Here is a 72,089-nt window from a genome sequence, read left to right as displayed (position 1 = left end):
TCACTCACCACCGAATTCTCTTTGTTTCACTGGTTAATGGGTGCTAATGGGTTGGAACTTGATACCATTGATGAATATTTCAGAAATGGAAGGGAGGTTATGGAGTAAGAAAAATGGGACCCCTCTACTGTGAGGGATCCAAAGTCCGAGATTACATCAACAAGCATTGAGGAGCCAAGGTACATACAATGATAATTTTCTCCCCAAAATATTTGTATAGAGAAACTTGTAAAGTGATTTATAAAAGTTCATGGTTTTTCATATGGGGATAACAAAGTAAAATTTTGACTGGATTCATTAGGTTGGACCAAACATAAATCTTTTTTCATTAGATTTATAGTATATCATAGCCACACATATCTTTTTTCTTATCTTTAATTTTAAAAAAATAAATGTTTATTGACAATAGTGTATAATATAATTTAAAGTGTAATTTTATTAAATAAAATAAAAAATAACTAAAATGTATTTATATTTGATATCTACAAAGGAATATTCTTTTCTATAGGAATTATCTAAAAAAATACTATAAAAACTGGTTGTATTTTCAAGAATCATCTTATTAGAATTTTATGACATCTCATCGTCGTCCGCGAATATGTCTATATTGCGACTCCAAGAGAAACATGTTACTAAAGGCGTATGGGAATGTAATGAAAGACTATTGAGACCCATAAGACATTCAATCTGGGTACTAAAGCACGAGGACATACTTGACCAACGAGTCAAACAGTTAATTAATCATTTTGATTTTGGACATTTGTTAAAATTTAAGAACATTGACTTCAACCACGTACTACTTACAACATTAGTGGAAAGATGGAGAATAGAGACCCATACCTTTCACTTTTGTCTCGGTGAAACAACTGTTACTTTGGAAGATGTGGAATTGGTATTAGGTTTACCTATTGATGGAGAGGTTGTCACCAGGATTACTAGTGGTGATTTAATATCTTTGTGTGAGCAGTTGCTCGGATTTATATCACCCGCTACAACGGTGAAAGGGAAATGCAATTAATTTGTCTTGGCTTAACAACACTTTTCTTTTCAGGAACTGCCATGTCATGCAACCAATGATGTTATTGTTCATCTTGCTCGAGTCCTCGTATTAACACTTATTGGAAGCCTATTGATGCCTGATTCTTGAGGTAGTAAGGTACATTTAATGTATCTATTATTGTTGGCTGACTTAAACAATGTCAAAAATTATAGTTGGAGTCAGCTGTATTGACTTCTTTGTACCGTGTGCTCGATCATGAAATAGACTGATCATGGAATATACTTTAAATACAATATCTGTCATATTACTTTTAAAATATATTTAGCAACAGATAACTATTTTAAGAAAAATCATTTTATAACTCAATCAAGTTAAACGACTAAACGATTTAGGCAATGAAAGAGGAAAAAAAGTCTTTAGTTTAAATCTCATAGAAAAAACAAATTTTATAAAATGTTACAATTATAAAGAGATTATAAACAGCATAATAACACAAATATTTCGCCAAGTACAGAAAATCACACAAAAGGAAAAAAACAAAGAATGTTATTTTTCAATGGGACTGTGATTATAAAGAGATTGTAAAAAGAATGATAATTTGGAATTATGTTGAGAAAATTAAAAATAAATTATGTGGAACTAACACAATCATTCATAGGGAGGACTTTTAATTTTTAGAAATTTTCTTTGGCATTTGTAATTTGTATTTTTTTGTTAAGAATACACAGAAAGTCCGATTATATTTTGAATATAATATTAGTGCAAAATTAAGAATAAAAAATGTCAAATATCATAATAAAAAGTGTTTGGTGTTGATTTTTAAAATTAAACTTCCACTGAATAAAGTATACTATATTCTTTTAACAATGTATATTTACTATTAAAATATGTAAAACAAGAGTGAAATATGCAATTTTATATTGCAGAAATCAAATCACAATTAGTTTCCTTAGTTTCCTAATCTTACAATTTTCTTCCTGCACCTCTACTTTCTTCAAAATATCAAAGTTTTAATAGTTTTGGCTAATTCCGAAATAAGGATGTTCCATAGGTAAAAAGTATTTTCGAAAAAAAAAAATCATTCTAAAATATCTTTTTCAAAACACATTTTTTTAATTTTCAAAATAAAGTCATTTTAAAAGGGGTGAAATAGTCTTTTTCTCAGATAGGGTGCATTGTTGGGGTGTAGGAAGAAATACCCTCACAACTAAGATAATAATTGGGCTGAAGGCCCTGTAGCCCCATATGCAAACACAAACCCTAGCGAGAACGCCTTTATAAACAGCACCAAATTGTTTCATCTCTATCTCTGCATCGTGCACCATTGCTCTCTGTTTTTAGGTTTAGTTTGTTTTTCTGAAATTTGAAGAATTGTAAAGTGCAAGTTCAGCTTCTTGAATGGATCCTGATAACCCTACGGTCCAATCAATCGTTTTTCATAAACTTGCGAAATCAAATTCTGCAGTGTCACTCGTCTGAATTTGATTTTTCTGTGATCTTTCAGGCCCTTTATCACTGCAATATCTCACTTTTTTTTAATTGCTTTCACGTCTGAATCTGATCTTTCAATTTCTTTGGGTTCAAGAAGATTTAACTTCTGAATCTGCTCTTTGAATTTATTTGATTCAAGCTAACGCACCCTGTCCCAACCAAAACTGTTTTGACACCGTTTTGAGTAAATGTCTTTGATGTGGTGAGGAAGAATATATATATTAAAACAAATGTGAAGAAAAATTTGAATAAAAGTGTGAAATATATATTAAACAACTGACACCAAATTTAAGATTTTTTATTTAATTTAAATCTAACGGCTAACAATACTCGTGTTCAAAAATATGTATTTTGGAAAATATGTATTTTGGAAAATATGTATTTTGGAAAATATGTATTTTGGAAAATATGTATTTTGGAAAATATGTATTTTGGAAAATATGTATTTTGGAAAATATGTATTTTGGAAAATATGTATTTTGGAAAATATGTATTTTGGAAAATATGTATTTTGGAAAATATGTATTTTGGAAAATATGTATTTTGGAAAATATGTATTTTGGAAAATATGTATTTTGGAAAATATGTATTTTGGAAAATATGTATTTTGGAAAATATGTATTTTGGAAAATATGTATTTTGGAAAATATGTATTTTGGAAAATATGTATTTTGGAAAATATGTATTTTGGAAAATATGTATTTTGGAAAATATGTATTTTGGAAAATACATATTTTGGAAAATATGTATTTTGGAAAATATGTATTTTGGAAGGAGTTTATGAGGCTTGTACAAGGTAAAGTTAAAACACAATCATACAAAATATTTAAAATTAAAAAATAATAATATAAATCTTTATTATTAATTTATATAATTTATAACTATTAATTCAATATTTATCTACCTATAAATAACCCAAAATCTGATCCAACTTGCAATGAATTGTCAAAGTTTTATCTGTATCAACCTTCCTCATTTTACAGCATAAATATTTTAAAAGGAATTCCAGCCAAAAAAAAAAAATGAAGCAGTCAGATAATAACAGAGTTTATTGATGGTATGTTATTGAATATGTTTATATGATGGTATGTTATTGAATAACAGAGTAAGATATTTTTGCTCTTCCTTTAAAAACAAACAATTGGCTCATTCTTCATCATTGCACCATAAACTCCCAGGAAACATCAGGGCCATCACTCCATATACATTACTTTTGATGCTTGTAGCTACAATATGTTGACCCCCATCACTCTACTGCAGACCAAGTCACAGCAACATGATGACACCAATTTAATTAGTTTGCATGTTATAGCTATTATGTAAATCTATCAGTTATATCTTTTATGTTAGATACTTAGATCTCTTTAAAAAAAATTGTGAACATATTTAAAATGTTTAAATTAAAGGTTAGAAGATTTAAATATAACTATATAACTATGTGACTATGTAAGTAACCATATAAGATTTAAACCAATTTAATTAGTTTGCATGTTATAGCTATTATGTAAATCTATCTGTTATAGCTTTTATGTTAGATACTTAGATCTCTTTATAAAAAAAATTGTGACCATAATTAAAATGTTTAAATTAAAGGAAAGATTTAAATATAACTATAACTATGTGACTATGTAAGTAACCATTAACAAATTATTTTTTTATTATGAAATAGATTTTTGATAAGCAGTAAATACAACATTAAAGTGCTATAATTTAATTATTTTAGCTGTTATTATCAAGTAAAAAATTCATAATTAAAAAGAAAAATTTATGAAATAAAACAATTTAAAAATTATATGGACTATATTGTTGGAGATCCCACATCGACTAGAGATTAGAGTCTTTCATGATATATAAGTGGGTGCAAACCTTAACCCCATCGAGCCGGTTTTATGGGGTTGAGTTAGGCTTAAAGTCCACTTCTTAATATGGTATCAGAGTCATTTCGAGCTTATCCTAGCGAGTGTTCGAGTGTTTGTGTTGGGCCTATCGTGTCACCCGCTATCGGACCACCCAAAATATATAGTTCCACGCACGAGTTGGCAGTCTCGGCGTGAGGGGTGTGTTGGAGATCCACATTGACTAAAGATTGTTATACTAATATTTATATGCTTTTAATATTATTAGGTATTGATATACTAATAGTAAAAGGTTTACATTTAACAAGTTAAAAGTTTACAATTTATTTAGAGTATTAATTTGAGGTTTTCATAGATCTAAGATACAAACTGAATTAATTAAATTGATTTGATTTTGGGAATGAGTGTTTTTTGTGTTTGTTTCATGAGAGTGGGAGAGAGGGTGGATGATTTTTTCATTGTTCACACAAATGAAGAGATTTGTGATATTCATATAGAATTATTGTATTTTATCCAAATATCCTTGTGCATGCATTTTACTAAAATATACAAAATTAAATATTATATAAATTTATTTATAATTTCAAAAGTATTTAATTGTACTATTAATGAAAACATAAAATTATAAATAATAAAAATAAAAAATAAAATTATAATATCAACAAAAACATATATAGTTATATAAAATAACAAATAATTATAATAATAAATATTATCTTCTATTATATTTTTTAATTTTTTATTAAAAATATAAGTAATTATGGAAAGTGTATATTAGAAAATTTTAATTGATTCAAACCTAGACCAAAAAAATCACAATTCATTATTTAAATATTTTTTAATAACAATGATAAATTTGTAAACTTACAATAAATTATCCTCACAAATTCATTCTATCATCCTCAATCCAAACAACCTCACATATCCTCACACATCCTCTCTAATTCTCACAAATTCACTTCCTCCCCTTCCCACAAATCCTCTCATCAATCCAAATACATAGTGAATTTCAATTAAATTTTTATTTTTTATTTTTGAAAAAAACATATTGATATTTTTCAATTAAATTTTAAGTGATCTGAACCAATTCATATATTATTAATTTGGTTAGGATTAGTTGAAAAAGTTTTGAATTCAAACTAAATTAAACCAATTAATATTAATTAGTTTAGATTTATGTTTCCTCTAACATCAAAATGATTAACACATTATTAACTCAGATGCAAGATGCATGCCAACAAAGCTTATAAAGCACAAACATCGAGTGAGCTTTTTCTTGAAGGTAAAAGCAATTTTGTTTTCTAGACCATTGTATTCTCTAACCATGGTTCATTAAGAGTTGTGATACTAATTTCACATCTTTGACAATATTATTATTTCTCTTTTCATTTTTTATCACTTATAGAAGAATGAATTCTTACACGTACATTTGTATTCATACCAAATCACAATCCTAGGGGATATTTTGTTATTGCGAGTAGACTACTCGATTGATTAAGGTTTTCATTTTATCGTACTTTCTTATTATTCCTTAAAACTGTGACAATTAAAGTATTCTATTTTCAAATAATTTTTTTGACAAATAATTAACCTTTGCAACATGTAAGACATGATTGTGTAGTAATTCACGATTTTGAAATTTTGTATTATGAAATTCAAAGACATTTTAAGTACATATTAGTAATAAAGATTTATTTATTTTTTACTGCTATAACATTAATATTATTAGCAAATATTTTAAAACCAGCCTTCAAAAGTGATATTTAATCAATTAACTTGGTTCACATCTAATTCTTATTCAAAACTAGGTATCGTTCATTAAAAAGACTATACAAGTTTTAAATTGTTTTTTTCAAATTATTCAATTATATTTTTTTAATGAAGTTGAATTTGATTAAAGAAATAATAATTATCAAATTATACACAATAATTGTATGTAATTATTATATACGATATTGTATGCAATTATATGCAATTAATTTGGTTGTACTCATGATTTAGATATTAGTTTTTTTTTTCTCATTCTTTAGCTATTTTGTTTTGGTAGTTGTTACCTTGATTTATTTTTTTCATATATTTACGTTTTCATTATTATTTTATTATAATACCAGAGCTCGAAAAAATTATGTGATGTCTTAATATAATAGATGTTTATTCTATGTAATACTATGAACCATTTTTTTACTTTTGTAAACCAGGGAGAAAACAGATTTTTGTCTGCAAAAGGAATCTAAATATTTAGACCTAATTTGAATTAGAAAGACTTTTGGTGCTAATTTATAAAGAGGGCTATATTCTTTTTTATCATACACTATGATAGACTCTCGTCGTTGTCATCTAGCTTATTAAGCTTGCATCGTGGTATTTCTGGAGTAGACTTTGATAAGCAGGTAAATACAACAATTGATATTGAATTGCGAGAGTTTAATTATTTTAGCTGTTAAATTGTATTACACAATTATTCTACGCAGATGATTTTTCAGAAGATGAAAATAAACAAACATTTATGTAATACTATGAACCATTTTTTTACCTTTGTAAACCAAGGAGAAAACAGATATTTGTTTGCAGAAGAAATGTAGATATTTAGATCTAATTTGAATTACAAAGACTTTTGGTACTAATTTATAACGAGTGATGCGTTCGGTTTTATCATACACACAATGATAAATACAACAATTGATATTGAAGTGCGATAGTTTAATTATTTTAGTTGTTATATTGTATTACACAATTATTTTAAAGTTAATAAGGTATACACAATTATTGTACGTTATTGTACGCAGATGATGAAAATAAACAGTTGCCCCAGTTCTTCGAGGAGGGGAGACTTGAGGCTATAAAATGTAATCATTTGGACCAAAAATCAGGTTTCAAATAAATTTTGTTACGTTTTCACCTAATAATAATTGTTGTATATTAGGTTTTTTTTTCTCGTTCTTTAGCTATTTTGTTTTGAAAGTTGTTACTTTGATTTATTCTTTTCATATATTTACGTTTTCATTATTATTTTATTATAATACCAGAGCTCGAATAAATTATGTTGTTTGCAGAAGTAATGTAAATATTTAAACCTAATTTGAATTACAAAGACTTTTGGTACCAATTTATAACGAGGGCTATGTTGTTTTTTATCATACACGATGTTAGACTCTATTTCCGTCTTCACTCGTTGCGCGCCACCAACTAACTCACCAACGCTGTGTGCCGCGTCGCGTGTTGCCCTAGCCGTCGTCGCAACACCATGAACCAGCTGTCACTGCATTACGAACTAGCCCACCAGCCAGACTCCTCTGCGTGCCGCACCAGCTCTGGAAAACTTCCCCTTTCCTCAACTCCACCGTGAGCGCTAGAAAACAGGTACTAACTCTTGCAGCTTAATCACTAAATATTCTAGCATATTATTAGTTTTAGTTTCTAATTCAGAATTAATTATTTTAATTGTAAAAATGTGGATCATTGAAAGGAAGAAAGATGACACTTATTAAAGGTACAATCTTTTCACGTTCTCACAAATTCTATTACTTAGAAACCATACTCCTCTTTTCTCTTTCCAGAACTCTTACGTCTATTTATTGTACGATATTGTATGCAATAATTTAATAATGATAGAATCCCATAATTAGTAGATCCCAATGATGATGAGTTGAGTTTGTGACAAAAACGTGAGTCAATGAAATGAAGAAATGTGAGGCTTATTAAAGTTACAATTTTTTCACTTTCTCACAAACTTTATTACATAGAAACCTTACTCCCCTCTTTTCTCTCCTTAGAACTCTCACATCTCTTCTTTATTTTTCACAAATTTGGCAACTGCATTCTGCACATTTGACTTCACACCTCTTCTTTAGCGCATTCAATGAATGATTGACAGAAAACCCGATTTACTTCAATTAAATTAAAGTTTTTAGCTAAAAAAAGAGAATTTTTAATTTTCCCCTTTTTTTAAACTTTTGAAATCCCCGTTAAATTAAAAATGGGGGTTCCGACCTTGGATAGGGAACTGTGCGAGTGACCTACCTAATCTTATTGTAGAAATTTTCAGGATCAATGAGTAGACCATGCAAACTAGAAATGCTTTTTCTTGTATAAAAGAAGGGATTACCCGATCCATTTCTATATCGGTCATGATATATATAATAATTCGAGCACCCTTTTCAAATGCATATCCAATTTTTGCACAGCAGGGTTATGAAAATCCCCGAGAAGCAACCGGTCGTATTGTCTGTGCCAATTGCCATTTAGCTAATAAGCCCGTGGATATTGAGTCTGCATCGTGGTATTTCTGGAGTAGACTTTGATAAGCAGGTAAATACAACAATTGATTCTGAATTGCTAGAGTTTAATTATTTTAGCTGTTATATTGTATTTACACAATTATTTTATAATTAATAAGATATACACAATTATTGTATAATATTGTACGCAAATGATTTCTCTGAAAATGAAAATAAACAGTTGTTTCACTTCTTCGAGGTTTAATTAGAATCCTTCAAACCAAAATCAAGTTTCAAATAAACTTTGTTACCTTTTTATCTAGTAATAAAGGTTAAATTAGATATTAGTTTTTTTTCGTTCTTTACCTTGATTTATTATTGCAATAATTAAGAGAGATTAACCAACATTTGATTGGAGATAGAAGATCAATTGTTTAAGTCAGTCAGTCTATTACATAGTTTCGTTTTGTGATTATCTAGGACAAATATTGTGTTTGATCAATATCATTTTATGATTTAGTTTATTTTCACATTTGCGGTGGAAGTGACTTTGGCAACAATAGGAATTTAATATGTTAGGTTAACTTATGACTTGTACGAAAATGTTATTTTTAAAATTTACAATATTTTGCTTTATATTAATAATTTTTTTTAATATATTATATTATTTTATGAATGTCCAACATTTTGGATGTTAATAATAATTTTGAGCTGACAAACATTCACACGAATCATCTTAAGTTAGTTCATGGATTATATTTTCACATGTTTTTGTTTCATTTCATAGAAGAATTTAGAATATATGTATTGGATTTACAATTAAGTTTAAGTGGATACGACTTTAAATAGTTTCTTTTTTACATAATTTTTTTAAAATTAAATTTAACTTATAACAATTATATATAAAAAACATACATAAATCAAGTGTCAATGATTAACATAATCACACACTTAGATCTCATGTTGGTATGTTCAAATTTGTGAAAGGTTGTAAAAAATAGGATAAAATGTTTCTTTCATTACTCTATATATTTTTGTTTGTTTTAACATTTTTTTTCTTCAATTTAAAATACAAAATTTTTAGTCTTTCATACAATATTTAAATTGTTTTTCATTCACCCATAAAACATTTGACTAGTTGGAGGTTATATTAGATAGTTTTTACATCAATAAGGAACAATTTTTAAATATCTTGACAAATAAAAAGAAATATACGGCTAACATATTTTTCTGAAAAAGATAAAAATATAACTTTGATTTTCTAAAAATATATCTAAAGATACATGTAGTGATTACAAAAATCTTTATAAAAAATAATAGATGTAAGTTAAAATAAGGAGCAAAGAGGGTAAATCCAATTGAACCCATGATAGTGTCTTTAGATTTGTTTTGTTTAAATTTGTAAATAAAAAATTTAAAACTTTGATATTAAAAATATAAAAAAAATTTAAAATTTGGTAAAAATAGATTAATATAGTAAAATTGAGAAATATCTCAGATAGCACCATATTCCTAATTACCAAAAATTTATTTTAATTTCAACAATTTATTTTAATAACTTCTCCCATTGTTATCAATGTTATTTTAAATATAACTATTATATTTTATTTTACTAAAGCCTAAAAACCTAATCAACACTAGAAAAACTAGTTATGCTCTCTTTGAACTTGATCCTACCTAAACTAGTTTAGATTCGACATTTGACTACACACCTCTTCTTTATTGCGCATGTTTGATATTTAATGAAAATAATAATTATCAAATTATATAAAATTATTGTATGCATTTATTGTACGATATTGTACGCAATAATTTAATAATGATAAAATCTATAATTAGTAGATCCTAATGATGATGAGTTTGTGGCAAAAACGTGGGTGAATGAAATGAAGAAACGTGATGCTTATTAAAGTTACAATTTTTCCACTTTCTCACAAATCCTATTACTTAAAAACCCTTTATTGTACGCAATAATTTAATACAACAATTTATTCAATTGCTATAGTTAATTATTTTAGCTGTTATATTGTATTTACACAATTATTTTAAAGTTAATAAGATATAGATAATTATTGTACGTTATAAGGATTTATTTATTTATTTATTACATAACAATAATATTATTAGCAAATATTTTAAAACCAAACTTCAAAAGTGATATTTAATGGAAATAATAATTATCAAATTATACATAATTATTGTACGATATTATACGCAATAATTTAATAATGATATAATCCCATAATTAGTTGATATTGAGTTTGATAATGAAGATTACGCAAAGAAAAATATTCATATAAGTTACATACAAGATTTAAACCAACTTAATTGTCATGAAATGACTAGTTTGCTAGAGTTTAATTATTTTAGCTGTTGTATTGTATTAACACAATTATTTTATAATAAATAAGGTATACTCTATTATTGTACGATATTGTACGTAGATCATTTCTCAGAAAACGAAAATAAACAGTTGTCTCACTTCTTCTCCTAGGAGGGGAGACTGAAGGTTATAAAATGGAATCCTTCGGACCAAAATCAGGTTTCAAATAAACTTTGTTACCTTTTTATCTGGTAATAAAGGTTAAATTAGATATTGCAAAACAAGAAGGAAAAGTGAAAAAAAAAATAGTTCCTTTTTTTAATGCAATATTTAAGTTGATTTGTGTTCATATTTGGGGTCGGGTTTTTGTAATATCGTCAAACAATCATTCTTATTTTCTTACTATATTGGATTATTAATAAAGACACTTGAATTTACTTACTACCTTTAGGTATTCATGTATGATGTACAACATGCACAATGTCAACCATATGTGAGTTTTGTTTCTATTCCTAATAATAATTTTCCTATGATAATTTGAATCATTTGTGAGATTTGTTTATATTCTTAGTAATAATTTTGTCATGAACAATTATAATTTTGAACAATTATAATTTTGCTTTCTAGTGACAACATGTTACCATTATTTTAATGGTTACAAATGACCTAGAAAATATGTATCAACGGGAATTAATACATTAAGTATAATATTTGTTAGTTGATATCATTACATTTTGTTCGTATATCTAAGGATACACTTGTTACAGGTTCAAACTAAGTCAGTTGAACTAGTATTTTTTTTTTATTGAATTACAGAATTATAGAACAAGAAAACTAATAGTAGATCCTGATGCTTTAGATTTCTCTAACATGGTTCTTGCATCAAATCACCAAATGTGAGTTAACCTTAATCTTTATGAAGTGTTTTGTTAACTGGTAGGAGAGATAAATTTCATATATATATATAAAGTTAATTCTTATACTTATAATTTCATAGTATAGTAAATACAACTTAAATTTCATAATTGAAAGAAGTATTTCATTTTATAAACTTTGAACTTAGAAAACTACTTAATTTGTAAGCAATAGAGTCAGAAAATTTTACATTAATTTGTTTATTGTGGAAATAGAATCATATTTTATTTTATACGATTACCATTTATTTTGTACGATGACAATAATGGTTCAAACATTAATTTTAATTATATGTTTATTCTATATTTTTCGATATGATCTTAATTTGCAATTCTCCATTCATGTTTAGTGTGGTAATAGACTCATATTTTATTTTGTACGATAACCATATTTGTTCAACCATTAATTTTAATTATATGTTTACTATATATTTTCTGACAGGATCTTAATTTACAAATTGTGTTGGAATATTTTGTACAATGACCATTGATTTTAATTATATGTTTATTCTATATTTTTCGACAGAATCTTAATTTGCAATTGGATTAGATTGCATCCAATGTTATTGAAATGGAAGAATATTGATGTTTTTGAAGTTCTTATGTTTAATGTAGTGGTGTAGTTGTTTGATGTTTAGGTATGTTTTGAAATTTAATAATATTGATGTTTGACTACGTTTGAAAATGGAAGAAAAGAATATTGATGTTTTTTATTTTGCATTAGTGCAAACATAGGTTAAATTTTTTATACAATTATAATTATAGTAAATTTACAACCTACTTTCAATACGCGAAACAACGGACCAACCTGCCCCGTATTTTGCGGGCCAAACGTGGGTTTGGCCTATGCGGGATGGGTCAGTTCTCATTGGCATCCCTAAATGCAATAATCAAGAGAGATTAATCAACATTGTATTGGAGGTAGAAGATCAATTGTTTACGCCAATCAGTCTATTACATAGTTTCGTTTTGTGATTATCTAGGACAAATAATGTGTTTGATCAATATCATTTTATGATTTAGTTTATTTTCATTGCCGAGTATCATAGAAATGTGTATTGGTCGGACATTCGCGGTGGAAGAGACTCTGGCAACAATAGGAATTTAATGTGTTAAGTTAACTTATGACTTGTACGAAAATGTTATTTTTAAAATTTACAATATTTTGCATTATATTAATAAATTTTTTTAATATATTATATTATTTTATATACGTCCGACATTTTGGATGTTAATAATAATTTTGAACTGACAAACATTCACACGAATCATCTCGAGTAAGTTAGTTCATGGATTATATTTTCACATGTTTTTGGTTTCATTTCATAGAAGTATTTAGAATATATGTATTGGATTTACAATTAAGTTTAAGTGGATGTGACTTTAAATAGTTTCTTTTTTACATATTTTTTTAAAATTAAATTTAACTTCTAACAATTATATATGAAAAACATATATGTTGGAGATTCCACATCGACTAAAGATTAGAGCCTTTCATTGTATATAAGTGGGTGCAAACCTCAACCCTATGAGCCGGTTTTATGGGGTTGAGTTAGGCTTAAAGTCCACTTCGTAATATGGTATCAGAGCTCTTTGAATGAAGACTTCTACTGCGCTTCTCTCATTTTTGTGGTAAATATGGTCATACTGAGGCTGTTTGTTTTCGCAAAGTAGGTTTTCCTTCTGGTAATGTTAAAACCTCAAAGTTTTCTTTTACTAGAAACGTCTGCACTTTTTGTAATCGTCTTGGCCACACTGTTGACACATGTTATAAAAAGCATGGGTTCCCTCCTGGCTACAAATTCACCAATTGGACATCCCAAGCCAATAATATGATTACTACTGACACTTTTTCTGAGCTTTTTCCTAAAGAATATGATGTAAAGGGGATTCAACTTACATCACAACAATGTCAATTCCTTACCAACATTTTGCGTCAGCAAAACCTTGAGGATCCTGCCCCTCACACTCAAAGTAATCAAGTCGGCACCATCTCTACGGATGAAATCCCCAATACTGAGCATTCTTCAACAGGTAAGTTTCTCTCTTCACTATCTTCTATAAAAGAATCTTGGATTATTGATTCTGGTGCCACTGATCATGTTTGTCACAATTTGAACGGTTTTACTACTTATACTAAAATTAAACCTGTCTTAATTAGTCTTCCAAATGGTCAAACTGTTTATGCCACATATTCTGGTTTAGTATGTTTTTCTGATAAGTTTTATTTGTCTGATGTGTTATACGTGCCTCATTTTCAATTAAACTTAATATTTGTTTCTAAACTCACACACCAACTTAAATGCACTTTAACTTTCACTTCAACCCACTGCATTATACAAGACAATTTCACTCAATAGAGGATTGGTACAGTTAAAGCCACCGCTGGCTTGTACCTTGTCACTACCTTGCCTGCTTCTAGTCATTCTAAACCGCATTGTTTTGCTCCTTTTATTAATTGTAATATCACAGACAAAACACTATGGCATTATAGACTAGGACACCCTTCACATGAAAGATTACATATCTTAAGCAAACAATACTTTTTTATTACTGTTGATACTCATCATGTATGTGACACTTGTAGTCGTGCAAAACAGAGAAAACTTCCTTTCACTTTAAGTAATATTGTTACCTCTGCTATTTTTGATCTTGTACACTTTGATATTTGGGGACCATGTTCCATAATTTCTATGCAAGGTTTTCGTTATTTCTTGACTATTGTTGATGATTACTCGCGTTATACTTGGGTTATTCTGCTGCATAACAAATCTGAAGTGCGTCAACACATCATTAACTTCACTGTTTTCGTTCAAAATCATTTCAAAACTAATATCAAAACGATTCGTACTGACAATGGTGTTGAGTTTGCTATGTCAAATTTTTATGCTTCAAAGGGAATTATACATCAAAAATCTTGTGTTGAAACACCACAACAAAATGGCATTGTAGAACGTAAACATCAACACATACTAAATGTAACCCGGGCTTTACTTTTTCAAGCAAATCTTTCTCCTATTTTTTGGGAATTTGCTGTAAATCATGTTGTTTTCTTAATAAATGCTATTCCTACTCCATTACATGATAACATCACTCCTCATGAAAAGTTGTTTGGAAAACCATATGACATTTCCTTTCTAAAAGTGTTTGGTTGTCTCTGTTATGCTAGTACCATTACTGCACATAGGAAAAAATTAGATGATAGATCTATCAAAGGTATTTTTCTTGGCTTCCCGCAAAAATACAAAAGGTTATATTATCTTAAATTTAAAGTTTCATAGCATAGAGATATCAAGACATGTAATCTTTCATGAAAACCATTTTCCATATAAATTGGACAGTGGCTTGCCTAAGGACCCTAACACTTTATCTCTCCCTATTTCTAATGCATATAATTCTGCTTTTGATTTATTTTCTGATACTGCACCTCCTGTCGAGCCATGTGCCTCTACTCCTGCACCCAATACTGTTCCTCCACCAGCCTCATTATCCTATGATCTTCCAACAAATAGTGTTTCTGCTCCTGCATCCAACATTGCACCTCCATCAGAATTATCACCGCCTGCATCTCCAGGAAGCATCTCACCCCAATTTCCAAGAAGATCAGCTCGTCCTCACCGACAACCGGTTTTATGGGGTTGAGTTAGGCTTAAAGTCCACTTCTTAATATGGTATTTGTTGGACCTATCGTGCCACCCGCTATCAGGCCGCTATCGAACCACCCATAATATATAGTTTCACGCACGAGTTGGCAGTCTCGGCGTGAGGGGGGTGTGTTGGAGATCCCACATCGACTAGAGATTAGAGCCTTTCATTGTATATAAGTGGGTGCAAACCTCAACCCTATGAGTCGGTTTTATGGGGTTGAGTTAGGCTTAAAGTCCACTTCATAATAATACATAAATCAAGTGTCAATGATCAACAGAATCTTCATTACTCTATATGTTTTTGTCTTAACACTTTTTTCTCTAATTTGAAATACAAAAATTTTAGTCTTTCATACAATATTTAAATTGATTTTCATTCATCCATAAATCATTTGACTATTTGGAGGATTAAAATAATATAATTTTTTTATTGCGAGACTAAATTATAGTTTAAAAAACTAAAATACATTTTATTCTAAAAGAATACGTCTAAATAATGTGATCTTCTTTTATGCCGGTCATGAAAGACATGAAGGGAAATGATCATTGCTATCAACAACTTTTGGTAAGAAACTTTAGTATACAATATATTCTTTTACTTTAAATTTATGTTGGTAATTGTCAATGTATTCAGCCTCCGTGTATTGATATTTATGAAAGTGTTACTGCGTTACTTACATGTATTTTTGTTTAAATAAATTAGTGATATTTCTTAATGTTTCTTTTAAAGAATTATAAATTGTTGTTACTTGTTATTATCCCATTTTATTAATGGTTAAAAAAGGTAAATTCTTCCACTTTAAAAACTTAGTCTGATTAATATTAGTAATAAAGAGCTTAAGAATAACAAAAGCTACACTTAAACTAATCAAAATGTTCAAAACATGAAAATATCAGCTCTCTATAACACAAGAATCTAAAGTAAATCATAAACTTCTCATAATACTATCATCTCATAATTTGTAAACTAAACATTCAAATTATTATTATGTGATATCTATTACTAAATACATCTAGTTAGTATAATTAATATATATATATATATATAAACTTCTTTAGATCATTTTTATTGATACGTACAAAAAAAATTATGTACTATGTCAAACACTATGTTTAATACATTCAAAATATATAAAGACCATTAATTTTAATTATATATTTATTTTATATTTTTCGACAGGATCTTAATTTGCAAAATTTGTAAATTGGATTAGATTGCATCCAATGTTATTGAAATGGAAGAATATTGATGTTTTTTAATTTTCTATGTTTAATGTAGTGTGTAGTTGTTTGATGTTTAGGTCTATTTTGAACTTGAATAATATTAATGTCTGATGTTTTATCTTAATTGAATTATTGATGTTTGACTATGTTTGAAATTAAAGAAAAGAATATTGATGTTTGATGCTTTACATCACACAGTAAAAAAACATAGGTTTAAGTTTTTATACAATTATAATCAATTTTTATTCATTTTTCTTGTAATTATTGAATTTTATTATTCAGTGTTTCTCAGTAACAAATATTTTGATTGAATTCTTTTATATTCAATTTTTCAGTAGCAAACAATTTTATTGAATTTCTTAAAAAAAAATGTACGCAGGTTGGATCGTAGACCCACGGGCTAACCCTTATGCGTGATGGGGCAGAGAAATCAATATGCGTTCACTACGCAGGGCGGATCAACCCGACCCGTATTTTGCAGGCCAAACGTGGGTTGGGCCTATGCGGGACGGGCCAACCCACATTGTCATCACTAAATGCAACAATCAATAGAGAATGACTAGCATTGAATTGGATGTAGAAGATCAGGTTATCAATTGTTTACACCAGTCAATCTATTTCATCATTTCGTTTCGTGATTATCTAGGGGTTATTTTTGCTGCCGGGTATAATGAAAATGTGTATTGGTGGAACATTCGCGGTGGAAGAGACTATGCCTACAACAGGAATTTAGTATGTTTAGTTAACTTATGACTGGTAGAAAAATGTTATTTTTAAATTTTAAAATATTTTTCTTTATATTAATAAATGTTTGTGATATATTATATTACTTTATGTACGTACGACATTTTGAATGTTAATAATAATTTTTAGCTAACACATATTCACCACGAATACTCTCGACGTAAGTTAGTTCATATATTAATCTTCACATGTAATCTGAGGGAGTCGAAACAGAGGTGAATTTAATAGTGTCTCATGCATCAGGAAAATCGGGGAGTCGTGATTTCGAAGAACCAATGGTGGAAATGAGTTATGCACAGCCTCCGTCGACACAGAATCGTTTGAGATCAGAACCAATAGCACTGTTACAAAGCTATGAGCCTTTTCTAGCAAACCCCGTAGGAGCTTTCTCGGCACCCAATCGTTGCACACTCACGGGAAAGGAAAACCTAGGATCTAAATTCCCAACGGCTCTAAGAAGGGCTGATGTGGCGATATAGATAACTTGGATGAGAACAAGATTAGGGAAATAAGAGAACTCTTGAGCCAATTACAGGATATAAATGTGAGGAATGAATCCTTATTACAACAGAAGTCAAGAGCACTAAGGATCAAGCAGGGGGATTCCAAATCAAATGCGTCAATTAAATGGAGGAGGTTAAGGAATGAGATAAAAGGAATACATTGCCATAACTCAGGTAATTGGGTGGAAGAGCCAAATACAGTAAAGGAGATGGTTGAAGAATTCTACCAGAAAAAGATGTCGGCCATTAAGGACATTGGAGTAAGGTTGGATAACGTTGAATTTAAGGAGATAACAAAATCTGACAATAGATTTTTGACTGAGTCCTTTGACGAAAAAGAAATTAAGGAAACCATTTGGAATTGTGATAGTCATAAAAGCCCTGGTCAGATAGAGTAACTTTCAGTTTCATTAAAAAGTATTGGGGTCTATTAAATAAGGATGTGTTGGGAGCACTAAAACACTTTCTCAGAGAAGGAAAAATCTTGAAAGGTTGTAATGCTTCTTTCTTAACGCTGATCCCAAAGTCTGAGAATCCTCAATCTCTTGAAGAGTAGGCCCATATCACTCGTAGGTTGTATGCACAAAATCCTAACCAAAGTGTTATCTAATAAGATTAAAAAAGTTATTGAGAAGGTGATAGATGGATCACAATCGGCGTTTTTGTCTAATAGAGGATTATTAGACATTGTCCTAGTAATGAATGAGGTGTTGGATGATTTGAAAAGAAGGAGAAAAAGCGGGGTGATTGTGAAACTTGATTTCGAAAAGGCGTATGATTCGGTGAGTTGGGAGTTCTGATGGGAAAACTAGGGTTCTGTGGAAGATGGATACAATGAATTAGAGCATGCCTTGAATCAGCTACAATCTTAGTTTTGGTAAATGGTAGCCCGACAAAAGAATCCAAACCTTCTAAAGGCCTTAGACAAGGGGGTCCAATGGCACCGTTCTTGCTTCTGATTGTAGCACAAGGTCTGGCAGGGCTAGTAAAACAAGCAACAAGAAAAAATATGTTTTCTGGAATAAAAGTTGGGGAAAAAAAGGTAGAAATGAATTTACTCCAATTCACAAATGACACTCTTTTTGTATATGAGTCGAAAGTACAAAATATTATGTGCATTAAGGCTATTTTAAGATGTTTTGAATTAAGATTTGGCCTCAAAGTTAACTTCTATAAGAGCAAAATTGGCGCAATTGGAGTACACAGAAATGAGGTGAAAATGTATTCGGAAATACTCCACTGTAGTCTAATTGATATACCCTTTACATACCTAGGGCTAACTATCAGAGGTAATCCATCTAGGTGTTCCTTTTGGGAGCCTATACTATCAAAGATTAGAAAGAAACTTTCGGTATGGAAGGGGAGGAACATGTCCTTCGCGGGAAGAGTTTGTCTTATAAAATCTGTCATCAACGCCATACCACTATTCTTTCTATCCTTTTTAAAGCCCCGATTGGAGTGTGTAGGGAGATCACAAAATTACAGAGAAAGTTTTTGTGGGGGTGGGAAGCAGAAGGGAGAAAAATCTCTTGGACTAGCTGGGAGAACATTTGTAAAGCGGAAAATGAGGGTGGACTAGGAATCAGGAGAATTGATTTGTTCAATAAGGCACTATTGGCTAAATGGTTATGGAGAATGGATTCACCACAGACATGACTTTGGAAGGAAGTTCTCGAATCGAAGTATGGTTCGTGGAGGCTAACAAACTCACCGATACCGAAAAGAAATAGGTATACTTCTAGATGGTGGAAGGATTTAACAAAAGTTAGAATTTCAGACCAAGACGACAATTGGTTCAATTCGAACATGGTCTGGAAAGTTGGAACAGGGGAGAAGGTCAAATTTTGGGAAAATGAATGGCTAGACAATGGTCAACTCAAAGAAAGATACGAAAGATTATATAATAACTATGAGTTGAAGGATAAGTCTATAGGTAGTTTTGGAAGATGGTCTACAAAAGGATGGGAGTGGTTTGAGTGGGAAAAAACTATGGTAGAGGAATTTATGACAATTATAGCACAGGTGTCACTACACCAAGATATAGAGGACAAACAGTTATGGAACGACCCTCCATCATACAGTTTCTCGGTAAAACCAACTTATAATAAGTTGGTAAATCACAGATCTAGGGGGTTTGGAGGTGTTTGAACATCTTTGGGATTTAAAGGTTATGCCTTCGGCTCTATTTTATGTGTGGAGGGCCTTTTCGAATAGAATAGCGACTAAACAGAATTTGCAGAGAAGAGGCGTAACAACAGGAGATACCTTATGCATTTTATGTGGGAGGAAGGAGGAGACAACTTCACGCATTATTGTTTCATGTAAGGAATCAATTAAAGTATGGAATATGTGCTTTAGTTGGATGGGGATTAGTTCGGTGAACCACAATGAGCTTATTTATCATTTTGAACAATTCTCTTGCATATGCTTAAATCAAGAAGGTAATATGTTATGGAAAAGCCTTTGGGTCTCAGTTGTATGGTGTATAGGGCTGGGCAAAAAATCTGGTTTTGTCAAACTGCTCCACTTTTACACTGCTCTAATCCATTAAAAATCCGTTTATCTAAATCCAGTTTTTAATTTGATCCACATTTTTATTATATTTTCAAATCAGATATCCATTTTGTTTATATGGATTTTAGAAATTGGAAAATCCAAATTTTTGAAAGGAGACTCTCACTTCAGTACCTCTACCCAAACCACTTTTTTATATTTTTCTCATTTTTGGTTCCCTCCCTCCCCACACCTCTCTCTCCAGCCTCTTATTAATTTTTTGTAATTTTATTTGCTCTCTTTCACACACAATGAAACAACCAAGTCTTATACATTTTTTTTTATAATTTTATTTGCTCCAATATTTTATACATAATAAATTAATATAATATTTTCAAATTTCAAGTATTATAGGTAGGTGTATTTTAATGTTAAGAATATATATATATATATATATATATATATTATGTTATGTTTAAGTTTTTTAGTATTACTAAATTATAATTTTATTATATTTTCTTAATATTTATAATATTCAACTCTTTTACATGTTATTATATTAATATATTAATATTAAGTTAATTTTAAAAAGTACATGGATTTTGATTTAAAATACAATTTACCTTATTTTTTATAAAAATATGGATTTGATATAAAATCTAATTTGGATTTGAATTTTCAAATTATTTTTATAAAAAATATGGATTTGAATTATAAATCTGATTTTTTTTTTCACAAACAATTTTTTTTCTTCACTTAAATATTGTATAGATTTTCAGTTGTCTTCATGTATATACACTTGAGAGGGACCATATGCAAACAGTAATATAAAAAAAAAATTTATCTAAAAATATATTTACATTTAAAAAATATTCTAAGTAAAATATAAATTCAATGGTTGATTTTTTACACTCATTACTTTAACAATAACATAAAAAAAAATCACCAATTTTATGTATAGTTTGTAATTGTATATAATTACTTTTTCTGTATCACTGAATATTGATTATTTGTAATTTTAATTTTTAGTATTATTAAATTATTATTTTATTATATATTTTTAATATTTATATGATATTAATTTTTTTACATATTTTTATATTAATATTGTTAGTTTTTTTAGAAAATATAAATTTAGTTTGAAAAATAATTTTTTTCATCAAGAGGGTATTCATTTTAGAATTTTGAAAAATAAATTTTTTCTACTGAATTGACATCAGTGAAAAATAATCCCTTTTATACAATTTATTTTAATATTTTAAAAATTAAATAATTTTTATAACAAAAAAATAAAAAATAGAGAATGTTTTATCTTAATAAAAATAACGGAGTAATTTTATATTAAGTTTTTTTATCAAAATTAAAATATGCATTATACGAAAATTTTAAATTAAACATATTAAAATTATTTAATTTATATTTTATCTATAACTGAAAATAAAATCAGGATACAAAATTTCTCCTAAAATCAAACTTACATATTTAAATATATATTAAATAAATAATAAATGCGTAAATGTAAAAATGTTAAGTTATTATAAAATATTAAAATTAATAACTAATTGAAAACATAAGCTTAACGTTAAAAAAATTAATAATTAATCTTTATCATAAAAAAATTAAATTACATTACATTAATAATTTTTTGATATTATATAAATTTATAAAAAATATGAATTTGGATTTTATATCCAATCCAAATATTTGGATTTGGATTTATAGAAATCCAAATTATTTTTACAAAAAAATATGAATTTAGATTTTAAATCTGATCCAAATATTTGGATTTGGATTGGATATGGATTGGATTTTTGAAAATCCACACCATGACCACTCTTAATGGTGTATATGGAAGTATAGAAACACAGTTATTTTTAACCAAGCAAATGTAGATGCAGAGAAAATCTTTACTTTGGCACAAGTACAATCTTAGGTATGGATGAAACATAAAGAAAGAAAAGTTAATTTCTCTTTTTCTGATTGGATTTTATCACTTTTAACCTACATTAAGATGGTAACAAAGTAAGTTTAGCCTGTTGCAACCTGTGTAACTATTTTATGTTCTATATGCAAAGCATGAAAGGCTGGGTTGTACCAAAAAGTTAGTTTGATTTTTTAATATTCACTGTTATGGTACGTTCTGTACCTTTGAATTACTTGAGAGGTGTAGAAGGTAGTGCTTTGTGATGCAAGTAAACAAGGAGAGGATAACAAGTATCAGAGGAGAAAGTAGAGGGAAAGAATTTGGAAGGGGTAAAAGAGAAGTTGTAGCAGCTGTTAGTGAGAGGAACAAAAGACAGTTTTGGTGCTGAGATGAAGATAATGTTTGAAGGGAGGAGTTGGGAGAGTGGTTTCTTGGGCAGCAAATGCTAGTATTCGTAAGAAGCTTTTGCAGCCAGCACGGATAGAGGAAACTTAGATCTCATGTTTCTATGTTCATATTTGTGAAAGGTTGTAAGAAAATAGGGTAAAATGTTTCTTTCATTACACTATATAACATTTTTAAAGCAATTTTTTATTTTCTAAAATAGGCTCAAATATGTTTTTGTTTTAACATTTTTTTCTTTAATTAGAAATACAAAATTTTTAGTCAATGCAATAATTAAATTGTTTTTCATTCATCCATAAAACATTAGACTAAAAAACTAAAATACATTTTATCCTAAAAGAATATATTTAAATAATGTGATTTTCTTTTATGTCGAAAGACATTAAAGCAAAAGGGTAAGAAACTTTAGTAAATAAGATATTTTTTTACTTTAAATTTATATTTGGGACTGCCAATTTATTCAACCTAGGTAGTGTTTATGATAATGTTACTTATACGTATTTTTGTTTAAATAAATGAGTGATATTTCTTACTGTTTCTTTTCAAAAGTTATAAATTATTGTCACCTGGTAGTATCCCATTTTATTAACGGTATATTTAGGTAAACTCCTTCACTTCAAGAACATAGTAGGATTAATATTAGTAACCAAAAGCTTAAGAATAAACCAAAACCATGTTCAGACACATGAAAATGTGAGCTATTCATAACAAAAATTTAAAGAAAATCATAAACTTCTCATAACACTCCCATCTTATAATTGTTTTAAGTCAAGCACACTAAACTTCCGAATTATTATTTGATATCCATTAATAAATACATATAGTTAGTATAATTAATATATTTATATTATTTTTATGGTCAAATTATATATTTAAATACATTCAAAATATATAAAGAAAAAGTCAATAATGTTTCTTCAAATTGGAGTGAACTAGTTGAATCATCATGTTTATTGTAGGAGTAGAATCATATTTTATTTTTATTATTATCATTTATTTTGTATGATGACCATATTGGTTGAACCATTAATTTTAATTATATGTTTTATTCTATATTTTCCGACACAATCTTAACTTGCAAATTGAATTAGAATGGATGACATTTCTTTCACCCGATTTATTGTGGGAATGGAATTATATTTTATTTTGTACTATTAATATTTATTTATTACGATGACCACATTGATTGAACCATTAATTTTAATTATATGTTTATTTTATATTTTTTCGACAGATTCTTAATTTGCAAAAATTGCAAATTGGATTGGAATTGATAAGGAATGTACTGCATCCAATCAATATTCAAATGGAAGAATATTGATGTTTGGGTATGTTTTTAAATGGAAGAATATTGATGTTTTTATCTTAATTGAATTATTTATGTTTGAGTATGTTTGAAATGGAAGAAAAGAATATTGATGTTATATGTTCAATTTTTTATTCAATTATAATCAATTTATATCCATTTTTTTATAATTATTGAATTTTATTAATAATTTCTCAATAGCAATGCAAAATGTAACAAATATTTTGATTGAATTCTTTGATTGCAGACTCGCGAGCTAACCCTTATGTGGGACGGGCAGAGAAATTAGTCTGCATTCACTATGCGAGGCAGACCTGCTGACCCGTATTTTGCGGGCCAAACGCGGTTGGACCTATGCAGGACGAGCCCACATTGTCATCTCTAAATGCAACAATCAGGAGAGATTGACCAGTATTGAATTGGATGTAAGATCAAATTATCAATGGTTTAGGTCAATCTATTACATCATTTCGTGATTATCTAGGACAAGTATGGTGTTTCGTCAATATAATTTTATAATTTGAAATAAAAAACTTTTTAGTCTTCCATACAATGTTTAAATTGTTTTTTATTCATCCATGAAACATTTGACTATTCGGAGGATTAAAATAATATAAATTTTTCATTACGAAACTAAATTATACTTAAAAAAAATACTAAAATATATTCTTTTTATTTGTATAATGAAAGATATAAGAGTCATGGCTATCAAATCTTCCTTAAGAAACTTTACTAAACAAGATATTCTTTTACGGTCAATTTATTCAACCTCATGTTTATGATAGTGTTAGTTATATAAATTTTTGTTTAAATAAGTTAGTGACATTTCTCACTTTTTTTTCAAAAATTATAAATTATTGCCACTTGGTATCAATAAAATGGTTAATAAAGGTAAACTCCTCCATGATAAATTATTATGTGATATTCATTAATAAATACATCTTGTTAGTATAAATAATATATATATATATATATTTGTTATGGTCTATTGTCTTTTAAATATTTAGTTTCTTTTTTGTCAACTTATCACTTGTTAACTAAATATGAACGCGTTTTTTAATCTATAAAAGTAACATGCAATTTTATTTTACCAATCCAAATTTGATTTTGGATGTATCCTTATCATATCTTAACACTTCAATATGGTATAATAAAATATAATATTCCTTCGAGGGATTGAGGGATAAAAAAGTAAAACTGAAAAGTCATAAAGAACCATAAAAACAAAGGTAAAAGATTTATTGAAACCTTAATTTTTAAATGATAGGTTTTAAGTAAGATATGATTTCTCATCATCATCAGTTCTATTGATTTACAAAATAACCATGTCAGAATAAATGCAGATCTTTATGACACCACATAGAAAGGGCATGTAACTCTTGGATTTCTATCCCAGTTGCAATTCACTATTGCACATGTATTCCAAGTAAGTCACTTTATAATTTCAAAGTGGGAGTAAATGAAAAAATATTGATGGAATAACTGAAAGTTGAAGGTTCCAATCCTTATACAGCTGAGTCACTGTTATGTTTTTTCCAAAATTAATAAATTTGGATCATTTTACCCTTTTCTTATTTTATTTAAGGATTAATGATTTTTTTCCATATTTTGAACAATTGTTGAATAATGGTTGTTGTTTTAATCTACCTCTATCTGAAATAACAATTTATTAGCCCACATATTAACACTTATTGGAAGCCTATTGATGTCTGATTCTTGAGACAATAAGGTACATTTAATGTATTTATTATTGTTGACTGACTTGAACAATGTCAGAAATTATAGTTGGGATCAACTGTATTGACTTCTTTATACCGTGCGCTTGATCATGAAATAGATCCATCATGAAATACACTTTAAATGCAATAATTACATATTATTTTTAAAATATACTTAACAACGGATAACTATTTTAAGAAAAATCATTTTATAACTCAATAACTTAAACAACTAAACGATTAAACTTGATTAAACGATTTAGGCAATGAAAGAGAAAAAAAAAAGTCTTTAGTTTAAATCTCATAGACAAAACAAATTTTATAAAATGTTAGAATTATAAAGAGAATAATAACACAAATATTTCGCCAACTAAAGAAAATCACACAAAAAGAAAAAAACAAACAAAGAATGCTATTTTTCAATGGCACTGTGATTATAAAGAGATTGTAAAAAGAATGATAATTTGGAATTATATTGAGAAAATTAAAAATAAATTATGTGGAACTAACACAATCTTCCATTACTATGAATTGGAGGACTTTTAATTTTTAGAAATTTTCTTTGGCAGTTGTAATATGTATTTTTTTTTTGTTAAGAATACACAGAAAGTCCGATTATATTTTGAATATAATATTAGTGCAAAATTAAGAATAAAAAATGTCAAATTTCATAATAAAAAGTGGGTGGTGTTGATTTTTAAAATTAAACTTCCACTGAATAAAGTATACTATACTCTTTCATTTTCTTCCTTCGCCTCCACTTTCTTCAAAATATCAAAGTTAGCTTTAATAGTTTTGGATAATTCCGAAATAAGGGTGTTCCATAGGTAAAAAGTATTTTCGAAAAAAAAAATTATTCTAAAATATCTTTTTCAAGACATATTTTTTTAATTTTTAAAATAAAGTCATTTTAAAAGGGTGAAATAGTCTTTTTCAGAAATAATAGGGTGCATTGTTGGGGTGTAAGAAGAAATACCCTCACAACTAAGATAATAATTGGGCTGAACGGCCCTGTAGGCCCATAAGTAAACACAAACCCTAGCGAGAACGCCTTTATAAAAGGCACCAAATTGTTTCTTCCTTTCCACCGCATCGTTCACGATTGCTCTCTGGTTTTAGGTTTAGTTTGTTTTTTTTGAAATTTGAAGATTTGGTGAAGTGCAAGTTCAGCTTCTTGAATGGATCCTGATAACCCTACGGTCCAATCAATCGTTTTTCATAAACTTGCGAAATCAAATTCTGCAGTGTCACTCGTCTGAATTTGATTTTTTGTGATCTTTCAGGCCCTTTATCACTGCAATATCTCACTTCTTTCTTAATTGCTTTCACTTCTGAATCTGCTATTTCAATTTCTTTGGTTCAAGCATGCTTAACTTCTGAATCTGCTATTTGAATTTCTTTGATTCAAGCAAACGCACTCTGTCCCAAAACTGTCTTTGACACCAATGTTTTGAGGCAATTTCTTCGTTTGCGACATTAACAGCTTCCGTTGTAGCAATCTCGTCCATGAAATTTTTATTTCCTGGCTTATCTTTTTTCGGACACAGTTATCTAGAACCAAATTTGCGAATGGAGTCTTTATTCATTTATTTATTTGATTAACAAAAATAAAAAATAAAAAGCTCAAAAGAAAAATGTTTATCCATCTCTTTTTTTTTCTCAATATTAGTAAATAAATTAAGTTAAAACTTATTTTAAAGATAATTTTTGAATGTTTTTCCGCTGGTTTTTATATCCTAAATCGTTATTGAATATTTTATAATGAAATTTATTGCAAATTTTGTTGGTTGAAAATAAGATGGAAAAGGTTAGATGTTTGTATCTTTTTGAAACTATTTTTAAACATGTTACTAATAATAATTATTATAATATTTTGGAACCTTATATTACTGAATCATTTTTATAAAATTATTAAAAAAAAGTAATTTATATATATAAATAAGATTCGAACTAAGTCTATAGTATGTCTTTTTAAAATTACTGTCTTTTTACACCCATTTTTTAAGGTAAACGTGTTTCTACGCTAACAATTTTTGAGTGATTTTTTAAGGTAGACGTGTTTTTACGGTATAAATGACCAAAATATATGAAATTTAAAAGACTAAATTGAAAGGAGTGCTTATTTATATATGATCAGTATATATGAAATTTAAAAGAATAAATTAAATGAAGTATTGGCCAAGTCTTAGCAGAATATCATTGGTTATGACATTATGGAATAATTAGAATGTTGAATGGAACTAAAAATAGTTTATTATGTAGGGGATTTTTATCATGAGATGTTGTTATCAGAACTAAAAAGAATTGTTGAAGAGGATTTAAAGGTTGCTAAGGTTCCTTTGACAAAAATTATAGAAAACATAAATATGTTGAAGGGTGATAGGAAATAATGAATGCATTTAAAGGTAACCCTAAAGTGGTAAAGGGAACAAAAAATGAGTGATTTTATTATCCATTTTATTTAATCTAAGAGTTGATGGGTCATTTCCCTCATTCAGCTTTAAATTTGCATTTTACATAAATATGAAAAAATGAATGTTGGTTGGTACAAAATGTTAAAAAGTGGATGTGAGATAGTTAGACAAATTATTGTTTATTTGAAAAGAAAATTTGGTAAATTTTTGAGTGATGATTCATAACCAAATTGGTAGTAGATATGTACCAAATTTGTATTGGATAAGATGGGAGGACCACAACATTGAGATGTGGAAATTCATTATCTATCATCTCTTGCTGGAAATTCCTTTAACCTCTATGCTAACATTTTTTGCCCCGTCAAAATCCTAAACCAAAGATAATCACTATTTAGTCTAATAAAGAATATATGGAGATAGTCCTTATTTAACAAGTTATTTAAAAAGCTTAACCTAGTGTTAAGCTAAACATCATTGATCAAGGAGGTCTAGTTATCAAGCACCCAATCTTTAATGAATTCAATTCAATGTTTATCACACACATCTAACGGTTGACCTAAGGTCTCTATCCAAGCTATTAGAATTTGACCTTAAGGCAATGAAAAGTCACAAAGAAGGAAACCTCAAGTTGTTGCTCATGAGCACAAAACACTACAAGTCCTTCCACCTTGTGAGACTTTTTGAAAAAGTGAGCAAACTCATTTATGAACAAGAACAACATATAAGGAAATAACGTCAATAAAACCCTCTAGTTATTTGTGAGGGTGATGATGAATTGTACTTCCACTCACAAAGTTCAAAAAAACATTCATCTATGTGATGACACATCAAACACCCACACTTCCAAGTGACTAGTAGAAGTAGTTGATCTTGGATCAACTCCTAATCGACCAAGAACTATGATTGTTAGATAAGACCACCACAGAGAAATGTTGTGAGCCTAAGACATCAACAACAACCACAAGAAAGGCCCAAACGTCTACCCTTAGCCTTTTGGTCAAAATTGATTTGACCACCACCAATTAAGTAGTATGGTGACAATGAAGACAACTAATCTCACATTAGAGATCAATAAGGATTTCCCACTAAAGACTACTTTTTAAGTTATCGAACACATCATACACGATCCAAAGAACTCACCACTATCAACATTAGTGATAAAGTCACTCAAACTATTTGTCATTGAACACCAACATTAGAAGACACCACCTCTCTACCATAAATAGATTGTCATCCTCTACCTTCACCTTAACTAGAAGAAACACTCACCATAAACTATATCCAAATTCTTTCTCTGCTTGTACATCATCTTCCCAAACTTCAAACATTCATTTCCTTAACATCCTAGAAAACCAAAACATGCCATCAAAGTGGACCCATTTGGTGTCACAAAAACTTTCCCACCTTTGACCTACCTCACATTCTCAAACTCACTTGCAATTTATGCCCATGGATCAATGGCGTTGGTTATAACCCTAAACCCCCTTTCGGAACAATCTTTTCACCAAACCTAACAGTTTACTCTCTCTTTTGTTATTAGCATGAGGTGTAGGTGGTAATCTTTTTGAGGTGTAGGAAGAAAAAGACTTAAAATGAAGGCCTTACGCATTCGATCCTAGGCTCACAAAAGGTGTGGGCAAATTCTTCCTCCACCTCCATACCTTTTTCATAAATCTCCATATTAATTGTGAAAATTCGATTTTAATCTTTTAAAAATTTTAAATAGCTCTAAATGAAGCACAATCTCATATTTTTAAATTACCTTAGTTGAACCGCGCACCCCATATCTCACTTCCAACCGCATGCCTCCCTTCCAACTACATCACTTTTCTTCTTCGGCCGCAACTTTTTTAAGAGAACAATTTTATTATTTGAGCATGTGTGAGAGAGTTGTTGAAAAGATTCGTTGTACTCTATATTCCCCAATGCGAAGTCTTTTTTTCTTTTAGTTTCGTACTTCATTTTTTCACCTCCTCACTGGTTCTTTTTTCTTGGTTTTGTAGCTTTCAGAAAAATGACTAAAAATTTAGAAAAATAAAATGCTTGATTCAATTTTTTTCATTTGAAGAGAAATAATTTAATTATTGTTAACTTATATTTTTTAAACTCAAATAACTTAATACTCTTATGGAGCTTTTCTTAACATTTAAAAATAAACAACATATTTTTTAAAATAGAAAAGGAATCAATTTAAATTTGATATTTTACTAACTTTTATATTTTTCATAGAAAATTTTATTTAAATTATCTTGAATATTTAGTCTCTTTTTATTTCTATATTTTTATTAAAAAATTTAATGTAAAATAGATATTTTGTTCATTTTACTGTATACTTCAATCAAAAGGATACTCTTGAAATAAATAAATAAAAAGTATGAAAATAGAGTGAAAATTTTGGGCCTGTGATTTAAAATTTACCCAACCCGATTATAACTTTTTGAACCAATTCGTTTGGCACGCCTTTGTAGAGTGTGTAGGAGAGAAAGGGGCAAACGCTGCCACAAAAGTCATGGGTTCGTTTGTGAAATTGTGACATGTTTAGTTGTTGATGTTATTTGAAATTGACGGTGTAAAGAAAATACAAAGCTTCAAGCATGGCCGTAGCAAGAGGTATGATTAAGAGGATGAGTAATAGGGTTGGTGCAGTTCTACTACGCCCTCCAACAACACCATCTCACTCACACTTCTTCCTTCTTTATAACCATTCTCCCCCTCCATCCAAATCCCACCTTTCTTCCTTCTCCTCTACTTTCCTTCGATCCTTCTCGCACCATTTTCCAGGTTCTTTCTCTCTGTCTTCCTTCATCTATTTACCGTTAAAAAAAAGCATCTTTATTGGCGTATTAATGATGGCTTGGTTTCAGTAGCTGATGTTGAAGCTTGGAAGGAATATTTTGATCATTTTTAGCTCATAGTTGTTTTGAATTTAGAACGGTTATGTTAGCTATGGTCTTTTGCGCTTTGTATTGTCTGAATGCTAATAATTTCAATAGATTATTTCTTACGTGCTGCTAGATCATATGTTGAATAGGAGTTCGTTTTATATGGCCTCTATTACGAGTTCTAGGTAGAATGAGATACTTAATGTGACATTGAGGCATGAGGGTCTCCGACATAATGTATTAGTTTTCTAAGTTAACCTTTGCTCTTGTGCTTAACTCATAAGCATTTGTAGTCCCATTGACTGTTGTTGGGTCATGGAAAGGGCTATCATTGGGCAACAGGCTGTGGATCAAGGTGCAATGTAGTGAAGATGTCAATGTAAGGGAAAATGGCTACCATCGGGCCAACATGGATGTTGGATTTTAAAAATATGTGACAATGTTAAGAGTCCTCCGTTGAGTATATTGAGAATCTTAATGTGATACATTTTGAAAATGCCCTGGTTTAGAGTCCCCTAATGACTTTGATTTGGAACATTTTGAACCCCACAGTAGGATAGGTTAAATTGGTCCTATTTCACAGATTCAAACTATGAGAATCAAAGAAAAGCCACCCAATTGGTGGATGATGGCGAGACTCCCACCTTGTAGCAAGTCATGTCTGCAATGAATAAGCTGCGACAATAGAATGACAAAGCAAAACAAGCATAAGATGTACTCCTCAAGGAAGAAAATGAGTCCTGCCTCCCTGTAGAAGAAGCTTTGATGGCCCATGAGCAACTTCAAAGCAAAAACTAGGAACTGCGACAAGCTCTCAAACAAAATATGTCCACAACATTGCTTTTGGCTTTACTTGATTCTTCTCATGAGTTTGTTCTCACTTTCTTCACACTGGTATATCCAAAAGTCTCCCTTAATATCCCCGTTTTTGCCCAAGTATACAAAGCATCATGCTCCATTCTCAACAAGACGATAAACTCAACTCAAGAACCAACAAAACGGCAGCGAAAAACACACAAGAAACATAAAGACACCTCCCTATAAGTGTAATGACAAAACTAACAAGAGAAACAAATTGAAAGAAAGATTCTGGTTGTATCTAGGATCTTGGAGACGAAATAGGGAAATGTTTGGCGAAGTAAAGATTCTGTCTTTTCAAAATGTTTGGTCCTCATCCTTGTATTGCTTCATGCACCTTAAGCCTTTTGTTCTAGAACTATTCTCCCACCTTTCCACTCCCTCAGTGAACATCCAACCAAGTTTGTCGAGCCTATCCAGTCTCTTCATGTATGCATACCTTTACAAACCAAACAAACTTCTGACAAACCGAAACCACGCTAACTACAGAACCTAAAAAATGGTTAGAGTAATAATAGTCCTGAGATAGACTTTGAACTAGAAGTCAAATACACATTTCCTACTCCTAATTATATATCATATTTTGGAACTATCTGTACTTGATGTGGGACTTGGGTATTTTGTCAATACCCCCTTAAGCTTTGATACCACAAAATGTTTTAGGTTTAATTCAACCCTATATATTATATTTTGACACTATCTCTAATTGATGTGGGCTTAGTTTTTTTCCCAATAGTGCTGGAGAATTTTCTATTCCACTGTTTCCTTTCAAGTAAAATGTCTTCTCTTTGATATTTACTAGATATATTATATATCTAGTCATTAATTAAGGGATTAGTTTTTTGGATTGTTGGTTGCTCTGTTTTGTTTCCCATTATCTTTATTCAATGTATTATTTTTTTCTCTAGTGCATTGATAGATTCTCCTACCAAAAGAGGCTATGTGAAGTTATAGTTCTCATTTTTAGGAGTATTTTATGTAGTTATTATCTTGATAGATTCAAGTATGTGGAATTTGCAGAAGAGACAAGTGATGAAGGTGCTACCACTGACGGATGGGAAGAGGAAGATGAGACTGAACCTAAGGTTCTGTGTATTCAACTCTTAGGATTTCAATCTATTTTTTTCAAAACTAAACTGGTCAAGAAACTGATTGAAGTTCAATGGTTCAACTGTAGTCAAATCTGTATCAATGAAATTATTATAATAATGGATTAGTACATAAAATAATGTTAAAAAAATATTCTCATAATTCTAAAATTAAAAAGGACTTAAAATTTTAGGTTCTTAACATTTAAAATACATATAAAATTTAAAATAAAATATGTTATCTTGTTGAAATTAAACTTTGAACAACATTCATCAATATTTATTTATAATAAGTATATATATAGAATTTAAAAAAAAAGAAAAAATATTTACTTTTTAAGAAAAAGTTAAAAATAACTTATTAATTTTTTTAATTGAACTGGTTTATACCAGTTTTGACTGGTTCTTCTTCTCATCAGTTGTGATTTCTTTGATTTTCCGACTGTCTAGTTTTCAGTCCAGAGGTTTCAATTAAAGATCTTCAGTACTGTTATAAAATTAAACCTTTTCCTAAATTTGGTGTTGCCTATTTTGTAGATTGGTGATGGTGGTGATGGTGGTGGAGTTGCCTTGCAAAATGTCCCTTGGGGCCAGCGAACTCTCTCTATTGCTGAAGAGGTGCTTATGCAGTTCAGTGAGGACATCAAACTATTTGCTTTCAAGACAACTCCTCGTGGATATGTTTACGTTAGATTGGACAAATTAACTGAAGAGTAAGGCTTCAACTTGTATCATGTACAAAATCTAGAAAACGTGTCTGCACTCTTTTAATTAGGTTATCTTTAGAATTTGGGTTATAGGTATTTCAACCCCGTGAAACTGTTCAAGCCTAATAAGTTCTATTTGGTATCTGTAATTATGATTAAGGTGGGCTAGGAGCGATCACAATTAAGGCAGATTTCCAGTGATTTCCTCATACTAAGGCTGTGGACCTGCATCGTGACAATGCAGGTGGTCCAACAATGAATCTAGGATAAAATGTGATTTAGGATTTAATGAATGAGTGAATTCTTGCACCTTAATAATTTTCAGCCCTGTCTAACGAATGAGGTCTGCCCCCACAAATGCTGGCAGCTTCCCCATGGCCCAAATTTGTGCTTCCTCCGTTTCCAGCACTAGCTCTCCCTTGAAGATCCGGTAGCTCGGACAACTTTGTTATGAACCAAGAATTGAAAAGATAAAAAAGAGAATTTTTTTTATTGAATAGAATGAAAAGAACGAGAAATAGGAGAGTACTCTCTCCTCTAAGGGTTTCCCCTTCACAAAGAGCTAATGCTCAAACTACAAAATTATCTTCCTTCTCTCTCCTCTTCTGCTATTTATATCTTACTAACACTTCAAGTAACTAACTCATTAATATTCTAACTATCTTAACTAATTTCTCTTCTTATATCCTAACAGTGTGTCATTTGGTTTACGTGCAAGCATGTCAATCTACCTGTCTTGATTATATTAGGATTATAGGATATCAATTGTGTTCTTCCATTGAGAAACACTATCTCTCTTTTTTATCTACCAAAATTATCAAATTTGTCCAGTGTCTTTCACTTCAAATTTAGCTGCCAGGAACCTTTTCAATCTCTCTATCTTGACTGTATTATTTTCAGTGAGGACCACCTCAGTGACATATAATCGATGATTGTTGAAGAACTTGGTATCTAGTTGACCTTGTTAGTAATACCCTAGACTTTTGAAAACATTTGCAAATCTATCATACCATGCTCCTGGTGACTGTTTGAAACCATATGGAGTTTTTTTTTTTTTTTTTTTGTATTAGGTTAGTTTGTTTTCTTCATTATTTTGGTATTGTCATAGACACTTCAATTTCTCCATCCAAGGATTCTTTCTTAATATCAAGTTAATTTGACTAATTCAGATTGGCTGCTAAAGATAGAAGTACCTTAACTGTATTCACTTTTCCAACTTTCTTTTCAGATATGGGTGTCCAAGCATGGAAGAACTTGAATGCTACAATAGAAAATACAAGCAAAGATTAGATGAAGTTGGAGCGCTTGGAGAGATACCCGATGATTTGGCTCTAGAGGTAATCATGGCAACCATGTCCTATACTCTTGTTCCTGTGGGATTTTATTCTTTAGTAAACGAATGTTCCTTTGAAGTGTATTCCGTACTTAAAACATAATTTTGCTTTGAAGGTTTCATCCCCAGGTGCTGAGAGGCTACTGAAAGTGCCAGATGATATTATTCGATTCAAAGACATGCCTATGAGAGTCGGTTACACAGAAAATATAGAGTCCAATTGCCTAGAAAGGGATGGAGTTTTCTTGTTAGATTTTATAGAAAAAGACTCAGAGATGTGTGTGTGGAAGTTGGCAGACGTTAGAGAAAACAGAGACCCCCTTAGAAAAGGCAGACCTTTAAGTCGTAAACAGAGGGATTGGAGATTGAAACTACCATTCAACTTGCATAGAATGGTTAGTCTGTACCTTGTATAATTATAAAATATAATTTTGTTCTGATTCAGAAACTTGGAATTGTTTTATCTCCTTCCATTCCCCTTTTCTCTATCTATATTTTCCTTAAATATGATATGCAGAAGGAGTTCGACAAAAGATAGTTCTTTTTAGTTTTAGTACTGGACTCGAAAAAGGCATAATGCAACCCACTTACTTTATCTGGGCTTTATTTTGATGTTTACGCCTTGATTATGTTTATACTCTTTCATTATGTTGTCCAAAATGGATTTTCATTTTCGTTTTTAATTATATCATTTTGTTCTTAAAATCATTCTTTTTGCTTTGTTTGAAGTCTGGGACTGGGATCACGTGTAGTCTAAAACAACAGTGCATCCTTTTTCGCTTCAGTAGTTGTCAAGCATTTCTAATAAATTCATAATTGTTACTTTCTATGCTTAGGCTTGACTAGAATTCCTCTCTCCTTATCTCTTTATGTGGAAAGGCCCACAGCAACTTATATGAGTTAGGACTATTACTTGGGTCAGTTATGATAGTTAGTAGAAGGGGTTAGCTGGGACATGATAGTTAGTAAAAGTTTGTTAGGTATACTGGCCTAGAAGTAGTTCTAACCCCTTCTACCAACTATTATAACTGTCTCAACTAATTGCCTTAACTCCTGACTTGGGAAGACACATTCCATGAGAAGAAACAAAAATTTCTACTTGATACTAAGTTGTATTATTCTTTATGTTGTCATTGCATGACTACTATGATTACTCACAACTTCTCATTTTCCTCAGTTTTGTTACCATTTTATGGCTATCTCTGTTGTCACTTAAAAGTAAGTTAGTGAGTGAATTACGTCTTGATCATTGTGAAGTAATCAAACAATGCTTTTATCTCTTCTGCATGATGGAGTGCATATTTTAATTGTGTCATGATACCATCACGCACCATGGAGGAGTTTGTTGGTTGTGTTATTTCCATTGGCATAGTGGTCCTTCGTTTTGGGTAGTGAAGTGATGAATAGATTATAAGTAATGGGGTGCAAGCTTCAGGACCACATTCCCAGTGCTTGCTGTCTTTTTTTCTCTTTTCACTCGTAATTATTTTGAATTCTTGAGTGTGGAACTATGATTGTGACCCGTGTAATGAGTATTTGCAAATTTGAAGTGGACATTTGTAAAGAGTGAAGCATATTTGAGATTTGGTTTATATTTTCATTACATGTGTAATTTCAACTCTTAGAACATCGAGAAAGTCGGTCAGATGGATCACACGCCATCATTCAGGATAGTTAAATTAAAAATAAAAGCTTTGGCAATATTTTCAGAAGATCGATATTAGTTATTCTACATGATGTGCTTGTCTAATTTCAATGTTTTAAATGAAACTCTTCATTCAAATTTAACTATTCAGACAAGTCAGTATCCAGATGATTATGAACTTCATGATAAAACTGAATATTGTTTATGGGCAGGCAAAACATTGGTATTGATGAATTTTAATGATTTACGTATCATATCATGACAATCAGTCACTAGATGTATAACTGCATGTTAGAGAGGTTATTTGCCCTTGTTGATTTCAAAGCCCTTTATCATTCAGTGATAACCGTTCTATCAATTTCTTTAAGTTATTTCTTGAGGATGAAAAGTGTTTATTCCTCAATGTTTGACCACGGTAGCATCCTCAATTTATTTTGTTGTTGATTTGTATGACTTTTCCTGCCTTTCTATCATTTCTCTGCTAAAGCTATAACCATTCATTAGCCCATCAGTGCATGTCTGAGTTCAAGTTTTCAATGTGTTTTCTCCGAACTTTTCATGTCAAATTTTTTAAAAAGAACAGAGAAACTGTACTCAAGCACGCACTTAGTCTTGAGAGAAGTTGATATTTTCCAATATAAGCATATTTGGAGTGTACCAACATGCATTGTTTTAGTTTTTGGATTGTATCCATTCTTCTTATGTGAGAACACAGATGCCCTTGCACCTATCTTTCTCATTATTCACTTCTCTATATGTTGTTTCACACCAAGAGGGGAGTGTAAATGCATGTAAAGTTTAATTTTTTTAGAAAGTAATCGTTCATTTTATAGAACTTTCTGAGTATCTTTTGAAAAATAAACAATTAAAAGAAAAACATTATCAAACAAACTCAAAATTCCATGATACCACAAATGCACCAACATGATCTCTCATGGTCAAAAAGTTGTCAACAACAGGACGAAAAAACAGGATATTTATAATTGGCCTAAGATGGAAGTTCATGCACCCCCACAACGTTGAAATGTGAGGACAACATTAAACTTGAGAGTAATTTTTCATGATTGTGAAGGCAAAGTTGTAGACAATGAATGTGCAGCATATGATATTGAGAAGTTTGTTCTTTTCCCTAGAACTTGACTACTACTTGTTTTCTTTTTATTAGATTTATAGCATGTCACATCGATGGTTGATTTGTGTTCTGTTTGGTTTTCAAGCTTTGAACTAACCTCTTTAAACCAATCATAGGACAAGAAAAAGAGGTGCATGTGAGGGAAGTGGTGAGAGAGAACCATTTATTAACAACAACAGGGTTTACATCAATGGTTACATCAAAGGAATATGGCAGTGAAAAATATTATATTACTCCATGGGAATCAATCATGGATGCTGTTGTGGAAAGTTGATAATGAGAATATAGATTGAGGGTTTCACTCCACAAGAATTTTATTAGGTACAAGACTTTTTGGCTAGTCTTGTACACTTGGTAAAGGTCTCTAGAAGTTAACAAATGAGAGGGTCATAACTCATTCTGTATTTAGCAATGATAAGTGTGACCCCATTTGGGTGGATTGGAATGAAAAGAAGAGAAAGATAAAAGAGGAAAAAGTAAAAAAAGAAGAAGAAAAAGAGTGACAAATGCTATAATAAATCCTTATTATGATTTGCATAAATTATTAAAATAGTTACTTAGACCTCTTATTTCATTTTAGTATGTGTTTCTTAATACATGTTTTTCTCTTTTAATAGAACGATTTTTACATATGCTTCACATAAGATATTTATCTTTATTATAATTTGTACAACAAATTACATTTTAGAAAATTTATTTCACTTATTGCACCTTATCTTGTAGCAATGATTGTATTCTTATTATTAGAGGTTATTTTGACAAGTAGAAGACTTTGGGTATGTCATAGTAAAAATATCAACAAGATAACATCATAAGAATATAACATTCCAACTAGATTGATATCTTATACTTCAACATCATATGTTTTCTTATTATAGTATTATTAAGAAAGCAAAAGAAAAAGTAAGAATGCAAACAAACTTGTGGAAGAAATCAAAACTCATGCAATAAAGAAAACTATATTAAGATAAACCAAACTCTTTTTTTAAAAAATATAGCTTTAGACAAGTAAGCATATTTTCAAACCAAACAAACTCTTTTTTCAAAAGCTAATCTATTAGCATATTTATTACTTTTAGAATTTAAATAATCACTCATAGTCAAACAATAACTTCATCTTCCTCAAAGACACCAAAAAATAATATTAGGATTAGTGAAAGATACAACCACTAACATAAAATCAATTCATCATATTGTTTTACAAGAAAAACAACATTTATCTTACAAGGTGAAGATATTTGTGATTAAAAAGAAAAGAGAAAAGAGGTGGAAATGGGATGGAAGAGAAAAAGAATGCATATATTAAGGAAAATTTTCATGGATTATATTCATAGTATTGGTTTTAATATTTAAAACAATATCATGTGACTTATACACGTTGGTGAATTTCCTTGCTCATTGACACAAGCTCTCCAAGAAATCTGTGGTGAGAAAGAATTGAAAGGTTTTGGAAGGATGTGAAAGGTACATGAACTCATGTATTTGGACAGTACCTTCTCCCAGATACATTCAGTTGCAATTTTGTGGTACATTCAAAGCATTTCCAAATTTTGTTTTGCTAGAATCTATGAACTTGGTTATTTTTATTTTCATCAATACTTTTAAGTTTAACTTAAATTTATAAAACAAACTTTTTAAATAAGACTTATAATTAACACTACTAAAAAAAATTATTAAATAAAATAAATTAGTTATTAACTAATTTTAAAGACTAAAAACATTATTGGTGTCTAAATTAGTTAAATGTTCTGGATGCTGATAATATGGAAGATTTTATTGGTACTTATATTCCTACGATGGTTTCCTCTGAGGAGAATATGATGTTGATTAAATGTCCTGATTTTTCTGAAATCAAGAATGCTGTTTTTAATCTTAACGGTAATAGTGCTCCTGGTCCTGATGGTTTTGGTGGTGTTTTCTATCATTCTTGCTGGGAAATTATTGGGACAGATGTTTGTAATGCTGTTCAACAATTTTTTAAACAAAATTGGGTTCTCCCTGGAATGAAATGTGGTATCTCTTATTCCTAAGATTCAGGGTGCTGATTCCATTAAAGATTACAGGCCAATTGTTGTTGCTAATTTCAAATTTAAAATTATTTCCAAGATATTGGCAGATAGGCTTGCTCTTGTGGCTGCTAGAATCATTTCTCCTAATCAATATGGGTTTGTGCAGGGTAGACAGATTCAGGATTGCATTGGTATTGCTTCTGAAGCTATTAATATGTTTTCTAAAAAGGTTAGAGGAGGTAATGTGGCTTACAAAGTTGATATTCATAAAGCTTTTGACACTCTGAGTTGGAAGTTCTTATTATTAGTTTTGAAACGCTTTGGTTTTCACCCTCGTTTGTCAGTTGGATTAGTACAATTCTCTGTTCAGCTATGCTTTCTATCAGAATAAGTGGTAGTTTGGTGGTTTTTTTTTCCTGCAGTCGAGGTGTAAGACAAGGTGATCCATTGTCTCCTTTACTTTTTTGTCTTGCAGAGGAAGTTCTTAGTAGAGGTATTTCTAAGCTTGTGAATGATAAGAAGATTTTAAATATGGCTAGTCCAAAAGGTTATCTCACTCCCTCTCATATTTTGTATGCTGATGACATTTTTATTTTTTGTAGGGGGATATTAAGTCTCTTCGAAATTTGAGTACTTTTCTTAAAACATATGGTGATTTTTCTGGTCAATATATTAATAACTCTAAAAGTAGTTTCTTCACCATGGATAATTCTCCAAGATTTGTCACCAAAATTCAAAATATTCTTTCTTGTAGTCATGGTTGTTTGCCTTTCAATTATTTAGGAGTGCCTATCTTTGTTGGTGCTCCAAAGTGTCGATTTCTTCAATCTTTGGCTGATAAAGTCAAATTGAAGCTAGCATCTTGGAAAGGTAAATCTCTTAGTATGATGGGTCGGATCCAGCTGGTCAATACAGTGATTACTGGATTTCTAGCTTATAGTTTTAATATGTATAAATGGCCAGTTTCACTTATTAAGCAAGTTGAGCAGTGGTGCCGGAATTTTATTTGGACTGGTGATATTATGAAAAAAGGTATCGCTACTGTTTATTGGGCGAAAATTTGTTCACCTCTTGAGGATGGAGGCTTGAATATTATTAATCTTCATCATGAAAATAATGCATATCTTCTTAAGCTTGCTTGGAACTTCGCTTATAGCAACAAACCTTGGTCTTTACTCTTGAAAGCCAGAGTTCTTAAATCAAAATACGAGTTTAGAATGGTTTATAGATCCTCCTCTCTTTGGCTTGGGATTAAACAATTTTATTCTATCATACTTGATTATACTTCTTGGACTGTTGGTACAGGTTCTTTTATTAATTTCTGGAATGATAAATGGTGTTCTCCTACTTCTTTAGCAAATATTGCAGGGTTATCTGATGGGGCTAACATTCCAGATACAGTCTCTCAATTTTGGTCAGGTTATGATTGGAATATTCTCTTATCTTTACAGCAGATGTCGCATTTTTTTAATCATATCATGGTTAGAGAGGAACAAGATATTCCTAATTGGATTCTAGATGAGTCTGGTCGTTTCACTCTTAAATCGGCTAGGACTTTTTTCTTGGAACCAGGAGTTCCAGGTGGTTGGGGTAAGTTCATTTGGTCTTCCTCTATTCCGCCTTCCAAAACTTTAGTACTCTGGAAATTTTTTCATGGGAGACTTCCTACAGATCTGCATATTCAGAATAAGGGTTTGCATATATGTTCTATGTGTACGCTTTGTGAAAAGCATGAAGAATCTATTCAACATCTATTTTTTGAATGTTCTAATGCATTACATATTTGGAGTTGGGTTCGACAGATTTTTCTTACTTCTCATTTCTCTAATAAGGATGATCTTCTTTCTTTTATTAAGAGTGATGGTAGTCCTTTGGTTAAATTGATTAAACTTGCTGTGACAACCTTTTCTATATGGATGATATGGCGTATGAGGAATTATGCTAGATTTCACGATAAGATTGAGGTTTCTAAGGCTATTTCGGTAATTAAAGATTTAACTTGTCTAGTGGGAAATTCGTCTAAAGCTTCAATGAAGAATGATATGTTGAATTTCAACGTGATTAAGTTTTTTGGTATTAAGACTCGTAGTGGGAAAGTTCTTCATCCTCTTCCAGTTAGATGGGAATTTCCTTCACCAGGCTGGGTTAAAATTAACACTGATGGGCTGCTAGGGGGTATCCTGGTCTTGCTACTTGTGGAGGTATTTTTCGTGGGAGTATGGAAGAATTTATTGGTGCTTTTTCAGGGTTTCTTGAAGTTCAGACTGCTTTGGTTGCTGAGTTTTATGGAGTTATACATGCTATGGAGGAAGCTCAAAAGATAGGACTTACTAATGTTTGGCTTGAATGTGATTCTGTCTTGGTTTGTGCTGCGTTTACTGCTATGACTAATGTTCCGTGGATGCTTCGTAATCGATGGAATATTTGTCTTAATTTCGGTAGGACAATCAGGTTTAGGGTTACTCATATTTTTCGTGAGGGAAATGCATGTGCTGATAAGTTGGCTAATTTAGGGTTCATTCATAGACAATCATTTCATTGGTATAATAGACTTCCATCTAGTATGTTCTTAGAATTCTTTATGAATAGGTATAGTCTACCTATGTATCGTTTTTGTTAACATGTGGGTTTTGGTCTAGTCCCCCATATTTTTGTATTTTCTTTCTTTTTCCTTTTTTTTAATAATACTTTTTTTCATGTGATGGCAGATGATTGTTGTTACTTGAGGTGTCAGCCTCGCTGAGATGTCAAGTTGCATAATGATGCCTAACATGAAAACTTTCATTAAAAAAATAAAAAAATAAAAAAATTAGTTAAATGTTTCTAAATTTGTATCTAATTAACTATCAATATTTTAACTACCAATTATTTAGATTCTAAATTTGGTAGCAAAAACTTTGATAGCTAATTAGATACCAATTTAAAAATTATTTATCAATAATAGAAACTAATATAGAAACCAATAATTTTTTTAGTCTCTAAAATAATATCTAATTTAGTCAATATAACAACTAATTATTTTTTTTCTCTAAAATTGATTTTCATTTAATATTTTTTTTAGTGTAATTATATATTATGAATTGGTTATATTATTGATAGATTGATTTTATTTATAATCTATCATCAAGTATTTGAAATTCATTATTTTTTTGCTAAAGTTTAGAATCAAAGTGGTGTGAAGATGTTAGCCGCGTGACATGGTTGATGACTATTATTTCTCCCTTGAAAAAGCAATTAATGTTAAGATCTAATATGTTTTTGATGAAATTTGGTAATGGAAACTTAGTTATTTCAACTCAAATAATTAATTTTACTTTAGAGTTCTATTTGTCTAGATTATAATAATTTAGATAGATTTTTAATTTAAATGTACTAAATTAATCTTAGATATCGAAAAAAATCATTTTACTAAATAAATTGATTTAATTGAAAGCATTTTATTTAATTATTTTTTATGAAAACAAGTTTGATAGTTGAAATATATGACACTGCAAGTAAATACGTTATAAAGTAAGAACAATAAAATTTAATTTCAGAAAAACAAAAGTGAAAGCATTTTTTTTTTGTGATTTTTATTTTGAAAATTTATGTATAGATAAATTCCTTTTATGCAGTTATTTAGTTTATTCTAATATAATAAGTGCACGATGTTTACACTATGTTTATTATAGCGTTGTTAATAGAAAGACATGTCTACAAGGTAGTTTCAACTTTTTCATGTCCTTTGCAAATTTCATCAAAATAAACAAATAATTCCCCACTTTGATTATCCCTTTCTCGATTATTCTAAAATAATATTTGTTTCATATATCAATATCAATCACTTTGTTATATCATACATTAAATTCATTTTCTTCACATCATATATCAATATCAAACATTTTGCACCATAGAAAAAAAAACAAGATACAAATGATGATATTTATGAAATACAAGTATTAATCTCTTATTCCTCTCTTCTGGTATCAATTATGATTTTTTAGTGTGAAAATAGGAAAATCATAATACGGAGATGGAATTGTATTTTAATTAAATTTTATATTTTTTTACAAATATCGTTTAATAATAAATATTCAAACAATAGTTTTGTATGATCAATTATCGTTTAATTTATAATTTAACTAATTTATTTAGCTGAAATGTTTTAAGCACGTAACTTTATAATAACTCTCTTATTCTAAATGATGATAAAATGCAATATAGAAAGATAAAGAGAAAGAAAAAATATACAAGACATTGTTATACCGGTTCATCTGATTACCCAGACTACATCCGATTCTCAATAGGTTGAGTTTCTCAAGAAAGATTAATATTGTAAAGTACAATGCATTGGTTGGCTTGTAGTTATTCTTAGCTAAGTGATTAACATAATTTTATTCACAGTTAATAGCTTTAATCATAGATTCTTGGACTATAATCATAAACAAATCCACTATCTTAATTAAGATTCTTCTAATTTGGTTCATTTGGGTCTAACATTGTTATTTCTTTTAATTATGTGTTTTTAGGATAGACTATCTAATATTTCTTAGGATATATGGTATAAAAGAAGTTGTTTATCACTATAAAGTCCAATATGTGAAAATTCAAGTTGTTTCCTTAAATGAAAACAAAAAAAAAATCTGATTAATTAGTTTAAATTTTGAAAATACTAAAATTTTAAATTAATTTAATTTTGATTTTCCATATCAACGAACAACTTATTAAAATAGATTTAAATTCAAATAAATTAAAAAATGAAATCAATTTAATTTAGATTTCCCATATCAACAAAAAATTATATCTAGATAACACTCACTAAAAAAAACATTAAATAAAAACTAATTTTAGATACCAAAATAGTCACTATATTGATTAATTTAGAAACTATTTTATAAATTAAAAAATTATTGATATCTAAAATAGTTTCTATTATTAATAAAAATTTATAAAGTAATTTTTAAATTGATATCTAACTATTAGCTACTAAGGTTTTAACTACTAACTACTTTTGTTCTTAATTTAAAACTTAATCAGTTAGTACCTAAAATCCGGTAACTAATAACCAATTTTAAAACTATTTTATAATATTTTATTAATAATAAAAATCACATTAGATATCAATAACTTTTTAGTCTTTAAATTAAAATTTAATTTAGTTAATATAATGACTAATTGTTTTTTTTTCTCTAAATTTAATTATTATTTAATAATTTTTAAGTGATTTTTCATTAAAAGTTAGATACATGTATCTATATTAACAAAATATTAAACTAAATTATAAATGTGTTTTTAATTATTTATGCATAAAATATTGTCTTTCATCAATATATTTATTATATGTACTGTATTTTCTTTACACATTATAATATTCATGCTTTTATATGATATTTCTACATTTTCACTGAAAGAATATTTTCATATATAATTTATACAATTAAATTTAAAAGATAAAAATAAAAATCTTATATTTTTAACGAACTCATCTACATAAATAAAGTATTATTGAAACACCGAAGATAAGTATTTCTATTAAAAAATATATTTTAACTTCAGTGTAAATTATAAATTTATTTAATATTTTTTTATTTTATATTCCAAATTTAATAATGAATCATGAGTGGTTTGTGATGTGAGGTAAAGTAAAATATTATGTTTAATACTTGCAGGACACAAGTACTCATTTGTATATTTGTCAGTAAGTGATTTGGACAGCTGTTTGGTTTGTCTTTTATTATTGATCCTCTCTTATTTTTACTTTTTTCTTCTTCCTTTTTTTTATATAATTTGTCAAATTTATTTTTCATTAAAAATTCTAAGTATAATATACATTTTAATTGACTGATCTTACACAAAGTTTTTAATAAATAAAAAAGATAAAAGAGTATACTTTTTTTTGTGAGGAAAAGGAGTGTTTATATAGATAAAAATTTCAATATAATATTTCAACTTTTTATTACATTTTTGTTTGAAAGTGAGGTATTTAAATTTAACATTAGTTTGACTATATTTCTATTAAGATTATTGAATAGTTGTAACAGGAAAAATGTTATTTTATAATTACAAATAATTTAAACTTCATTTCATATAACTTCTTTTAAAAAAATCTTATTTGACACAGTTTTTAAAATTTATTTTATTATAATTTTATGTATTTATTGATCTGTAAAGAAACTAACCAATACTGTTTTTAAAATAATAACTTTTATAATGACTAGAGGAGACAGATGGGTATTGTACAGTTTTGTTTATAATGATAAAAATAAAAATATAATTAAAAAATTAATTGTTATAATACAAATTAATTAACAAATATTATTAAAGTTTATATTGAAGTTATATATAAAAAAAGGTAAATAACTTATTATCTTTTATAGTATTGTTTTACCCACTAAATTATTTATTTTACAAAGAGAAATAGTTCAATAAAAACATGATCTGTTAACAAATATTAAAAAATTTATTTCCTAAGACCATCCAATGAAATCTACTTGAACAATTCATAGTTTCTGTTTATATCAGGAGATTTAGGATACTAAGATTTTCTCATTATTATCTGCTGTGAACATAGATAGTTGTTTTACTTGCAAACAAAGTTCTGCCACAAACTTCATTTTTTTTATCTAACAAAGGACAGAGAGACAGTTTTGTGTGTTCTGTCACCATCATTTGATGCACTAATACCCAACAAGGTATAAATTCTTCCTCAATACCATTATCCTTTCAACATTTCCTACCAAATTCTTGATAGTTGCTTCTTCTTCAAATATTTATATCTCAGTTTTTGTTAAGAGTAAAAGTTTTGTTGGTTAGTGCTGTATTATTTTTTTGGAAAACACAAACTATTTAATTTTTTTCACCTTATCATTTCATGAAAAGATGCATTTAGATTAAAATATAATACTCATACCAATGACATCACACCTATATAAATATTTTTTTTTAAATTTTTATTTACTGTCATTTTGTATGCACAAATGACTATACTATTGAAAGAAATTAATATCTTGCAAAACGAAAAAATAAATAGGATTAGGATTTTCTTTAAGAAATATATCTGTCTAAAAATAAAGTATCTTATGTGAATTCCTAAAAAACTACATCATACTCACTGATTAACAAAATTATCTGTACTAGATGACTTTTATTATGCATCTATCAATTCTCATTGGTTTTAGTATGTTTTTTCCTATTTTGTATTTTATAATAATAATATAAGAATTTTTTATGGTTGAATTCCTTGGAACTGTAGACAATCCAAATCTTCATACACATAAAAATATATATATATATATATATATATATATATATATATATATATATGCACCATCTTCTTCATTCGTCAGCTTCTTCTGCTAGTACCACCTTCTCTCTATATTTAATTTTTTTCTTTGTAAGTATTTTTTTCCTTTCTTTTGTTGTGAAACGTGTCGATTCTGTGTGTGATGCAGTTTGAGGTTATGTTCAACAGCATGGGACTATGATTGACCATCATGCTTTGTTCTTCTATAAATTTCTGCGGAAGTGGAAGGTGTTAATTTAACATGCTTTATGATCTGGGACATGAGTTTCTTCTTCTATGATTTCTTTCCTGCTATAGTGTGCACTTGTTTTGTTTCGGTGTTTTTCATTTCCTGGTTTCGATCTCTGGAAATTTGGGTTGTGGTGATGATACCCTTTTGTTCAATTGCTTTTGCTTTTGACAATTAGAGAGTCCATATGCAAATTGAATTCATGGGATGAAGCTTAGCTTGTAAATCTTCTTTAAAAACTTCAGTTTTATATTATGTATATGCATATAATTCTTGTAGTCAAGCAAAAAGTAAAAATTGAAATTATCTCATATCTATATTCTTATTTATTGTTTCCCTTGTTCAGAATTTTTGTTTTCTGGATATGAAGCTGGATCTTCGACAACTTTGGAATTCCCTTTGTGTTTTAGGTTTAGGAAGACTAAATTTAAAGCTGTTTGTGTTTTGAATTTCATTCTTATTATTTCTACCTGAAATGGTTTTGATGCTTTCTTTGTCTTTTCCTGTTACAAAATAGAGATATTAGACTCTCTTGAAACATGGCTCTCTCTGGTGGTCAGAATAATAGAGGAGAGTTGAGAATTCATGAGAGTTTGGATGAGCTAAGGACTGATTTGGCAGACTATGTTGCTGAGTTATCAGAGGCTTCTGTGAAAGAGCGAGGAGTCTTTGCCATTGCTTTATCTGGTGGTTCTCTCATTGGCTTAATGGGGTATCTGTATCTTATCTTTTTCATATCTTTCTTTGCTTTTATGATTTAGTGTTGATTTAAAACTAAGTTTGCTTACAGAAAACTCTGCGAAGCTCCTTATAACAAGACCGTGGACTGGTCCAAGTGGTATATTTTCTGGGCTGACGAGCGCGTTGTGGCAAAAAACCATGCTGATAGCAATTATAAGCTTGCTAAAGATGGCCTTTTGTCCAAGGTTGTGCCCTCATGTTTTTCATCTCTATATCCTGATTTAATTAACTTTATTTTTATTCTCAGAATAATTTGGCGGAAAGTGATAAACTTCTAGTTTTTTTAGCATTAAACTGGTCTTTTCTATACCTTGTCCTGCTGATTGCTTCCTAAAAGGGAAACTCTAGCACAGTAAAGCAGAGATATCATCTTTTAACAAGATGGATGGCTTTGTTTCTCTGGTCTTCTGGTCTTGACAGTTTGCTGCGAAAATTTAATAGCTGTTTTAATTTGAGCATATGCGTGAAAAGCTTCTTAAAATTCTCTTGGTCACCTGAAACATTATATTTTTGCTTCAATGTGCCTATTTTTGAATGTGTATAGTCAATACCGATTACTTTCAAGGAGGTGCTTCTTTTAGTAGTTTGGATTTTATTTTTGTTAACATTTATTCTGAGAGAACCGTAGTAAGGTAGTAGTTCACCCTTTATAATTGACTGAATTAGCAGGCATACATTGTAGTTTACGAAAAATTTCTTCTGCATTCTCTTACTTTGTTGAAGGGTTGAACAGAAGGCTATATATCCACAAAAGTTTGAATTCTCAAAAGGCTGTTATTGATACTTGTCTTTAGTTGAGGAATAGATTGTGCTTGTTCTGAAAGGTTTACACACTAACTAAGGCAGTTTGACAGGAGTATAAAAATCATTCTTTTACAAAATCATGGAGGAGTCATTCCTGAATATTCTGTCTATATAGATGAATGCTATTTTTTCTGAATTTCTTTTACAGTTAAATCCTTGATCTGAAGTTTCTATGATTGCTCATACACTTTTTTTGTTTAAAATTTTGTACTGGTGTGTTCCACTCTGAGATAGTCCAAATTGAGGGGATGAGTTCTCCAGTGATTTCTTGAGTCATGTCCATAGTTGGATCTGCCAAAGAAACTCCAGCAACAAAGTCAGTGACTGGAGAATATAAAGGGCTTTCTCAGAGTAGGACTACTTAATTACTGACCACACCTGGAGAGGCCAGGAAGAAGTGCCCTTGTTTTACTCAGTCTCTTCTTGCAGCAAGTTGGAGTGGGACTTTTTTTCTTGACAAGATTAATTATGATAATATATGGTGCTGATTAACATAAGATAGCTGGCAAACCCAAATGGGCCTCGAAATGGATCCAGGAGGAGATTACTTACACCACCACTCTGTATTTGGTAATGGTGAGTTGAGTTATGGCTTGTGTTGTGCCAACTTCCAGAATGAATGTATGTCTGATAACTAGGTTTCAAATTTCACATTTGGTTCCTAGCCGAAACTAAGAGCATTATGGAATTAAGATTCACCAGTTAGTTCTCTTGAAACATCACTGTAGTTGAGAACTACCGTAGTTGATTTGATCTGGCATGTCCAAGGGATGGAGATCATTGTAAGGGTTTCCAAAATTTTATGGAATTTAGGTTGACTGTAGTTGACTTGGTTTTGGAGTATTTGTGGCATTGAGATAAACCATGGTTAAAACAACAGAATGTGTGGTGGCAGCAGCTGGATGGATTGGTTGATATCAACCATAATTACTTCAGCAAAATGTTGAGGGTGCTAGGTAGTTGTCAGACTAGAGCTTTGACAAATCCAGATGGCAAAGAGGTAGGTCATTTGCTACGCCAATCTTTCTTGGTACTAAAAATGTTAGTACATTAGCTCTTTCAGAAATATAAATTAATTGAGTCCCATATCTTGAGGTATCTGGTTTAAAATGTACTGTCTGAGACCCCAACTTGGTTTATATTTGGTATTCATCTTAGTTTTGTATTTGGCCCATTTTCCTGAAAAAGGCCAACAAGCATCATTGCATGGTAGATTTCCACATATTCTGATGAGAATATAAATCTTAGGATATTATCTTGATAATCTGATTTGGCAGTCATCGGTTTTCCCTTTTGATTCTTTGGCATTCTTGGAGATCCTCTGATTCATTATTGAATTATCAATTGCTAACCAGATCTGCACTTTACTCTAATTTTTTGAATTGCTTTAAATTTAATGGAAGAAGCTAAAGAATTCAAACTCGCCAATAGCTTCCGGAGAATTCTTCTGGACAACCTCGGGTTGAAGCAAGAAAGATGCAACTGGAGTTGTCCTATTCCTGTTGGTTGACTGAAAAACTTGGGTGACAATCTGTAAAATCTGTCTCTGTGACTGTGCTTGCTGAAAAACATGTTTGTCTGAAATAATAGGTTGGAAATAAATAAAAAAATTACATGTTTAGCCCCAAAAGTTAAATCCTTGTTTGTGAGGGAAATTTGGAATTTTAGCAGTACCTGATGGATTTATTAGGCCTATATTGATAGATAACTCAAATGTCTGTTGAAAATCATGAACAGTGTATCACAAAGGATCTTCATGCATTTGAGTAAGAGCTACTGGTTGCAGTATAGCTATAGAAACTACATGAGAAGGGATTTATCAAGGTTTTGACAGAGATTCATGTTATCACTAGAAAATAATATTTCCAGTTAAAAGTAGTCCTACACTTTCTCATTAACTTTATCTACTATCAGCTGAAATATTAGCATGCATCTCTTCATAAAAGTTTCATGGGCTTTTATCTTTGATCTAGTTTTTTCCCCTATTTTCTTTAGTTACCTTCAGGGTTTAATAATCGCATGTTTGAGCATTTTAACTTCTTGATGTGCAATTAATGGCATGTTGTGGGTGTTCCCAACTTCGAATTTTCTGATTTCAACTGCTGTGTAATTTGATTCATTCAAGTCTGCAAAGAAAAATCTTTCCCCTCCTGACAACTGCATCTTGCAGAGATTAGGTCCCCCTTCTGTTTCATTCTGAATTTTGTTTTGAAATTATATCATTGGTGGCTTTGAAGGACTCATTTTTTCCCGGAAATGTGAGCCAATGAACACGCTAATTTTTTAACATGACCATCCACATTTTAAAACAGAGCTTTGGGTCCCTAATATGCGCTCAAAATGAAGCTCTGGATATGTTGTGAGGCTCAGGAGAAGATGCTGAATCAAATTCTACACATTCTCCTATCAAGTCAGTTTACACTCACAAAGCCAATGTGTAAATTGGCATAAATGAATTGCTCCTTATACTACCTCAGAAACCATAATTGGTGATGCTTTCAGATTTTATTGATTCCCCAGCAGGCAATATCACCAGTAAACACACATAAGTTTTGCAGCAAGAGCTTTTGGTTGCTAATGAACTTTTTTCTTATATGGAGAATAGAGTAGAAGCAGCAAGTTCTCAAGAAGAGTCATCACATCACATGATTTCGAAACATTTGAACTGGAGAAGCAGTAACACTCATTTAGTAACGATTGTGTTGGGCCTTTTATATCCTAGCCTCTAAGGTGGATGGGACCAAATAGCTCTTTCTTGGAGGGTTGTTCATGTTTCATGTACTGGGTTATTAAACTATGTGCGTTACCAAATGCCAATTCCTAACAGGATTGATGATATCATTATAAGAAAGAGGAATACAAGCAACAACACACATAAGAAAGCTTTCAAATTGGAAGAATATTGAGCATGAAAGTTTGTTATTTTCTTTCTACAAAGAGGCCGTACATTGCCTGTTGGTTGCATGTGCCTCCAATTTATCCATTTTCCTTCCATGCTTGGGAAGTTGGTTGTCAGGTTTGTTTTTCAGGATAAAGGTCTCAAATGCTAAGGACCAACAGTTATTCTTGAAGGTTGTTGTGTCATTATTATGCTTAGAAATGACTTATTATGCTTTAGTAATGATTTCTTAATGACAGTTTTATTAGTGCCAGCCAAATTAGTTTTAAAGTGTCTGCAATATACAGCAAGTGAATTTGAAATAAATCAAGTACAGCAAGTGATGGTGCTATCTACAGGATTGCCATGCTAAATACATCTTGATCTACATGTCTATTTCCCATGGTGCATGGGTATTTTCTGGAAGTTACATGGATATTAAAGAATGATGAGAAATGTGGGAATGAATTCTTGAAGACAATATGTCTGCAGTGTTTTTGTCTCCGAGTATGATTAATTACAGTAGAAAACTAGAATGTAATTATTGGACACAAAAAAGGTGTAATTAGATTGAATTTTTTTCTATATTCCTAGTTGATTTCCTTAGAACTATTGATGTGAATTTTATGCTTGTTGAATTATTTAAATTGGCTGAAATTGATTTCTTGGTCTAATTTATAATTCTATGCAATCTTGCAATCCCCTGTGAATTGAGATGTATGTTGTCTGCTTGGAGTCATAGTCCAGTTTGAGTTAGAAGTTTCCAAGCATTAATGAAATTTTAGTCAAATTCGAGACATCCACCTTGATGGTCATAAATTAATGAGGGATAGTGTGTCAAAAATGCTTTCAGCATTCAAGAAAACTATTATCTTATTACAGATTAAATAACAATATAAGATGCATTATGATATCCCAAGGGTGTACGACTTGCTTTTGATGTATTTATCCCTACAGTTTTGTAAATGAATGCAGAAAAGAGGTGTGGTTCAACTGGGTTGTTGTCAAAGGTTTTTTGTTTTTTCTTTAGCTAGATGACTGGGTTGTTTGTTCTTCATGGATAACTATTGGTCGAGTGATATATACTGTGTTGTAGGATCTAAAACATTGAATATTCAAGCGTTAGGTTTATGTCTCCACTATTGTCTTTCAGTGAATTTCATTTCTTAACTGATCTTATTCTGAGGTCCATAACAAACATTCAGTTTGTGTGATGTTTTCCTGTGCTGCAGTTGCTATAATGCCAAGGTGTTAATATTGCATTTTTTTCTTCTGTGAAACACATGATATGCTTGTACATAATTCAGGATTTGCTTGCTGCTTTCTATTTAAATATTTAGTTCAACAAATGCAACAAGTGAGCCTCTGATATAACTGTTTTGCCTAAAGTGAAAAATTACTTGATATCCATTTATATTCCTCTGCTAATATAGTTGTTACATTATCAGGTTCCTATTGTCCCCAGTCATGTGCATTCTATTAACGATTCTGTGTCAGCAGAAGAAGCTGCCGAAGATTATGAGTTTGTGATTCGACAGTTAGTGAAAACTCGAGTTGTGAGTGTGTCAGAGATTAGTGACTGTCCAAAGTTTGATCTCATTCTGCTTGGATTGGGTCCAGACGGCCATGTTGCCTCATTGTTTCCCAACCACTCAGCACTGAATGAAAGGGAAGAATGGGTAACTTTCATTACTGACTCCCCCAAACCCCCACCTGAGAGAATCACATTCACCATGCCTGTCATCAATTCTGCATCAAATGTTGCACTAGTTGTCACTGGTGACAGCAAAGCAGAATCTGCACACTTGGCAATAGATGATGTTGGACCTGACTGCCCACTAATACCAGCCAGAATGGTCCAGCCAGCTATGGGGAAGTTGGTGTGGTTTTTGGATAAACTGGCTGCCTCAAAACTTGAAGAATCCAATTTGAACAAGTAGGACTTGTTCTAAGTTTGTATGTAGTTTTAAGGGATTTGGCAATTGTTGATCATCCTCAGATCCTGTCTCTGCCTATATCCCTTTTCTCTTGGATAGAAAGTCTTGCTTTTTTCCTTTTCTTGCTTTCTCTTGGGAAGTTTTTGAGGGAAGTTTGGTATAGTTTTTGTAAGCGGCCAATAAAAGTTGTGGAGAGCATCATTTCATGTTCCAACACCCTTCTTTCCTTCTGATTCCTCATTTGGGCTATTGGCCATGATGATGGCTACCTGTTTGCAATTTAGAAAGAAAAAATCAGGTTCATGTAATTCTAAGAGTTCACTTTCCCACACCCTCCCTTTTCTTCTTGCTCATCTATTTCGATTCAATTTCAATATATATAATAGTTTCTACTTAATTTGAATGCCCCCATCATCTTTTTGGTTAAAAGTTATATTTGAGGAGTTCTCTGCCATTGGTAGAGGATGGTACATGGCATCAAATATCTGTTTGTTTATTCTTCTTTTGGAGTTTCTGCTTATTGATGGATGCAACAGTGCACCTTCAATGATTCACATATTCACTTGATTATGTCGGAGCAAATGTAGTGCTTGTGTTGTGGAATGATGGAAAAGACATTTGAATATATTTGTCAATAGGTACAGATATCCTTCTTGGGCATGTGTTTGTTCATTTTTACCACATTTAGTTTGGAGAGTTGGAAAATAGAAAAGATAACCTTTTAAGGAATTTAATAATTTAATAAAAGTAAGGTGATAACTTTTACTTTCTATCATTTAGATAACTCTAGGGAAAACATACAGGGCTAGGGCATTCAAGCTTTGGAAAACAACAGAATGCATATTTTTAATAGAATCCTAATATTATATTTTTATTTATTTTTATTGATGATGGATGAATATTAGTTAATGAAATTCTATTGGGCAAAGTTTTAGGACCCACTTCCTTGAACTTTATAAAGAAAATTCTTTTACAGTTGGAACTGTTTTTTGATGTTAGTATTTTTAAATTCTGAGAGATGTTTTCGACTTGTTTTTAAGTTGGTTTTTTAAATCATTTTAATCCTCCATAACTTTTTAAACATTTTTTTTTCATTGAAAAACAGCTTTTCTTAAAAACCTCAATATGCTATCTACTTCTAGAAGAAAAAAATTAAAAAATTATGTATGGAGAAAAAAATTATAGGACAAAAATTTATGTCTTTGGTATCCCTTAATATAGATAATTAATATTTGGTAATTAAATATACTATTCAGTTTTTCTTCTTAATTATGCATTCTATTTTTGTTTTTTTTTTATCAAAAGGAGCTGGAGAAACATGTTGAATCAATGAAATAGTAAGGAAATGAAAACTTTTTAGTAACATAAGTAAAAATAATAATTCATGTTTCATGTAGGTGAAGAAAATGAAATAATAAAATCATATCTTATATAAAATAACTAAAAATAAAACTTAATAAATATGTCAAGGGCAAAGTACTAATAATAATAATAAATTAGTTAGAAACAAAAGTTTTAAAAAAACACTACAAGCTACTTAAAAAAGCTTATTTACTTTAAGTAATAGGGTCAGAAGTTGTTCAACTAGTGAATCAAAAAAGTTATAATCAACTGAAATAAATGTCAAACATAGTCTTGGATAACAAATGAAGGCTAAGGACAAAATATGTATACTATAAAATTGAGTTAAAAAATACACTTTTTTTTTCATTTTCATGTAATATTAATAATAAATGTGTGAAATGTGGATAAACCCAAATTCTTTGCAGGATTCTTCCACATTCACAGCATTAACTAAGCAGAATCGTTGGATGATATACATTTTGAGACGTAAACCATTTGTGAAGCATTATGACAGGTTTCGAAGGTTGTGACATTATTGTAATCCTTTAGGATTCTTTCATTCATAGAGATTGAAACCAAGAAAACATTTTAAAAACTGTTCACACACGATTCAACCAAGTGAATTACCCCTTTAGGATTAAACCGAGTTGGACAAATTTATTGATTGAAAAAGAGAGATGCTGAAGAAAAATTGCAAACATCAGAACATTTTACTGCAGACCCCCGAATGAGAGATCATAAGTCAGAAAGAGACAAAAGTAAAAGTACATAACTTTGCCAAAGAAAAGCTAAGTGGAATTTTAAGCTTTGATCATAATGCCATTGATACAACCAAAAAGAATACAAGAACAACAAACATTAGGAGATAAATAAAACTCAGTTTTCTATACAATGAGTGAAATGTCCCTGTGAGAGCTACAAAAGTGATATTACTCATGCAAAGGTCCTACTGTTCGGTATTCTCTTTCTGAAATTGACTTAATTCCATTTGAATCAGGAATCACGTCCTCCATATCTTCACGAGGAGGAAAACCCCGAACTCGGCCTTGTATCCATTGATCTATAACCCCACAATTGATTGCATACTTGATCGAATGTTCCAGGTATCCTTTATCAGTTATCAGATCAAGTTCAACTGACAACTTCCGCAAGAGGGCTGCAAAAACAATAAGAGAAAGTAGAAGTGAGTGATACTTAGTTTCATAGAAAGTCTTTTCAGAGGGTATTGATCATAACATTTCATAAATTGGACATGGTTTTATGGGTTCTAAACATGTTTCCAAGCACATGCTCTGATAATGTTCCATTCCATCCTTAAAAAAACCAGATTACATCCATGGGAATTGATGCTTGAAACTATTTTTGTACAAATCATTATGCACCAAAGATACAAAAAATAACCATTTAGCATGTTTTTGTTACAGAATTCATTGAGCCAAGTCGCATGTGTGTTTTTACCTCCTAAAATCAAGGTCAAAGAAACTTTAGTCTTATCTTTTATATATATGTTGGCTCTGTGCTGAATACTATATGCAATTAGTCACCTAAATATTGTTTGAACGAATGAGTTTAGTCAAAATTAATTCCTTAGGAACAAAGTCGTCACTCAGAGCAATAAGACAGAAGAAATGTCCAAAGTCTATGAAATTTTAGAAAAAATTACAGAACTGCGCTGCTTTGCTTCAAAATCCATCATCTCCCACCAAATTATTATTTTCTTGATAGTGTTAGACGGAAACAAAATGCAGGGTTCAATTGAAATGTAAATTTACTGTAATGTACCTGCAACGATGCCATCTCCAGTTGCCGACATGTCAGACGTGAATGGGGTAATTGGGGCATCCTCCATTCCAAGAACAGCACCATCAAGTTCTTTTGTGTAGTAATGTATCTTGGAAGTTCCATTAGTCACAAATAAAACCTTAAGATTTTCATGCCAAAGTGGAGCAACCACTTCGGGTTCATAATGGACAAACTTCGAACTATCATTGTTTTTGGTGTCAAATTCTTCAGATGGTGTGATCCCACATAAGAACTCTAGTTCTTGCTTAGTGACCTCAATAATGTCTGCAAGATTCCAGAATCGCTGAATGAACAAAATAGCTTCCTCCCTAGAATGCCATAGTGGCATAGGAAGGTTTAGATCGTAGAAAACAACCCCTCCAAAATGCTTTGAAATCTTGATGGCTTGCAGTGTAGTTGACCTCATATTACGATCAAGCAGGGAATGTGTATTGAAGTAGAACAATTTTGCCTGCATGACATGTATTTAAACTCTTAAAGTACTGAATAGCATTTGGTAGCAATCTAACCTCAAAAGCAGCTAAAACCTGAAAAGTAGAAGGATAAAGTATACAGAGGACCTAACATAACCCCTGGAAAGCAAACATGCTTTATTCAAATGTGCACATGGCTGTAACTAATATGGAAACCAACAAAACAGGAAGATAAAATAATTTAGGCTTAATTGCCCTAATGCAACTTTGATCTTCTTACTATCAATTTTGCAAATTGGTTCTTTCCCATTTTTTTTCACAAATTTAGTCTCCTACTATATTATTTGTGCAACTTTTGTCTATGTATTTGACATCCAAAACAAAAATGTAAACATCACACTACTGCACATCCACATCGGCATTCTACTGGCATGAATATTACCATTAAATATTATATCTTTAATTTGGCTACTAACACTGATTTCATCTAATGACCAAAAACATACCAATTCAAGCTCAATAATATTGCCATATCAACAATGATCAGGCTTGAATCTACAGGCTACAAAGAATTCTATTTACTTATATTTTAGATGTATTTCTTTAATAGTTTTCAAGTTTCATACCTCTTTCAGCACATCAATATTTAGCTCCGTCTTCGTCAAACTATCTTCAGCACAAGGTTTTACACAACTCATTTTAAGATGATTCCTTTTACCAATCTTCATCAGTGATACAGCTGTTTCCCGTTTATTATCAATTCGAACTGACCGGGTCTGGACTTTATTTGCATTCATATAGTACAGCATTGCTTCACCATAAATATCATCTGCAAGTTTTCCCATGAATGCGACCTTGCCACCCAAGGTAGCAAGAGCAATAGCAACACTACCAGCAGAGGTGCCTGGAGCCCTAAAAAATTTGTCAGGGCTCCATAAGGCATCCTTCTTACTTTCATGAATTTCATGGTTTATAAGCCTATTTGCTGGTCTTCCAGAAGGCACAAAAGCATGCTGCGCGGCTCCAAAGCAACAAACAAGAGGAGGCCATCCATAAGTAGAGCTAATGTCTTCTCCATCATCTTTTATCAAATCCAAATCAATGTCACTCTCATCCTCCACATTTTCAAGAAATGAAGACTCATCATGGTCACTGATTTCAGCCTTACTACCTTTATCCTCTACAATTAAGTTCACCTCTTCAGTTTTCCTTCGTCTTCTAACCTTTTTCTCTTCTTTGACTTCCTGCTTTTCTTCCAAGCCAGCAGAATTAGATGCATCTGTAAACGATAGCAGGACTTAGCTAACACTTACAAGCAAACCACATATACAATGCATAAAACTCCCACCATTGAGATTTGAGACAAAGATCAAGAGATTACCCTTTTTCCGAGTCCTTCGAGTTTTCTTGGAATCATTACTAGCAGAGGCAGACGAGCTTTCTCCAATGAAGCCATCATCTCTGTCTACCAACAAATCATCCTTCCCTTCAGGAGACTCATCTTTTGCTTTCTTCCTTGTCCTCCCTGTCGGCCTCTTAGTTTTAGATGACCTAGTTGTCTTCTTTTCAACCACAGATTCATTGTCACTGGGTTCTTCTAAGGCAGAGTCTAGAGAAGCCTTTTTCCTAGCCATTGCCACATGACCCCATTTACACCCAGACCTGAGTTCCCCAAGTTGCACTGTGTTAAAAGAAGTACAACAATAGGACCAAGTCAAGTGATACCTGCACCATTGCAGAGACAAGAATTACAAACACATATTCGGCAACCACAAACTAAATTCCAACAAAAGTTGAGCCTCTATAGCTCAGAAAACAGTAAATTCAATTTATTAAACAAGGACTAACAATTCCTTCCCACCCCACCCCACCACCCCCAAACACACAAAAAGAGCAAACCTGATGAAGCGTTTATCATTTTGGGGAAAAAGATTATATTTTTATCCAAATCATAAGCAAATATGCAGAGGGAATCAATGGGTTTCAAATAATTTGCAAAATTCCAAAGATTTCCTTGAAACCCATTTGTTGATAATACCACAAAAATAAAAATTGAAGATTGAAAACAAAGGGGACATATATGAGAAACGAAAGAGAGGATATGAATGGAGAGAGAACCTAGGAAGTGAGAGAAAGTGGGGAAAAGAAAGACACGCCATTGGAAAGAGTCAGTGAGTAGATTTTCCGACAGGCATGACACCCTGCTAGTAGCTAAGGTTTAGTTGAGCTAGCACTAAGATTATGGATGGAAGGGTTTAAGAGCTATAACGCAAACGACAAGGCCTTTCAAAACTGCTACTTCGTGCCACACTTCAAACTCATGTCGTTTTAACATTTTATATCACCTTTTCTTTTAAATGGTCTTAAAAGTAAAAATAAATGAATAAATTGGAATCTTAATCCTTAACCATTTTTCTATTACATTCATCTTATCTTTAACTCTTTTAGTAGAATTTGCTTGAATGTTGCTTAACATTCGTGAATTACTTTGAATACTTATTTATTTATGTATAATAAAAAATATGTAACAGTGTAATATTTCACACAAAAAAATTGTATCACTGTAGTTTTATTATATGTATATGTATATAAATTTAATAAAAAATTGAAAGATACAAAATAATTTAATGGATCTTCTTATTTTCAATGAGAACTAAGCCTTCTTCTAGTGTTGTAAACTCCTAAAATCATTTACGATTTGGGGTAATATGGAATGAGCATCTAAAATTCAATATTCACTTACAATCATCAACACTACTAGAAACTATTATAATCTCTAATGATTCGTAATTGTCTTTAATCATAGTTGTTTCACTAAGTACAAGTGATATGTTAGAACAAGATAGTTTATTAGGTATAGACTACCTATCAAGGTTGTCAGTCTTCTTTTATCCTTTAAAACAAAATCTTTTGGTGTGACTTTTTTTCTTACAATAGTAAGATTTACATTAGATGCATTTCCTCCATTATGTGAACTTGACTTTGAACTCCTACTTTTGTTTTCACAAGTAGATGTTCTTCCCTTTACTATAAGGTCATAACCATTGTTAAACGTTTTTTCTTCAAATTTCTCATTCAACTCTTTTGAACTAAGAGTAGTTTGAACTTTCTCAAGAGAGAGATGGTATCTTGCGTACAATATGGTCTCTTTGAAATGATAATTTGTTTTAGGCAACAAACACGTAATCCTCATCATTGATTTGAGTGTCAATATTCTCCAAATACAAAAATAGTTTATTGAATTTATTCACATGTTCATTAATTACCTTTTCACCACTTATTTTGTACAAGTAAAATGCTTACTTCAAATATAAGTATTTACTAGACATTTGGCCATGTACAAGTACAAGCTTTCAAGCTTCATCCACAATTCTATTACGGTCTTCTACTTCAAGACTTGTTTGAACACCTTATCATTAAGGCTAAGAACAATTGTGTTATGAATCTTCTCCAATAGTGCTTAATTGTCATTCTTTGCCATGGCTACCTCAAATTTGGATTCTCTTTCCAAATCTTCGAGGAGGCCTTGTTGAACCAAAAAACATGTTTCTTCAACCGTCACAATCTAAAATAATTTAAATCGGTGTACTTCTCAACCCCATTCTTTACAAAAGTCATATTGATTGGAATACATGTTCATTGCACAAATTTGTACGATTTTCTCACAAATTCACTTAAAAAAATTTGTGGTCACTTTAGCAAGCCTGGACACACCAACGCCAAGTTCAAATTCATGGAAAAAAAACTTCAAAAATTAATATGAAAGAACCCAAAAAGAATTTTGGTACCAAAATAACTCATAATTCTATTATAAATGTGTTACATGGAAAAAATCAGGAACAAAGTTGGTTCCTGGACAATGGGTGCTCACAATACATGTCAGGCACAAATTTTACATCATTAGACCTTTAAAAACATGAAGGTCACAAGGTGATTTTCAGTGGAGTTGGAAAAGGTAAAATTACATTGATTGGATATGTATGTATATCTGCCTTAATATGTATTAAAAATGCTTTATATGTGAAAGAACTTAAATATAATCTATTGAGAAAAAGAAAATTATGTGGTCGTGGTTATATTATTTCCTCTAACAAGGACACATGTGTGATCTCATCGTCTAATGAGCAGATTGTGTTTATTGCAAGATGAAAGAATAATCTCTACGATTTTTGGATTTTGAGTTTGAGGAACTTATGCACATACCTAACTTTGAGATATTTAGAGATATATTTATAATCAAATATAGATAACAAAATATTTATATGTTATCCGGACAACTTTTATATATATATATATATATAAATAATTGATTATTAAATTGCATGGTTCATAGTAACAAACTATATATCTTAATTATCTTTTGGATATTTCAATATAGGTCTAAAAATGTATAAATAGATGTTCTTCTCATAGAACTATTCACCTATGAAGTTTCGACACGACATGGAGGCTTTGTTTCTGTGCTTTGGACGCATTCCTGACACAAATACTCAGTAGATGCGTGACCGATGTGATGTTAGATACATTTATTTGGGCTAGAGATGACCATGTCACAAGAATTACATAATTGAGAAAGAAATCAGAAAGAAGAAGAGAAAAAAACGAAATTTTACAGTTCTGATGTGTTAAGTTGCAACATTGTGTTGAGTTGTAACAAACAAAAAGAAGAAAAAAAGAAAAAGAAGGAAGTAAAGGATCTCGAAGAGGAAAAGACAAGGAAAAGTTTTAATAACAAATTTTCTTAATTATTTTATTTAAACCCATCTTATAATAACCTTATTTATTATACTTCTAATTAAATCAAGGGTGCTTCACAATAATTTTGAAACTACCAACCATTTGGCAGACTTGTTAAATCAATGATTTTTTTTTTGTTAAATCAAGGGAGGTTTTGTCACAACGATTCTCAACCAACCAATTTAACTATTTGTTAATTCTAATTTAAACACATTGGTATCAAACCATTGAGATTTTGAAAATGTTAAAGGCCAGAAATATTTTTTAATATGTAAATATGTTATATTACGTGTTTTTATATAATTTGAATACTATATTTTTATTTTATTTTATTTTTAAATTAAATTATATTTTTTATAATTTAAATCTATTTTTAAATGGTAAATTAAAGTCTTATTGGATTATATAATAATAATTATTTACATAAATATTTAAATTAATATACATACATATATATATATATATCATCGTATTTTAAAATTATAAAATGGTTACATTAAATTAAGTTTATTAGTTATACAATTTAAAGTTCTAAAGATATTTGTCATATGTTCAAATAGAATTTTAGAATTACAATTTATTTATTTATATTTTAAAAATTATTTTTAAATTATTTTTACATCGAAATCTTTATTATAAGAAGGGAGTCAATATGTGCAATCAATCTTTTAAATTTTTCTTTAAAAATTAACCTCTTTTTTTGTCTTTCTACCATTGAAAAAAAAAATATTCAAATATTTTTCTTATATTAAAAAAAAAAAGTATATGTATAGACAATAACACAAATGTATAAAGTTTTATAGTTCATAAAAAAACACTAAAGAAAAACAATCTGTAACATATCTAAAATCCCACAGATAACAGAAATATTATTTAGACTTAATTAAGTTTCAAATCTTTAATAAATTTAGATATTTTTAGTTGAATTCATCTTTGTTTCGCATTCTCCAACACCGTTTTTTTTTTCATTTATTTTTTATCCAACAATAGAAGTCATGGTTATCAAATTCGTCAGTTGTTTCGTTAACTCATCTAAATCTGCATTTTTAGTCACATTTTCTGAGTTAACTGAAAAAAAATTCGGTTTTAAAGCAAACTTGATAGAATAAAAAAAAAACTCTGTGAACTCGCGAGTCTTTAACTGAATTGGTGAGCTATGTAGCACAGATACGGATATGGACACTGACACGGATATGGAGATACGTATAATATCTAAAATGTAGAATACGGGAACACGGATCTATATATTATATAATTTTGAATTATATAAATTAAAAATAAATATTTATATGCAAAAGTATGTTTCAGATTCTTTTGGGAGTAGAAAGATATTTTCATGATTGGTTCAAAAGAATTTGTTCCTTATTTTTATAATCATAATAAAAATTTATATAATAAATTTGAATTTTTAGAAAATTATTGTATTTATACCTTTTAAAATTGTGTTAAAACCGTTCTAGAATTTTCAAAAATTCAACAAATATTTTTTGAATTGAACACTTCACCGATAAGTGTCGTACGAGTGTCGACATCGATATGTAGGTCCGACATGAATACGCCCATTTAAGAGAAGTATATGTGAGTCAAAGTATATTTTTCTTAACCCAAAACGATCCAACTCACTTCGTGGTCACCAGTTTCATTGGCGCTGCCGCTGAGTGGTTCACCTCTATTCGTGTTCTCTTCTCTTTGGTTTTATTTGTTAGTTTGAGTTAGGCACTTATGAGTGAAATAAAAGAATATCAGCAAAGTTACTTTTTCTTTTAATTGAAAGTAATTGAAAATTTGGAAGATTAGAAAATTCTGAGTAAAGACGCACAATATATATGCCCTAGTTGATTTTAATTTTTTTTCTTTTCAACTGATTTTTTTTTAATTTCATTCATTTTATAAATTCATGTTTTTTAAGGTATATTGGGAGGGGATCAAATTCATGTACAGTCCAAGTGCATCTTCATGTAGAAGTAAAAATGCTCCACGACATGTTTCTCCATAATCAATTCAAAATATTTTGTAATATTTGTATGAAATTATTTATTTGGAGTACTTTCAATTTATATTATTCTCATTCTCATTCATTACAAATATAATTATTTTATAAATATTGTGATATTTTGTTTTAAATACTTTGATTAGTTTATTATTGAAATATTTTTTTCATAAACTCTTAAAAGTCTACAAATTGAATTTATGAAACTTCTAGTATGATAACCTTAATAGAAGTAACTTAATATATGAATCACAATAACTAACTTGATATGTGAATCACAATCTTACGTTTTTTAATATTATGACAAAATAACATATAAAGACAATTAATCAAGATGACAAAACAAAATAACATTCACATCATTCAGTTAACTGAAAAATTAAACAAAAGATACTTAATTGAAAATAATAATTTTTTAGTACTAAATAAACCGATAAAATTTAATAAAAATTCAATTAAAAATATCCAAATTTATCTTGAAACTTAATTAAAACTATTATTTATGTATAAATATAAAAATAAATGTAAAAAAAAATATTTATCTACAATTATCTATTGATCATAATTTAAAAACTAAATAGTAAATCATTTGAAATTTTACTATTGAATGGTTCAAACACAATATCAATTAAAAAACATAAATTTAAGTCATCGAAGTATAAGTCACAACTAAAAATATGCAAACATAATCATGTACTATAATCGCTTTAAAATATATATAAAATAATTATTTACTTGTCCAAATTACACACACATACATATATTATCTGATAATAATGTATTTCAAGTAAACAACTGCAACTTTTTATCATTACATCTTCCAGACATTTAAGGTGCGTTGGCGTTGAATATGAGCCAAGTTAGTGAACATTGCTTTACTGGGAAAGTTGGCTTGGCAAATTTGTCATAACAAAAATGGATTATGGTTCAATTATAATCCAGCAAACAGTGTTGTTTTCATAAGGGCATGTAACAAACTTCTATTTTGTTTTTGCAGAAGCACTACCAGACTATTCAATGCGACACACGAGATGAATCCAGAGTTCATCTTTGTTAGGGTAATTCTTATTTTCCTGCTTAAGGACTACCTTATTATTGAGAAATTAGAATAATTCAAAACACGTCCGAGTAGTTTGTGGGATAACACTAGTCAATGGTCCTTGAAAAAACCATCTATTCATAAATCAGCCAAACAGGAATAGCAAGTATCAATTCAGTTAGTATACATCAAACTTTGAGAATATATCATTGAGTCATAGAGTGTGATTATATTCCATTATAAGGTAGTACAGCTTTAGCAAATATGACACACTTATGGAGTTCACCGGCTTCATTGAAATCGTCCTGCATAACTAGAGTGGAGTTTCAGCATCTGGTTTCAGGTGACAACAACGACAAATCTAATGGTTACAAGTGGGTAGGTACTACACCATTGAGTATTTTGTGTTTATAACTGAGACATCAGGTGTTGGAGGATTTCTATACATAGGTGAACTAGGGTGGAATTTCCTTTGATTTTGGTATCTATAAAGTTCGCTAAGTAGGAAACACAAGATCTTCCAAATCTTAATCAGTGTGGCTAAGAGAATTCAACAAATAACACGATAATTCAACAAGGCATCTTGATAATTGAAAGCATTTCAACCAGGGGAATTTATATCCTTGGTGAAGGGTTAGATAAATAGGTAAAAAAAAAAAAAAAATTATCGAAGAGCTTATTCGAGCTGCTGACAGATAGCAATTCAAATGCTTGGACAGTTTAGTACAGCCATAATCAGATCAGGAATTCATAGCACACGAGAAAAAAAAAAATTGATGTAACTCTGCAAAAATGTTTCTTTATCTTGCTCTCAAACTTAGTATAGTCCTCTTTAGGCACTTCTCGAGCTTTTGAGGGTGGCTCTTATCTTTTATGCCAAAAACAACATATACACGAGACAAATCTAAAATTCAATTTAACCTCATACCCAAAGGAATTTAACTTCTTTTCCAAAGAATGGTGGTTTCATTTCACTAGCTATCCTGTTTCATAAGCTATAGGAAATAAGTAATCATACACAAGATTTATCTCACATTACACACGACCCACCAAGGTCAGCCTATTGATCGAGGGTTTAGATGTTCGCATGAGATTCTAGATTATATCCTTTAAAAGCCACATTACATATTCACTCACCAAGTTGCTCCGATTTGACAAATCACCGTAATTCTATTGTTGTAGACCCTCAGCTTCAGCCTTGGCCATAGGATCCTCCTTCGTCTCACTTTCCTCTTCCTTCTCTCCCTCTCGCTGTTCCGCCACTTGTTTCCGGTGCAAGTCCTCCGCCGCCTGCATCGCCGCGCGATTCTCGGTCTCAATCCGCCGCATCTCCTCCTCCTGCTGCTGCCGCTCAAACCAGGTATCGGCATCCGCCCAAACTGAAACACACAACACAGATGCACAATCAATATCACACAGAGAACACAAAAGAAAGCATAGAATTGAAGCATTCACAAATTAGGGTTTAGGCAGAGGATTAGGGTTTTTACTAGGTTGGGCGGCCCAGCCTTGTTCACCGCCTTTGATGCGTTCGGGGAGGGCGTAGTTGACGGTGAGGACGCGGCCGTAGAGCTCGGCTCCGTCCATGTTGTCCATGGCGGCGGTGGCGTCTTCTCGCTCGAGGAAGGTGACGAAGCCGAATGAGCGGTGCTTCTGCGTGGCCTGGTCGAGTGGCGTCTTGACGTCCTTGATGTCGCCGAAGGGGATGAAGGCGGCGTGGAGGATTGACTCGTTGACCTCCTCCGCTAACCCTCCCACGTACAGTGTGTTCTTCTGCACCCCTTGCGTCATCGCCATTCCTACCACACTCACTTCAAAAACAACCACCACCACCACCACCACCACCAAGGCACCAAACGTTAACACCTAAAACTGTGTTTTCCGTTTTCTCTGAGTTGGGCTTCTTCACCTGTCGGAGTTTTTGGGCCTCCACAGGCTCATTTATTTGGAGGAGATTGTGTTTGCACCGACTTTTTCTTCCTGCACCTCTATAAATTTTTATATTTTCAAAAATACTCATCTGTAGTATTTCGGATTATGTAATTTGGAAGTTTTTTTTCAAAATCGTAATCATCTCCTGAATTACATAATCTGAAAGTTTTTTTTCAGATTCATGATTAGTTTCTGGATTATGTAATCTGGAAGTCTTTTTTAGCTTCCAGATTACATAATCTGGAAGTTCTTTTCAAATGCGTGTCTAGATTACATAATTCGGAAGCTATCTATGGAAGTGACACAAGAAGGTTAAAAAAGTATTTTTACGTTGTGTATGGGTGACAAAAGAACCTGTGGGGTGCAGGAAGAAACTGTTGTTTGCACCCCATGCTTTCCTCTTTTCCTCTGTACCCCCATAAAATTTGTAAAAGACAAAATTAACCTCATTCACTTTCTTTATCTCTGTTCTTCTCTGTCACATACTGTGTTGTCTTGAAATTTTCTGAATTGTAGAATAAAAAGTGCGTTTGTTAGAAAGAGTGGCTTTTAGTCTATCTAATTTTAAAGTCAATTTTTTTTGGAAAAAATAATTTTCGCATTATATAATTTAGAATTGATTTTATCATATTTTAAATATGAACTAAATTTTTATAATGACTTTCCGACCGTGTAATTTGAAATGAACTTTTAAATTTATTTCAAATTTTACACTTCATTATAGATTGCACAATTTAAGAGTATTTTTTTTTTAAATTACTAAGGAATAGTACAGTTTAGAATAGGTTTCAAAATCTGAAAGTATTTTTAAATTACACCTTTTCGAATTTCATTTTATAAGTTTATTATATATATTATATATTATATAATTTAAAATTCATTTCTAAAATCTAAATGTGCAGTTAAAAAAAAGTTAACCTTACTATGCAATCCATAAATGATATCGAGATATAAAAGTTTATTCTAAATTGGATAACCTTCTCATAATAAAAAGAGGAATTTTAATATTTATGATTGCAATAAAAAAGCATGGGATCTGAGAAGAAATCTCCACTAGTATGGGTTGTTATTAGTCCTAAGGAGGTGGTGAACTATTTAGCAACACTTTTCACTTAGTTTTTAGTTTTTTTATTAGTTAAAAAATTTGTTCAACTTTACTAACAAACTTCTTTTACTAGTTTATTTATACTGCCTCCATCTTAAAACTATTTAATGTAACATTTTTTCAAATTTGATGCTTTTATATATAACAGTGAAAGGACAAAAGACTCCACTTTTTTAATAAAAATAAAATATAATAAAAAAAATTAGTTATAATAAAAAATATAACTACAACTTATATTAAATCTAAGAAATGTGTACATAATAAATATTCATAAAAATAATTTTTTATTAAGTTATCATAGTTAATTTTTGTATAAGTTCGTTAAATTAATAAAATTATTATATTTAGAAAGATAAGAATAGTTAAAATGTATAAAAAATACACTTAGAAATATAAAGTGAAAAAATTGTAAGAAAATGTATTCGCTAAACTAATAGTTACAAACGAGAATTCCTTATCTATAATATAGATATAAATAATAAGAGTATGGTTGAAAAAATTAGAGATATTATTTTGGATTATAAAACAAATATACTTTTACACACGGTTTGGTTTATGGAATGACACTCTAATTGAAGACGGATGAGAGGGTGTCACCCTGTTTGATTCAGTGGAGACTTGAGGGTGAGGGAGCGGGGGCATAGAAAGTGGAGGGAGTCGTTGGTCCTCTCAACAATAAAGAGAAAAAAAGAGATTTCTAAGCAAAAAGTCATGTCACAGACAAAAAAAATATCATGCTACCCTTGCTTCACTTTTTTGAAACTGAATTTAACTTAGAGCAGTTCCACTGCCATGGCATGCACTGGGAAACTTAAGAATGCATTTAAACAAACTCTTCATTGAAACTTACTTTTGCATTGGTTGAGTGGGCTTGGAGAGTTTTGCGAGTTAGCAAAGTAGTACGAGATTGAGTTTGGTACTACATCTTTGATCTCAAGTTAGCTTTCTTTGAGTTTTGTAGCGTGCCTAATCCATTAGCACTAAAAAATAACACAACCCTTAATCGATTATGTTTTTAAAAATAATTGATAATCAATTATGTATTCGACATAATCAATTATGTATTCGACATAATCGATTATGTGTTATTTTTTTGGGAGCATAATTGATTATCTGGTATGTGTAAATACCTGCTTAATCGATTATGTTGTAGCATAATCGATTATGTTTGATTTCAATTGAAGGCATAGTCGATTATGCTTCTGAAACCTTTGGATAATCAATTAGGTTGTATTTTTAAGGTAGAGGGTAATCAAATATGTTCATATTTTTTTTCCATATTTTTGAATTTGTGTTTTACGTGAATTTTGTGTTCTTTTTTTAATGAAATGTGTTTCGGGCACAACTTCTTCTTCCTCCTAGTTCTTCTTCCTCCTAGTTGTTTTGTGTTCTTGTTTTGCTTTTGTTTAAGTATGTGGTTTTTTTTGTAATGTATATTTTGTTTCTGTTTTAAATTTATGGTTTAAATTTATATTATATTCGGATGTTTAGGGTTTAGGAATTTAATTTGTTTAAATCATTTTACAATAGGTATTTATGTAAATAAGTTTGTAATTGGCTGGTTTAGGGTTTATATTTGTAGTTTAAGTTAAACGTCTTTTCAATTCACATGTTCTAGAAATTATTAGTTGATATGTATTACAATTTTAGATGTGAATATTTTATTTCAAATTCAATAGTTATATTAGTAAATTAATTATCTCATATTCCGTTAAGTAGTTTATCTAATTTATTATTGTATTTTTAAAGAAATTATTTTGATAAAATATAAGTTTTTATTTTTTTACATTAATTTAAATTACAGATATGAATATGTTCTAAAATATTATTATTAATATAAAATAATTTTGTCTTATTTATCAAAATTAATTATATACATTATTTAAAAATAGAAATATTAATATAGTAAAATAAAAAATAATATAATTATATTTAAATTTTAAATTCTATTTATTTATTTGAATTCTACCTTATTTTATTCTTTTATTTATAATTGAAATTTTAAATTATTTTAATTAACTAAAATATGCACAAAATTAATTATCATTTATTTCTTTTTTTTATACACAGGGATAAATTTGTAATTTTATAATTTACATAATTCAAAATATTCTTACAATTATCACATCACTCATATCTTCCATAAATTTTCCTCACATATCCACCTTAACACACTCCAATCCAAACACCACCAACTTTCTTCACACTTTCACACCCCACACCCTCAACTTTCCACTTCCCAATCCAAACAAAATATTAGAAAAAAATTAAAATGAATAAAATAAATATTATAGTTTTGAAATGCGGGAAGGAGTAAAATTTTTTGGGATGCTACTTGAAATATTTTTTTTAACCCTAACTTCTAATGTTTAGTCTTTAATATTATTTTATTTTAACTATTATCTAATGCATTAAAGAGAGTATTTTCTACAAGATTTATGAAAATATTTTTAGGAGAATGAATATGTCAATAAGAAAATTTCATTTAGTCATTATATTATTATATTATACGTTGATCTTGTGAAACTTTTTAATATATAATATTCTCAACTTTTCTTCTGGTGTATTTCACTTGTTTTCACACTCTTAAATCAACCTAAAACATGTTAATTTTAAGAGAAATTCCTAAAGGGATTTCAAAGCTTTTAAACTCTAAAAATATTTAAAAAACAAGAAATAAATTCAAAATCTAACAAAGATAGACTCAAAACTAGACCAACCAAGTAATAATTTCATACCCATTTTTCTAAAGTAATTTCTCCAAAGAATGGAGAATGGATACAAAAAGTTTTATCAATGGATTATATTGTGAAACAAACTCGATAACATATCTAGAATAATTAGAATATGATTGAAACCTAAAGAATATTATAAAGAAACTTATGAATCACATCATTAAATGAGTTTGGAAGACAAAGATAAACCTATTTTGAAAGGAGTACTTGCTTGATGGGATGAAATACCTTCAAAACTCTTATGAGCACTTGATGTATTTCTTAGAAAATGGATGAATCTATCAACTTAAAGAGGTATTAAGTAAATACTCCATGCATTACAAAAAAAAAACTTATAATTAGGATTATTTCCATAAAATGTTTTTCAATAAATCTTCATGTTAGGCAAAATTGCCATTACATGAAAAAGTATTATTAAAAAAAAGAGAACAAACAAATATGAGGGGACTAGGTCAAAACTCATATATAAGAAATAACTACAAATCTAGACCAATCAGAATACAATTCCTTAACACATTTTAAGAAACAATCCAAAGAGAAACTATGAAGCAAACAAAAGAACCAAAACAACACCCATAGATGAAGATCCCAGAAAAAATAAGGACTCTCATTTCTTATTAGCGGACATCTTAAAACTTTTTCTAGGACATCCAAACCTCCTAGTAATTTTAACAACATCATCTTCATTATCACTAAGAGATTGTCCCATATCAACCTCAACATTCAGATACTTAGCAACAATTTCACATTCTTTCAAGAACAAAGTAACACCTGAAGAGATACATCAGACTCCAGAGCAACATCTGCATCAGACACATTAGTCAAAAGAGTAGACTTTTGAGCAACAAATCAGGCACCAAAGCAACATCTAGAGGAACATCTATTAGACCATGAGATGCAACATTTATTTCCAAGTCCAATTCAACTTGTGTAGTACAATTGGTCTCTACCACTACATTCTCCAAACCTGAAAGGGATTCAAAACAATTTTGCAAGGTTCAGTCATTAGAGACCGTTTTAAATGGAACTCTTTTGTTAGCAATAGGCAAGGAATTCTTTCCTTGTAGCAAATTTTTTGACTCATGAGCACTCTTCAACAAGGGCATATAAGCAAAAATATCATCCTGAGATCCAAACTCATTCCCTATAACATCAATAGAGTTAGCAACAACAAATAAATATTTATTGACTTTCTGAACAAAAACAACATAAACAGTAGCAACTGCAATAATATCCTTAATTGATACAACAACATCAAAATTTAGAACATTCTCAGCAAATTGTAAA

At 30.1% G+C, this 72,089-nt stretch overlaps 4 protein-coding genes across 8 annotated transcripts; 2 read left to right on the top strand and 2 right to left on the bottom strand.

Moving 5' to 3' along the window:
- The first annotated feature begins 30,584 nt into the window (after positions 1–30,584).
- LOC137806359 (uncharacterized) lies at positions 30,585–35,495 on the top strand. The gene is made up of 5 exons (XM_068606414.2): positions 30,585–30,960; positions 32,940–33,004; positions 33,545–33,720; positions 34,943–35,051; positions 35,164–35,495. The coding sequence occupies exons 1-5, from the start codon at positions 30,774–30,776 to the stop codon at positions 35,461–35,463; spliced, it is 837 nt and encodes a 278-aa protein (XP_068462515.2). The 5' UTR covers positions 30,585–30,773; the 3' UTR covers positions 35,464–35,495.
- Positions 35,496–47,091: 11,596 nt separating this feature from the next.
- PGL1 (6-phosphogluconolactonase 1) lies at positions 47,092–54,101 on the top strand. Of its 5 annotated transcripts, XM_068606411.2 has the most exons (5): positions 47,122–47,170; positions 47,264–47,343; positions 47,862–48,056; positions 48,135–48,270; positions 53,216–54,101. In XM_068606411.2, exons 3-5 carry the CDS (start codon positions 47,884–47,886, stop codon positions 53,705–53,707), a joined length of 801 nt encoding a protein of 266 aa, XP_068462512.1. In that variant the 5' UTR covers positions 47,122–47,170; positions 47,264–47,343; positions 47,862–47,883; the 3' UTR covers positions 53,708–54,101. The 5 variants fall into 5 exon arrangements, with proteins under 5 accessions (XP_068462510.1, XP_068462512.1, XP_068462511.1 ...); XM_068606409.2 differs by lacking the exon at positions 47,264–47,343 and having other exon boundaries at positions 47,092–47,205; XM_068606410.1 differs by having other exon boundaries at positions 47,150–47,343.
- Positions 54,102–55,729: 1,628 nt separating this feature from the next.
- On the bottom strand, positions 55,730–59,594 carry FLN2 (fructokinase-like protein). The gene is made up of 5 exons (XM_068606408.1): positions 59,383–59,594; positions 58,646–58,989; positions 57,891–58,543; positions 56,831–57,302; positions 55,730–56,204 (listed from the first exon to the last, which is right to left on the bottom strand). The coding sequence occupies exons 1-5, from the start codon at positions 59,421–59,423 to the stop codon at positions 55,978–55,980; spliced, it is 1,737 nt and encodes a 578-aa protein (XP_068462509.1). The 5' UTR covers positions 59,424–59,594; the 3' UTR covers positions 55,730–55,977.
- A 6,379-nt stretch (positions 59,595–65,973) lies between these two features.
- Positions 65,974–66,878, bottom strand: ATE1 (ATPase E1). The gene is made up of 2 exons (XM_068606407.2): positions 66,521–66,878; positions 65,974–66,409 (listed from the first exon to the last, which is right to left on the bottom strand). The coding sequence occupies exons 1-2, from the start codon at positions 66,825–66,827 to the stop codon at positions 66,201–66,203; spliced, it is 516 nt and encodes a 171-aa protein (XP_068462508.1). The 5' UTR covers positions 66,828–66,878; the 3' UTR covers positions 65,974–66,200.
- Positions 66,879–72,089: the final 5,211 nt, after the last annotated feature.

The sequence above is a fragment of the Phaseolus vulgaris genome, chromosome 3, assembly GCF_051622355.1.
Source record: "Phaseolus vulgaris cultivar YP4 chromosome 3, ASM5162235v1, whole genome shotgun sequence".
Classification (NCBI taxonomy): domain Eukaryota; kingdom Viridiplantae; phylum Streptophyta; class Magnoliopsida; order Fabales; family Fabaceae; genus Phaseolus; species Phaseolus vulgaris.
This window is presented reverse-complemented; position numbering and strand designations above follow the sequence as displayed.

Coding starts and splice junctions, on each gene's coding strand:
- LOC137806359 (XM_068606414.2), top strand. CDS start 30,774: ATGGCCGTAGCAAGAGGTATGATTAAGAGGATGAGTAATAGGGTTGGT. Junction 33,721..34,942: donor TTGGACAAATTAACTGAAGA/GTAAGGCTTCAA, acceptor CTTTCTTTTCAG/ATATGGGTGTCCAAGCATGG. Junction 35,052..35,163: donor CCGATGATTTGGCTCTAGAG/GTAATCATGGCA, acceptor TTTGCTTTGAAG/GTTTCATCCCCAGGTGCTGA.
- FLN2 (XM_068606408.1), bottom strand. CDS start 59,423: ATGGCGTGTCTTTCTTTTCCCCACTTTCTCTCACTTCCTAG. Junction 58,990..59,382: donor CACTTTCTCTCACTTCCTAG/GTTCTCTCTCCA, acceptor GCAATGGTGCAG/GTATCACTTGACTTGGTCCT. Junction 56,205..56,830: donor TGGAGATGGCATCGTTGCAG/GTACATTACAGT, acceptor TTGTTTTTGCAG/CCCTCTTGCGGAAGTTGTCA.
- ATE1 (XM_068606407.2), bottom strand. CDS start 66,827: ATGGCGATGACGCAAGGGGTGCAGAAGAACACACTGTACGTGGGAGGG. Junction 66,410..66,520: donor AGGCTGGGCCGCCCAACCTA/GTAAAAACCCTA, acceptor TGTGTGTTTCAG/TTTGGGCGGATGCCGATACC.
- PGL1 (XM_068606409.2), top strand. CDS start 47,884: ATGGCTCTCTCTGGTGGTCAGAATAATAGAGGAGAGTTGAGAATTCAT. Junction 48,057..48,134: donor TCTCTCATTGGCTTAATGGG/GTATCTGTATCT, acceptor GTTTGCTTACAG/AAAACTCTGCGAAGCTCCTT. Junction 48,271..53,215: donor AAGATGGCCTTTTGTCCAAG/GTTGTGCCCTCA, acceptor TTACATTATCAG/GTTCCTATTGTCCCCAGTCA.